General features: G+C 33.9%; 2 protein-coding genes across 4 annotated transcripts in view; one reads left to right on the top strand and one right to left on the bottom strand.

Annotated features, from left to right (window-relative positions):
- LOC131932462 (putative FERM domain-containing protein FRMD8P1) overlaps positions 1–13,355 on the top strand; it is a 17,533-nt gene extending 4,178 nt beyond the window's left edge. For 2 of the 3 annotated variants that reach the window (XM_059289370.1, XM_059289369.1), the window contains 12 exons: positions 621–711; positions 1,613–1,780; positions 3,137–3,238; positions 3,355–3,413; positions 5,086–5,249; positions 5,426–5,626; positions 6,384–6,516; positions 7,550–7,720; positions 10,194–10,293; positions 11,234–11,323; positions 11,509–11,583; positions 12,370–13,355. In XM_059289370.1, coding sequence (XP_059145353.1) covers positions 621–711; positions 1,613–1,780; positions 3,137–3,238; positions 3,355–3,413; positions 5,086–5,249; positions 5,426–5,626; positions 6,384–6,516; positions 7,550–7,720; positions 10,194–10,293; positions 11,234–11,323; positions 11,509–11,583; positions 12,370–12,383 — 1,368 coding nt within the window. In that variant the 3' untranslated portion in view covers positions 12,384–13,355. The remainder of the gene's footprint in view (positions 1–620; positions 712–1,612; positions 1,781–3,136; positions 3,239–3,354; positions 3,414–5,085; positions 5,250–5,425; positions 5,627–6,383; positions 6,517–7,549; positions 7,721–10,193; positions 10,294–11,233; positions 11,324–11,508; positions 11,584–12,369) is intronic. The other variant, XM_059289371.1, reaches the window with a different exon arrangement.
- A 13,585-nt stretch (positions 13,356–26,940) lies between these two features.
- On the bottom strand, positions 26,941–57,486 carry LOC131932465 (sprouty-related, EVH1 domain-containing protein 2). Its single transcript, XM_059289375.1, has 5 exons — positions 57,373–57,486; positions 50,234–50,462; positions 30,877–31,045; positions 30,371–30,417; positions 26,941–29,855 (listed from the first exon to the last, which is right to left on the bottom strand). Exons 1-5 carry the CDS (start codon positions 57,393–57,395, stop codon positions 28,833–28,835), a joined length of 1,491 nt encoding a protein of 496 aa, XP_059145358.1. The 5' UTR covers positions 57,396–57,486; the 3' UTR covers positions 26,941–28,832.
- Between the last annotated feature and the right edge of the window lie 14,603 nt (positions 57,487–72,089).

The following is a 72,089-nucleotide window of genomic DNA, read 5'->3' as shown; positions in this document are numbered from 1 at the left end:
ATATTTGTGGGTTTTCAGGTGATGGAATTACTATACCTATTTTGTTATTATTCTGTATTTTGTTTTTTGTAATCTTTATCATTTACCTTGTTTCTTTTAGACAATTTTTTTTTCCCCATTTCAACCATATTTTTTCATTTCATCAATACGGTTAATATGGCTGTTGTAGCTAATTAAAATAATTTTGTGTTTAAATTTTGCAATTGAAGAAAGATAGGTACATTTATATTACTTTTTATATTACTTTTTTTTTAACTAAAAAAATCAATGTTGAGTTAATTGTATTGAATATTGGCAGAATACTGGGCAGTAATATGCTAAACGAAAATTTATTTCCTATATTAGCCTTTAAGATAGTTATTATAGTATTTAGCAGGGTGTTAGCATTACAGTTTGAAATGGTTATTTCTATTATATTTAAGACTTCTGTAGAAAACATTAATTCATTTTTAATGAAGATAAAAACAACAATACACACAAATAAATATGGTTCTCTATTTTGTTGTAGACATATTGCCCCGCAGTTATGAGTTTTTTTTATACGTTCTGCCTATCGCATCAGTTTGAAAATGTCCTGTGGTAGCTTAAGGTAACTTAAATAATAAACATTTTATTTTCAGAAAAAACAAAAACGGAAGAAGGACATCCATGGCACCCAGTTGGAAGCTGGAAGCAATGAGTTAATTCGTGTAGGGAGTAATATTGAAGATGGTATGTCACTGCAGTTCCATTGTTAATTTTTGATAATTTTTACTGCTAGACTTTATGAAAATATGGATTTTGGTTAGGAATTGTTCAACAGTAACAGAACAGGGTTGGTGGAGATTTATCATTTATTTATATTGTGTTCCATATGGTGGGTTGATGGTATATGTTCTACAGCCTTCTTCTTCTTCTTCTTCGTTCTTAATTATTAGTCTTGAAGGGGATCGAGATTTATCTGCCAGTGGGTTTGAACTCGAGACTTTGTTCGAATTTATCAACCATGAGCTTTTTGCCGACTCGACCACGCCTCCAACACAATTAAGCGTTACGTGTCAACTGGTTATGCGCCATTGAGGCCATTGACTCCGATTTCAGCCTGCTTTTCTTTTTGGATTTGCTTCCATAGCCTTTGTCCAACCAAGAACAATCTACAAGGCAGCAGTTGTTTAATTTTGGAGTTGTCTCTCCTAGAAGAGTGGCTGTCCCCAGCTAACGAGCCTCATCTGCCCGAGGGTTCGAACTCGAGACTTTTCGGTTTAGCAACCATGAACTTTACCGACTCGACCACGCCGACCCCTCTACAGCCTTTGATTTTCTTTATTCTTAATTATACAACACTTTTATTATTACATTTATTACAGAAAACATTTATGTTGTTTTCTTGTTATTTTTAGTGCAATTATATGCGTGTTATAAAGTTTTTTATACTTATTTTATTTATAAAGGCATAGAGTAACTAAATTGTGTAGTTTTTAAATATACTACAATCTATAAGAAGAAAAAATGAAAAAAAAACAAAACAACAACACATACGTATAGTTATTTTTGTTCTTGTGAAATCTTATTTGTGTATATTTTACATGTGTTCTATTAAATATGTTACTTTTTTTTCCTTCTCTGTCTCTAGTTATGGACTTGGTGGTGTTCTTAAAAGACAGAACTGGAGTACATTTTACACTTGAGGATGCACCCCAGTCCAAATGTGAAAACCTCATAGATCTTGTTATAAACGAACAGGGCCTACCACCTGAAGCCTCTGATATTTTTAGCTTATGGCTTGTCTCACCCATAATAGGTATTTAACCTCTCTGTGTTGTCTAATTTTAAAACAAAATTGCTTGCACATCATAACTTTTATTTAATCTATCCTATGGGATTTTAGAAAAGTTGTGTAGTAAACATTTAGAATAACTGAAATTCCCTGTACTAGGTTCTGTTTCCAGAATGGAGTAATGTACCATTTTTACATAGTGAAAATATAAAGTAAAGCAATTCATTAGTAGAGCTCATCTGGTTTATGTGACTTCAGAAGATGAAAAAACTCAAGGTTGGAACAGTTCCAAGCCATTTTAGCTTTCTTTGACTTAGATAACCTATTAGAGCTAGATAGGCTTAATTTATCCTGTGTCCTTAAAATCTTTCCGGTTAGCATTTGTATACTGTACCACTTGACCAAGAATAGAGGTTTTAAAACTCACTACTATTGTTATAACCACCAGTGGTTTGACTGGGATTGAATTATTTCAGTTATGATGGTATTTTCTTCATTGTTTTTAAAGTTTGCTACGGTGGTGGTTTATGTTAGATGCATGTTTATCAAGGCATTAAAGCTAATGAAATAGTTGCTACATGTGTTTGTTCACTGTTGCTCCATGTATTCGCTTACCACACCTCATAGATGCAGAGACTTATATAGCAATATTACACAAAGTTGTTATTTCAATGCCATAGATAGACAGAAAATAGTCATTGTGGAGACAGAACAGCATAGCCATACAAGATCCTATTCTACCTCTTCACACGGCAATGATTTTACATTAATAAAAAACTTTATGTCTATTATTGCCTGCTTCCACTTGCTCAAGTTATTAGTCCCTCTTTCTTTGATTCATGTTAAAGATGGATGGCACTAGCAAAGCCTATCAATGTGAAAATGGCTGAAGGAAACTTGTTCAAAGTTAACACAACCATTCCTTATTTTTTCTGTAAAAATGTTTTTTGAAAACCCAAAGACCAGCTAGATCTATAGTCAATTAAAAAATGTCCACATTAAGATATTATAGTAAAGAATCCTCTTTAAACCAAGCGATCCCTAAGGCAGATGAAGTAGAGTTCATTTATTTTTTGAGCTCGGCACATTAAGGGAAGGTGTGGTCAGCAATTTGTCCAGCCGCATTTACTTTATGTCCCCTATACCCATCAGAGCTGGGCGGATTCAGGGACATTCCACTGACTTGGACCCGGATTTGAACTCGAGAGTTTTGGGTTGGCAGCCTTGCTCTCTACTACTCAGGCCATGCCATCTCATAATATTCAGATATTGTTCTTTCCTTATTGAAAGATTTTCAGATTTACACGTACAAGTATTTGTAAATGATTAATTAAAATCAACCTTGCCTTTATAATTTTGATAAATATTTCTATTTAACAGAGCTACGTCTCAAGAAGAACCACAATCCATTTACTGTAGTGCAAAGATGGGACGGTCTTTGTACTCTGTACACAAATGCCTCAGACAAGGAAATCCAAGAAAGTTAGTTGAACCAATACTTCTGACATTTTATTAGAAGCGAACTATTACTAAAAAAAAGCTTGTTTATAAAAGTAGGTCTTTTATAATTTATACTTAATATTCTTTGATCTCCTCAGGTGAGCCAGTATTAATGTTTCAGAGAGATGTGTTTTTTAAAAGAGAAAGAGAACATTTGGTGAGTACAATTTATTTTACCAATAGAAAAAAACACTATGAAGCTGAAAATCGCCCCAGTTGAAAAATACTTCCTTTTTTCATCCCTTTTTATCCTAACCCCCCCCCCCCCCCCGGATATTTATAATCTAGTTTGTTCTTTATTCAGGGCAAAATTACAGAAGCTCTATCACAACTAGAACCTCTTTACTGTTTACATTTTATAACACTAACCCAAAATAAATGCTCTAGAGCATGTAGGGTTAAAAAGGCTTATAAACTATTAAGAAAAAAGGCTTATAAACTATTAAGAAAAAAGGCTTATAAACTATTAAGAAAAAAGGCTTATAAACTATTAAGAAAAAAGGCTTATAAACTATTAAGAAAAAAGGCATATAAACTATTAAGAAAAAAGGCTTATAAACTATTAAGAAAAAAGGCTTATAAACTATTAAGAAAAAAGGCTTATAAACTATTAAGAAAAAAGGCTTATAAACTATTAAGAAAAAAGGCTTATAAACTATTAAGAAAAAAGGCTTATAAACTATTAAGAAAAAAGGCTTATAAACTATTAAGAAAAAAGGCTTATAAACTATTAAGAAAAAAGGCTTATAAACTATTAAGAAAAAAGGCTTATAAACTCTTAAGAAAAAAGGCTTATAAACTATTAAGAAAAAAGGCTTATAAACTATTAAGAAAAAAGGCTTATAAACTATTAAGAAAAAAGGCTTATAAACTATTAAGAAAAAAGGCTTATAAACTATTAAGAAAAAAGGCTTATAAACTATTAAGAAAAAAGGCTTATAAACTATTAAGAAAAAAGGCTTATAAACTATTAAGAAAAAAGGCTTATAAACTATTAAGAAAAAAGGCATATAAACTATTAAGAAAAAAGGCTTATAAACTATTAAGAAAAAAGGCTTATAAACTATTAAGAAAAAAGGCTTATAAACTATTAAGAAAAAAGGCTTATAAACTATTAAGAAAAAAGGCTTATAAACTATTAAGAAAAAAGGCTTATAAACTATTAAGAAAAAAGGCTTATAAACTATTAAGAAAAAAGGCTTATAAACTATTAAGAAAAAAGGCTTATAAACTATTAAGAAAAAAGGCTTATAAACTATTAAGAAAAAAGGCATATAAACTATTAAGAAAAAAGGCATATAAACTATTAAGAAAAAAGGCTTATAAACTATTAAGAAAAAAGGCATATAAACTATTAAGAAAAAAGGCTTATAAACTATTAAGAAAAAAGGCTTATAAACTATTAAGAAAAAAGGCTTATAAACTATTAAGAAAAAAGGCTTATAAACTATTAAGAAAAAAGGCTTATAAACTATTAAGAAAAAAGGCTTATAAACTATTAAGAAAAAAGGCTTATAAACTATTAAGAAAAAAGGCTTATAAACTATTAAGAAAAAAGGCTTATAAACTATTAAGAAAAAAGGCTTATAAACTATTAAGAAAAAAGGCTTATAAACTATTAAGAAAAAAGGCTTATAAACTATTAAGAAAAAAGGCTTATAAACTATTAAGAAAAAAGGCTTATAAACTATTAAGAAAAAAGGCTTATAAACTATTAAGAAAAAAGGCTTATAAACTATTAAGAAAAAAGGCTTATAAACTATTAAGAAAAAAGGCTTATAAACTATTAAGAAAAAAAATGTACAATTTTATAATTTTATAAATTTCAGATAAAAAATGAAAAGATTTTATATTACCTGTACCATGAAGCAAAATTCAATGTCTTAGAGTCACGATACATTCTACATGAAGAAGATTACCATACCTTAGCTGGCATCCAAGCAATTATTCAAATGGGAAAATACGATGATAAGACTGCCATAGCTGATTATAAGTAAATTACTTGTAGTGATATTTCTTTTCATTTAAGTTTAAAATAAACACCTTGTTAAAATTAACAGCAAAAATTTTGAATACATGTGTAATTGTCTATATAAAAATAGGCATGCTGTCATATACATTTGTAATTTTAAAAAACATTTTCTAGCTCTTTTGTGTATTCACTTTCAGGGCCAATTTAAATAAATACTACCCATTGTTTATGGCTGTGCCTAGCCGGTTTAAAATTTTTGGCCGCAACACGTCCACACCCTGCGAGCAGCAATTCATGGAGGCTCACAAAAAAGCTTCAGCCCAGTTGTCTGGAGAACCAGAATTAGCGGAACAGTACAAGAACTATCTTAAGATACTTTGGGAGTATCCATTCTATGGGTAGGGTCCCTTTAATTTTTTTCATTCGAGAGATTTTGTGTTTGGTAAGATTCTTTAAATTAAGATACTTTGGGAATATCCATTCTATGGGTAAAGTCCCTTTAATTTTTTTTCATTAGATAGATTTTGTGTTTGGTAAGATTCTTTAAGCCAATTAAGATACTTTGGGAGTATCCAATGGTTAGGGTCCCTTTAAATGTTTTCGTTAGAGAGATTTTGTGTTTGGTAAGATTCTTTAAGCCAACTATCTTTCCTTCTTTGAGAATGATATGGGTAAGATAAACTCATATACAGTCTTTTCTTTATAAAAAAATCATTCTATAAATAAGATACCTGAAGCCACAATAATTTATAAATCTAATGCTTTAATTAGCCAGCTGTATAATTTTATTCAGTTAAAAATTTTGAAAATCAATTAAAAAAAAAAGCAAGGGCATTAGTTAATAGTTATTAGATCTAGTTCTCATAAATTCTATAAGCCTGTGGTTATTTTTTTTCTGTGCTCACTCAAGGTACATTAGTGCCAAATCCTACTAAAATATGGACTTAACTTTGTAAATAAAAAAAAAACTTTTCCCTTGTCTGAATCAAAGAAATTATTAAAAAAAAAATCATAGCTAAATCTTTTTCATAGATTCCCGCAATACAGAATTATAAAAAAATGAACTAAAAATTGTGTAACACTAATTTTGACAAAATAAAAAAAAAATTCCCCATAAGTAAAGGCTCAGTGAAACATTGTTCTATTTCTCAACAGGGGGGCTTTTTTTTCTGGTGAAGTGGAAGTCAAACTGGGCAAGATTCGCAAGCTCATCTTTCCATCCCCACTCATTAAAGTGACCATTTGCATCAACACAGAAGGAATAGCAATTTTTGACAAGCTCAAAGATGTAAGTTCCTTAGCTGGTGTTTAAAAATTTAGTTGCACAGGTATATCAACAAGCTGTGAAGTTAATTGGGACGAAGACTATTTTACTATAACAAAGTACAGTTTAAAAAGTCCATAGTTATTAAAGTTAATCTTTTTTTGTGTTTGTGATCTATGAATGTATTATAAGGTATTGTCACAACTCTTAACTCACTTACTCAACTATGAATTTAAAAGCTCCTTTCTTGATGTACATGTTTAGAATACAAAAATAAGAACTGTTTATTTTAATTTAGTAAAAAAACATAGTTATAATACATCTATCAAAACACCGCTTTCTAGAGGTCTATGCTAAGTGAATATACTGAGTACCATAAAACTAGCAAATTCAGCTAATCAAATAGACTGAACAACAAGACCTACTAGCATCCCCTGATGTTCTACCTATTATCTCCCTCAAATCTGCTGTGATGCATCTGTCAACTCTGGTCTCTAAACTCTTCTTGTTGGCAGGCACTGTACTACCTTGCTATGTACCCAGCATGTGGCACAAAAACATTTCTCTGTTATTAAACTCATCAGTTACAATTTGACAGATTTTATAAATAGGAAGTGTAAGATGTAACTGTTAATTTTGTGCTGGATTAACTGCAATTTTAACTTCCAAATATGTAAATTAAAGTTTTTTGATGACATTAGTTTATTTGGACATTTAGATAAATGTAACCCTTATTTGTATCCCTAAAAATAATTTATAATCAAACATTACACAGCATTGCTTGAATTTTTTTTTGAGATTAGGAATCTAATAAAAATAAATCACTTTTGAGATTAGGAATCTAATAAAAATAAATTACTTTTGAGATTAGGAATCTAATAAAAATAAATCAACAAAAATGGTATGCAGTAATGAAATTTAAAATACACGCTGAATTGACTTCATTAAACAAAAAGATAAACATGTTTAAAATATAAAAGGATTGCATATACGAACTTGATTTTATGTTTCAGCTTTATATGAAAGAAGTCCATTAATGTCTAAATTTGTTTTGCAGGAGTTTCTGCTGTACATGCCATTTAGTAAACTGTCCTGGACCTATGTAGACAAAGCATGGGATGGGGACAATGATCCGGAACCCATGCTGATCATACAGTTCCCATCTGATCAGAGGACAGTGGCTGGAGATAAAACTGTCACCAAATTACTGCAGATCATGTCAGGAGAGGTGGGTCCTATGCTATGTTCCCTATAAGGGGAAAAAGATCGTGTGCAGCGTGTTTTTTGTGTGCGCGCTGTTCTAAAAGTCTTATACAAGGATATATGTTTTGTACAAAATGACTTATGGGACGGAGTGGTCTAGCGGTAGAGAGCTGGACTACTAACCCGTAAGTCTCGAGTTCGAAACAGGGTTCAAATCAGCAGACCGTCCCTGAGTCCACCCAACTCTGATGGGTACCTAACTCATGTTAGGGAAAGTAAAGGCGGCTGGGCATAGTGCTGACCACACTATCTCTTCATATGCCGAGGTCACAGAAACAAGTGAACTCTACTTCACTTGCCCCATAGACCGTCAGGTTTGAAAGGGAAACTTTACTTTTTTTTTTACAAAATGACTGAGCGGCAGTTAAAAACTACTGTGGGGTCGCGCAACCGTGCAGCTTAGCTGGAACATAGGTCCTATGAGGTTTTTTTGTTCTGCCCACTCAATTACTCATCATAACTCCAGAAAAATAAATCATCAGAAACTGTGTGTTAAGGGAATAGCAAAATACTATATTGGTAGAATATAGTAAACTATAGTAATGATCATAAAAGAAAAATATTTTGATGATACCAAAGTATTTTCCCAGATGAAAAACTATAATATAATTTAAGGCTACTCATATTTTACTTACTTCCTTTCAACTTAGCAAACATTGTATTGGTAGAATATAGTAAACTATAGTAATGATCATAAAAGCAAAATATTTTGATGATACCAAAGTATTTTCCCAGATGAAAAACTATAATATAATTTAAGGCTACTCATATTTTACTTACTTCTTTTCAACTTAGCAAACATTGTATTGGTAGAATATAGTAAAGCTATAGTAATGATCTTAAAAGCATTTTGTTGATACTAAAGTATTTTCCCAGATGAAAAACTATAATATAATTTAAGGGTTACTCATATTTTACTTACTTCTTTTCAACTTAACAAACATTGTATTATAGAATATAGTTAACTCTTTAAGCCCGTAATTATTTTCACGTTTTACCGGAATTATTTTTTTTCCCTTATTTTTTTTCAGTACCCGTGCGGCTAAATGACCCATATCTTTTTACCCGTTAATTTAAACCCCACACATGATTGATATAAATTAATCGTAATTGAATACCCTACACACTGATATACATTTTAAGGAATTATTTATTTACTGAAGAAAGATAATTACTTAGTTTTAAAGAAGAAAAAATAAAGAGTTGTTTTTTTCGTGCAAAAATTACGCTTCTGTCAGGAAAATTAATAATAAGAATAACTTTTCATGAGTTCTTATTTATAGAAAACGAAAGTGTTGTAACTGGGTTCTATATGTGTACCACAGCTATGCAGTGAGAGGGTAGAACTACCTGATCCAATATTATATTTCAATACCACTACCATTTCATTATGTCTAGCCATGCAACAGTGCATCTTGAGACACGACGACATCAACGCTTACAAATGATTTGACAGAATGACATTGGTCACTAATTCCATTTATTGCACTATAGAAATAGACATCAGACAGCTTGAACAAACGATACTAAGACTGGACAACCTAACCCTAACATAACACGAACAAGACTAACTCCAACTTCTTCCCCGGCAACAACGAACTCACACTAAAACGTCACTTTCTTGCGTACCGCGTCACACTTTCACTTGTTCAATATTATCGCTTCGCACCAGCATTCATGCGCACCAATTTATCTAGTCAAACATACATCATAACAGAAAGTAGGTCCATTTATCCTACAAAAATCATGGATCGGATTAGTCTTAGTATAAATACTTTAATTTTCGTTAATTTTATAATGCGGCGACGTAAACGTTTAGACGCGGCCGCTGAACGGCATTTCGCAGTGTTAAAAAATGCAGTTTTTCGAGTTGGTTTCCAAAAAAAAATTCTATAAAATACAAAATCGATCTAATGAGAAAACTACAAGAAGTAAATACAACGAAAAATGGCCGCTCCATCGTTATCATGACCTAGATTTACGATTAAAAACTTGGATTCCGAAAAACAACGAATTAAATAGAGAAAATTTTATCGGACGCTGGGAGCGTCGTTACGGTATGGCAGGCCGACCGCTGGGAGCTTCGTTACGGTCCTAAAGAGTTGAGCTATGGTAATGATAATAAAAGCAATTATTTTAATAATATCAAAATATTTTCTAAGATGAAAAAAAATTATAATAAACTCTCTTATTTTAATTTTTTTTTTCAGCTTAGCATTTTCCCTCTATTTGCTTCAAAGTCCTCTGTCAATGTATGAATTCCTACTTTAAGTCATCAGGGTTGGGCATGTTTAGGGGTAGATAAATGATCTTTGACCTCTGAGTTTGAAGTGATTGTATGGTCAACACCAATCTATTTTCCCTCTTAGTCATCTGCACCCACCAGAGCAAACTTTCTCTTACACCTGCATTTTTTAAATAGTTTTTTCTTTCCCCAGGCCAAACTGATGGATGCTCTCATAGAAACGTTGGTTGCCAAAATTCTTGAGGACAAGAGAAGAATTTCAAGTGATATTGATGTTGTAGATGCATACAAGGGTATTACATGTTTTTATTTTTATCAGAGTCTAGTCTCATTCTCCTTTGGCAACTCCACCTGCTCCATTGTATAATGTTAGATGACCACCTCCCACTGTTCTTAATTTATAGTTTATACATATATGTTATATATATATATATATATATATATATATATATATATATATATATATATATATATATATATATATATATATATATAGATATAGATATATATAGATAGATATATATAGATATATACATATAGATATATATATATATATAGATATATATATATATAGATCTATATATATAGATATATATATGTAGATATATATATATATATATATATATATAATCTACATTAATACTAGAATAAAATAGAATAAAATCTCGTAGAAAAAAGAATTGCACACCAGGTGAACGCCAAATGAAATGTGCATAATAGTGCACAATATTATTAGTACTTTATAAATTTACATGTGTTTTTTGAGAAATCGGAAATAGTGTAAATTAGTACTTCCGGTCAACGGAAATTACTCAAACTTTGACAGAAGGTAGAGCATTTGATCTTTTACTTACATGTGAAATTTCATTTATCTATCTGAAATAGTACTCAAGTTATAGGCTTTTGAAAAAATTCAAAGTAGAAAAAGTACCACTTCTGGTTATCGGAAATCGCTCAAAAGTTGATACGGATCTACGATTTTGATAAAATACTTATATATGAAATTTCATCAACCTAGCTGTACTGGTACTCAAGTTATCGTGTTTACACACACACACAGACACACACACAGACAAGATTGCAAAATTATGTTTTTCTGTATCAGTGAGGTGTAAAACGTCGAGATGAGATTTTTTTTTTTCACGATTACAAGACTTTCTCTATACTTGGTATATACGAGAAAGTAAAAAGTCACTTTTATTTAAGCCTTGTGCTTTGAATACCCCACTTTAGGGCATGTGCCTGCGACTATAAGTAGCGATATTGACCTGAATCCGACCCAACAAGAAAAACACCCTCAGAAGCCAGCAACTAAGACCCCAGGTAGGGAGAACAGTTAGGGAAACAAATATTTTACATAGAATCCAAACACTTTAGACATGATAGAAAGATATGTTTTGTTTACTTTCCTTTGGGGAGTGGGTTGCCATTTGGAGGATGAGAATAACAAAGAATTCCCCCAATAATGTGTGAGTTTGGGGAAGTGATACATGTTTTTTTCACTACAGTTTCAGATGTGAGCTACAAGCAGTTGTTTAACAAGCTGGACAGATTAGTCTTGGAGACATACACAACAGATGGGGGTAATCCATTTTCTTTACGTTTGCAGTTCATTTGCTCCTGTCCTTGACAGCTGTCAACTCTGTTTTCTGTCCATTCTGTTTTCTGTCCATTCTATTTTCTATCCATTCTATTTTCTATCCATTCTGTTTTCTGCCCATACTGTTTTCTGTCCATTCTATTTTCTATCCATTCTATTTTCTATCCATTCTGTTTTCTGTCCATACTATTTTCTGTCCATACTGTTTTCTGTCCATACTGTTTTCTGTCCACACTGTTTTCTGTCCATACTGTTTTATGTAATTCTGTTTTCTGCTCATTCTGTTTTCTTTTTTCATTCTGTACGCTGTCCATTCTCTGATATGCCTAAGCAACCAAACTGTCTTAGTAAAAAAATAACCTTTCAAGCAATAGACCATTAAAACAGGATCTCTTTCAGTAAGGTTTTGAAATATTTGTATAATATTTTTAAAGTTTCAAAATAAATGTATAAAATGATAATTGTTATTGCATAAATTTTTAAATGACATGAAGAATTCTCAAAAAAAATACTCTCAAAATTGTAGTTGTGTTGATAAACAGATTACACTAAAATTATTATTATATAATTGCGCTGAAATATCAGTATTAATATTATGTTGATGGAATAGCCTCATAGTTGACCAAAAAATATAGTACAAAGAAATTGTAATGATCCATTTAATTTGAGGTGTTTTTTTCTTCATGGAATTTGTCCAGTTGTTTATATGTTGAATTACTTCCCTTTGAGATATCATTTTTATTAAATCCTTTCTCTTTTCCTTTTATAGAAGAGGTTGAGTAAGAAAGCAACACAAGTTTTGCTGTTGAAAGTGGCAGGAAGTTTAGCAGGGGAGGGAAATTTAAAACTTGACAGTATACATGCATAATACTTTTTTTTTCATGATGTGAACTTTCATATCAGATAATAGTTATACAGTTAATTGAACTAAAAATTAATTTTATAAAATAGATTTGAAAAAAGAAATGTTTTGATTTATTCCCTTATCTAAAATCATGCTTTTTTCTTTCAAATTAGATGATGTATTTTATTTTAATGTTTTGTTATGGAAAGTAGTTTGTTTTGCTTCTCTTGTCTCCCTCGCTTCTCTTGTCCAACTGCCCAGATGTAGCCTCAATGGGCCTACTTTTGTTAAGGGAATCCACCCCACTTATTTAAAAGGAAGACTTCTTTTTTTTTTTTTTTGCAATAATTTGTATCGAGGGGGAAAAATATTAAAAATAATTTTGTTATTTTTGGTTCATAAAATGAATAAAAAAAAGATTCTTTAAAGAGTCTTTTTTCTAAAACTCCATTTTATATTTTATTGTTTTTCTTGATATGATGCATTTTTCTGTTAATATTTTGTTGTTGACGTTTTTTCTGTTGACATAATTATTTCTGTTTGCATTTTGACTGAGTTTCATTTTTTTTTAAATTCATTGTTTCTTCATTATCCAACACCTTTTAATCAACATGAAAAGTGGTATCATTGACTATTAACTAGAACAGCTGACTAACATGGAAACTGTCAAATCTACGAGTTAAATTAAATAATGCAGGTTACGGTTTACATATCTCTTACAAAACATACACAATGTCGTATTAGAAACTTTATTTACCCTCAAATACTTGTTGACCCTAATAGGTTTAGTTTCTTTGCTGCTACACCCTATTAAAATTGCTATTCACAAGGTTAAATATAGTTATTAGTGATCATATCTATTTGATTATTCTTAATTCAAAGCATCATTGCTCGTCTATTAAACTTGTAAATTTTAAAATATTTATTTGATGACTTTTCATTACATTTTAGTAAATTTTTATCGTTGTTAAGAAAAAAAAAATTATAAATTTTTATTATTTTTATTAAACCTTGAAAAATTTAGAAATTTGTTGAAAATTTGTAAATGCAGAGAATTAATTTATAAAGTAAAGGAAGCTATAGAAATATTTTATTTTTATTTTAGATTTTGTTAGACATTGATTTTGTTTATAAAAAAAAAAACTCAACAATATTCAGATATAGACTGAAACAAGAACTGACTCATAGACATTCCACTACATTTTACTTTATTCAATATATTATAACAAAACTTATTTTAATAATTTTGGTTTTTAAATTTTTGTTGAAAGACAATTCATTTGAGATGTTGACATGAGAAATTGCTTAAACTATTATTAGTAGTAGTGTTTGAAAAAGAATGTTTATAAATATTATATTTTAGATGAGATTTTAATTGTACCATATCTTGATATTTTTTAATTCTACTTTAATTAGAAGCTTAGTTTTTTTTTAAAAATTGCCAAAGTAGCACTGCCATTCTATTATGTTTAACTACGCATCTTTTGAAGCAAAAAAAAATTATTTAAGGAAGAAAATCATGTTTTCTTTTTTGCAATATTTCTATATTCAATTAGATTGTATATTGTATAACTTTTCTGCCCTCTCACTTGTGACTTACTCTATTTATTATTCATCAGTCAATGTAAATACATATCAATACTTTTTTTTAAATGATAGTAATTGTAAATAGTTAAAGAGCTGGTAAAAAGCAAGAATTATCACAATATTTAAAAAATATTTATTTGTGAACTGTGATTAAAGATTTCACAAATGTCTGTATACATTTCAAAAAGAATTTTAATCAATAAAAGATTTTGTTTTCTTTTATTTTAAAGAGAAAAAAGATTTTTTTTTAAATTTATGAGACATTTTTTTAAAACTTTTTTTATGGAGCAAATGTTAATAGTATTGATTTTTAGTTTGATAAATATTTACATCTATTTAAAAATGGCTGAATCAGATTTTGTTTTATTGTTGAATTCCTTATTAACTTTTTAGTTAACATACTCTATTAAGATTCTAAAATTTAATAATAATATATGCTAAAATTAAAATGACATCAACTTAATGATCTCAGAAAAACATACACTTCAGTGTGTAATATTTTTTTTTTATCTAACTTCAACATTTTATAGATTTTAGATAACTGTTATATTTTATTCAATAATAACTTCATTCTTAAACTTAATTTAGCTTTAGGCTGTAGAATGTAAATAATAGAGGTAGTGTGGTTTGCTTTAAGATAGCTGTTTATAGCAGCTTTTAAACACATTTTTAATAAAACCTTTAAATTAAAAAAAAAGTGTTGTCTCAAGGCATAGATTTAGTATAATTAATAGAATTAGTATTAATAGCTTTAAGACTTCCCATTTATTCATAGCTGCTTTAATGAACATCCAAATAAAAAATGTTGAAAAACTTGCAATAGAAAAAAAATATTCTTAGTGTAATTATTAGCATGCATTGTACATAATGTATATTTTAAAATGTAGCTTTTATTTTAAACACTTTGCAGCAGTTTTTTTTTTAAAGAAAGAGACCACTACTTGTTGTAAAGGCCATCACATTTAAAAAAAACCCATTGAAACTGTAACTATATTTTCCACTTTTGCTTTGTATTAGTTGTGCCATGTGTTATTTCTGTTTGCATTAAACTTTAAAGTGACACTAAAATAATGTTTGTTCAGTTTTGTCTAATATTTATTTTCGTCTAACTACTTGTTTGATCTGATATTTTGTGTTTTTCTGAGTTTTGGTTATGTTTGTCTAATCTTTGGTTATCTAATCACTAGCTATGTCTGATCTCGCTTGTGTTAGACATTTCAATATTCATCCTTTATGAAGCAGTTGAAGAATAAAATCGTCTACCTATTAAACCCTTGGCTTGCTTGACCTCAAGGGTTAATTAGGACTGGGTACAGATCCATTGTTTTAGTTTCAAAGCAGTGCAGTAGTTATTTACTTATTGCCCATTGCCATTACTCTATTTTATTAATATTTCTGTAAATAAACTTTACCTGCTATGTTGACTCTAAACCACCTCTAATTCTTTACTCTCTTTATATTTCTCTAAATCAACCCCATCTCTACTTTCTTTATATTTCTCTAAATCTAAATCAACTTTATATTTTTCTCTAAATCAACTCCACCTCTACTTTCTTTATATTTCTTTATATCAACTACAACTCTGTTTTCTTTATATTTCTCTAAATCAACCCCGTCTATACTTTCTTTATATCTCTCTAAATCAACTTCAACTCTTCTCTATATCTCTCTAAATCAACTTCTTCAACTCTACTTTCTTTATATTTTTCTAAATTAACTGCAACTCTACCGTAATGGCTAAATGTAAGATCAGAGAACCTGCTACAGAGCACCAACTTTAACCTTAACTTGAACACATGACACGTATGTGAGTCCACCTTTCCTGCAGATCTCAACTGATTTATTCCGCTGATGTCAGCTGGTTTCTGTCTGCTTATTGGGAGCTCACCTGAAAATTTTATAACTTTTGCCCCAGAACATGCTGGTCAACAAACCCTTGGCATTATTCCGTTGCGCTGAATCTTAAAACAAAATTTTCCCAGCTTGAAGTTAATGGGCTTTTTCAACATTTACAAAAAAAATTTATTGTCTAGTTGACACATGATATATGACTTACACAATTTTTTAAGTCATTCATGTTTTTAAACTGTTTCCCCACAGTCAAGACAAATGAGAGATAATTTACTTGCACATATGACAAGATTTACATAAGCCGTTAGCCAGATTTTTAAAAAGTTTTAATACAAATATTAATGTTTTGCAGTCTAAAATGCTATTCCATTTTTATTCCTGCCTAGTCATTATAAATTTTATCTCTCTAAGTCATTAAAGCTCTTTTATTTTTATAAATAAAAGTGCCATCAATAGTCACTTAACATGTAATTAAAGGCAAAAATATATTCCCTTCTACATTACAATTATGAACAAAGATGTCTTAATTTAATAACTTAATATGCAAAAACTATTGATATAGCTAACTCGTTTCATTTTACAACAACCAAATGATGTTAATAAAGAGGCGCCTAGCAAAATCTTTGGCCTCCTGTAAAAATCCAGGCATAGCCCCACTCCCACTTTAGTACATTGGTAAAATAAATAAAAAAATATTTAAGAAACATCTGACTTGGCTAAAAGTAAAATTGGAAATTTATATTGCAATCATTGAATAGACTACACTAAATCCACATTGTTTGATGTTGCATGTTATCAATTGGGGGTGGGGTTAGATGATAGAGAATTCAAATGATCTAATAGATGTGCTTGGATTGTAGAATCAAGCTGATGAAAGTAACAGGATACCAATCAAATGCTAGGCTAACCCACCTGATGTTTTCATCACTGGAAGTATGTAGCAGACTTTGAATCTCCTCCCCATCTTTCATCGATGTTCCCTGTAAGCTGCACTCTCTCACACAGTAGCTGTAAACCTACCCTGCAGTTTATTTCTCCAGCTCTGATGGGTACCTGACTCAAGTTAGGGAGAGTAAAGGCGGCATGGTGCTGACCACGATATCCCTTCGTATGCTCAAGTCACAGAGACAAGTGAACCCTACGTCACCAGCCACATGGACTGTGAGGTTTGAAAAGGGAACTACTTTTACAGTCAATTTTTTTTTTAATTTAAAAATTATATTATAATATAGACTTGTATAAGTAATTTGACAGCATGGCATTTTAAAAAAATTCTGCACATACACTTTAGCTCTTTGTAGTAATGACCCCCCCCCCCCTCCCACCAGACAGAAACAAGTCAACCGAACATATAGTTAGCATGTAATTGTAGCCTTCACCCACCTATGAGATCTGGAGTTCACAAAACTGGGTCATATAAAGAGGGCAGTGTAAGAAACTGAATTAACTCAGAGCCTATTTACCTTAATAATGGGTGTGGGTGCTCCATGTTAACCATACCATTTTAATGTTCTGTGGCAGGGGGGGAGGGGGGGCTGATGTAATCCCATACACGATGTGGGTTCAACTGTAAAGATGTGACACTACTGCGGCACAAAAATGTAGAACTTGTGTCAGGGCCAACTATAAAATGCAGCATATGCCCTGACAAGATTTATGTTTTACAAAAGCAAAGAGGGGAAAATGTGTTTACGTAACATTTCTGTTCTTTTGAGGTACAATAAGGCATGCTTTTTAAAATATTTTAGTTAAAATTTATGTTTTTTAACTTTTATCAAAAGAAAATTTTTAAAAATATTTATGTCGAGAACGAAATTTAACTACTTTTGTGCGTATAATAATTAATATTAGGACATTTGATTAATTTGTTGAACTACATAGAGCAGGCATATTGCTTTAAGGAAAGCCTTCTATTTGCTTGTGTTAAAAAATGCAATGTACACAAAACTATGCTTTGAACAGTATTTTGTTTCAGTGTATTACTAGGTCTGTAAGAAACTGTTTCTTTTTATTTTGATGTTAACTTAATGAAACATTTTATCATCTCTTTTTTAAGCCAAAATTTCTTTGTATTTGTTAACTTGTGTATAACCAGAATATTGTAATCAGATTACTAGTATCGCCTTATTCTTTGTTAAATAAAGAAGCATCTAATTCGGCTTCTCTACCAAACAGTTGACTTTGATAGATTCTGTCCACGTATGAAATTTAGTAGATTTCTTGATTAAAAAAAAACTTTTTAACATTCTGAATATAACTGCAACGATCATCTGACTAACCCTTAATATGCCTAGGTTACAGAAACTGATGAACTCCACTTCACCTGCCCAATGAGCAGACAGTTCCAAAACTTACTTGCTCTTATCTGATTGTTTCACATTCAACAACCCACTAGTGCCCCTAAATTTTTGTTCACTTAAAAAATTCCTTGAGTTTTAAATTTAGGTTCAAATAGAGATAATCCCTGTATCCATAATGGCCAGATAAATGTCTTTTCTTCTTATTCCTTTATGGCCCCTGGGGAGCAAAGGGCTGCAGCTACATCTCTCCACCGGATTTGCTTTAGGGCAGCTCTTTTTATATGCGCCCACATAAACCCGGTAGCCCTTGCCTATTCTTCAGGATTTCCTTGGTTTGCCTACTTTCCTCTTCTCCTGGGGATTTGTCTAAAACTTTTCTCATGATATTACTCTCTTCTGTTCTTAAGGTATGCCCAATCCATCCCTGTCTATTGCCAGTTGTTTGGTGTTTTGCCACAGGTCTTTATTTGATATTTTGTCTGGCCATCTTATCTTGAGGACCTGTCATAAACTTATGTTTGTGAACAATGGTAGCCTGTCTTTATCCAACTTGGTAACCCTCCAGGTCTCCGAGCCATAGAGCAATACTCCCCCAACATTTGTGCTGAAGATTCTTAACTTGCTCTGGAGCTACAAGGTTTTGCATTTCCTTATCGGGCGTATGGAGTTGAAAACGCATCTGGCCTTGATGAGAGAAATGTGTCAGTAAACTTAATTTATAGCTGTAATATGTTACTATTTTTCTTTTAATTTTTAAACTAAATGTTTATTGATAGCAGACATTTGTGACCAAGATTAATTAATATTTTAGGAATCCCTTTTTCAAAAAACAAAATTAACTTTGGGGGAGATGAAAAGAGGTGTATAGGCTGAATTTGCGACAATGGGGAAAAGCAAATCACGACATTGTTTATGGCTGTCCCCCTATGAGATATGATATTCCATCTAGTGTGCAGCCATTATTTAAGAGTTATAGCATCCTCTGTGATGTCTATAGATATACTGATAAGCAAACTATTTAATAACTGTATTCATGTATCATTAAATAAAATAAACTGTTTCATGTGACTAATATTTTATACTGCTAGTAAATTAATTTTTGTAGGTGGTGATATATAACTATAAGCTTAGCAAAAAGTCAGATTTTAAACTGCCATTGACTGAATTCATGAAGTTGATGCTCTAAATAAGCAGTCTTTGATTTTAAGGCTGATGCTACAGAAATGTCACTTGCTACATTTCAGTAGGTTAATAATGGGCAGAAAGCAACACAGTATGACAAAAAGCATAGACAATGCCATTCCATAATTTAAGATATTGTACATTAATTTTATTATTTCCCCTTAAGAGAAGTTTTTTGAAAAAAAAAATTAACAGCTGAAGATGCTGTAAAGGGAAGGTTGAATAATAATAAAAAAAATATTAAAAAAAAAATTAAACATGACAGATAAAACAATGAATGCATGAATGAATGATTAACAAAAAAAAATAAGTCAATTATTAATTATTACATTTTCAAGATAAATTGTTTTTAACAAGCAAATGGGCGTGGACAGCACCAGGTTTGAAAAGTAAGAAGAAAAATAAAAGGTATAGTACAGAGAGAATCAAATACTTTAGACGCAGAAGCGCAGACACTGTTGCTATTTGTTGAAAAATATGCTAACGTTGTTTTAACGCACAAGAAATGGTTTTTCATGACCTTAACCTACAGTATCACAGGTTGTATGATGGTGCCATTGCTGACTATTTGCTTGGCAGTGAACAAGGTCAGTATGATGTTGTATTTGAACCCAATTAACCAACGAGACACTATCAATTCAGATTATTTTCCAATCTGGGTAAAAATTTCTGCTCCCGTTAATATTCGTCAAAAGTAAAATACTGAATTCTGAATAAGAATTTTACTTAACTAAGATTAAAAAGAAAAAAACTACCAGTCCTATATAGTGTGTACAGAAGTTTAGAGCATGACTTAAATATTTGCTTTTGTTATTTTTCTAGAAGCTCAGTAACACATATAAAAGAAAAAAGATGCAGCAACTTCTTAAAACCACTATCTTTATCACAGCCGGAGAATTTGTTAAAGAAATAAAAGACATGAAATTCAGCATGTGAAATTGCTTGAAAAAGGTGAATAAAGCAAAAAAAAAGTGTATCAACATCTTTCAATATCTACCATGTGGTTCTATGTATGAAACAGCTTTCTTTTGCTTGAGAGATGCAAGTTTTTAAATTTGCCTTCTTACATGATATGGATTAGTCAGCAAACGTTTTAAAAAAACATACATAAACTGTCAAAGTGGAGACCAATATTAAATAATAGATCTTATACTGTAGATACCAATATTATTCAAATTACTTCAAATTTTGAATGCTTTTCAAATAATTAATTGTTTGACTTGGCAGATGCAAAAAATCTGACTTAAAAAAAATGATCTTGCAAGAAGGCAAATGATCTAGTTCTCAACACACCACGTTAACATGGGATGCATGTAGATACAAAAACATGGATTAGTTCATCAATCTTGAAAAAATAAAAACAAAACAAAACAACAGGTAATATATTATTTATATAAATTATCTATTTTTTAATATATGTCAGCTTCAGCATCAATTCATACCAATCACTGGAGAGCTAAAAGAACACTAAATGCTCTTACCACACATACCTAGCATTCACTGAGTAGATGTGCTTTACAGGATCAACCACATAAAAAGTAGAAGAGGGACAGAGGAAGGAACAAATTATTTTTTTTTTATATTTGAAAGATACTTCTCACATGGTTACAAATAAATGAAACAAATCAACATAACAAAATAAGTCTAAAAGGGGCAGGATGGGAAACAGTTTTTTTTATATATATATTTGAATGATACTTTTCACATGGTTAAAAAATAAATCAAATATCCAAACAGGTGCAAAGAATCGGCTGTGAATAAGTTTTCATAATACAGAAAATTCTCAAACAGCAATGAACATGTCTACATTTACATAGCACCAACTAAAATAAAAACAAGGTCCCATTTGAAACAAAAAAAAAAGGTATTTTAAATGATTGTCTCAGAGAATTTTTGTCTTAATAAATAATCGTTTTTACATTGAACAAAAATTTCCTTATGAAAATAATGATTATTATTCACCATATTTTTTTTAATGCGAATAATGAAAGATTATAGCCTCTCAGCAAAGAGATAAATACTAGTTTGTTCACTATACATTGCCAGATAGGCAAGCAGGAAATATTCAGGCATACAAATGCAAACAATCATAAAACTCGCATTCAACTATAGACAACTAATGAAAAAAATACAGAAGGGAAAGTATTACAGCAGAATCAATGTCTAATGGGAAAAAAAAAGCCAAACCAAAAAATTCTTTTTTTTTAACAAAATTTTACAAAGTAACACAGAATTTATATATAATATATATAAGTATATTTATATATATATATCATTCACACTTTTAAACTTTTTTTCTGTATAAAATCTCATCTGAAAAAGTTTACAATATGTACAGAAGAGGCATATATATGTAAGTACAAAAACATGTCCAAATACACTTATTTAAAAAGTTATTAACACTGCTTTCTACATTCCATTTTTTCAACTACAAAAAAGAAGATACTCCTGCATTACAAAAGAATTAAAGTTGAACTTAAATATTACAAAATTATAAGCTTAAAAGGTTTTTATGACAAATTAATAACATATAAATTAGCTGGCTGTTAGATCGTTGTGTGAAGTTAAAATATATTTAACAGCAAACAGTATAGTTTTCGGAATTTAAATTAAAAATATTTTCCGGGGCAAAAAATAATAAAATGACTGAAGTTCAATAATTTATAATGAATTTTGTTTTGCTTCAGATATCTCAAATAGTATGAAATGGAGTTAAAAAAAAACCAATAACATAGTAGATGCACTCAAGGCAACAAAAAGAAATAGAAGTGTAGAAAATACATATTTTAATGTCTAATCTTTAAACACAAACTAGATTAGCTCACACGTTAAGCAGGAGCTTACAAATAGTTCTTTTGAGTGAGAAAAATATTTTAAGTCCTATTTTAATGATTAGGAAAACTACAATAAAATATACATTAGAAAATGGCACAACCCATAATTAAAGTATATCAAAAGAAAAAAAAACCATGAAATTATACACCAAAGGGAAGCTATAGAGCATAATGCTAGGTCATTGTTTCCAACTTTGCTATTCACAACGAAATTTTTTAAAAAAAATAAAATTGTACAGAATATAGAAATAAAAAATAACAACCAAATTCAAAAGCTTTGCCACTTTAATGCCTTATAAATAAATAAAATCTTCAGTAAACAAAGACAAAACACTTTCAGCTGAATAATAACCATTGTACAATTTTAAAGATACATATAAAACCATACCGGCCATACTGCACATTAATTTTTTAAATAGGTGATTCTTTTAGGTTTATTAAAAAATAAAATCTAAGTTTCTGTTATAAACATATTAATTAAATGAAATACACACCCAAAATAATTTTATTCTTCCATGTCTATAAAAACAATTAACTATAAAACTGAAGAAACATAAAAAAAAAATGAATGCTTAAAATTTGTGATATGCTTGATATGAAGATGAAATTATTATATTATTATAACATAGTCACACTGGTTTCATTATATGTCATGATGCTGACATTTCAACTAACATTCTAAAACTTATGACAATTGTTTTGTATTATTTGCTGTAAGTTCAAGCAATCAAGAAACAAGAGTTTCACATTAACAATTGAAAAAAAGAAGGAAAGAAAAAAAAACGTGTGACTAGACTTCACTTAACATGTACACATAGCAACAAATTATATCGGTAGAAAAGAAACACAAAACACCTTAAGACTTGAAAAAAAAATAATCTTAATTCAAAAGAATGCAGCAGAGTAGTAAATGAATGTGACGAAGTTGATGGTAAAAAACAGAATTACGTTCCAGCATTTTGAATGTTTTAAAACTTAATGGACCATGTAAACCAGCAATGAGCTCCTGCTTTATCACATGCAGCATTTATTCTTTGCATATAAAAAATATTTCATGCCCGGGCATGAGAACATTTTGTACTACTGAAAGTAGGTTTTCATTGACATCACAAAGATTACGTAAAGTAAAAAGGCATTTAAGAGAGGAAATCATTTTCATCAGGATCATTGACAAAGAAATGTTTTTTTTTTAAACAGTTGAAAGATGATGGTCAAAATAACTTTTAAAATAAAAAAGATATTGCATCTTTTGTTTCCCCTCTGTTCTTATGATACTTTCAAATGTAAAAAAAAAAAAAAAAAAATCAAGATCAAATCTAGTGAGTCATACACATCAAGGCAAAGTGTGATTTAAAAAGTTGAATTTTCTTTTACTTTAAAGTAAAACAAAAACATTTTTCACTACTGCCAATTCACTAGCTGTACACGTGTTAAATTTATACTTAAATCTTTATAAAATAAAATACTACTAGCAAGTTACAGCGAAGATTGTTTTTCTACAAAAAGTAAAATAAAAAAAATAACATAAAACCACAACATTTGCTTACATATAAATACCAACTCCAGGTAACTTGGTACACATTACTTGTTTGAAAACTAACCCCAGGTCTACTAGCTACTAAAACTATTATAGTTCAACATGAACATCGATATGATCATTAGGTTCCTACATCAAAATGTGGCACAATAAGGCATGGGTTTTACGAGTTCAGTAGAATAACAATGTTTGCATTTGCAGTTTGAAAACACAATTATGCTGGAGGGATAGGTAAGAAATAAAAAAAGAAAACATTAAACAGTAATGACTGAAACATACAAAGAAATAACATACAGTTAAAAAATACATAAACCGCTGTTACTAGTATTTTTAAATTCATAATCGTCTGGCAGAATATTATGGGTGTGTTACGCGTGTGTGTATATAGATATATACACATATACTAAATATACTAAGACTAAGACAACTATTTATATATCATACACACAGAACAGGCCTAACACAAAAATTGAGAATGTACAAAATAAAATTATTTAGAACAACCACTTTATATTCAATATTTGTAGTAATTAAAGTTTATTTATTTTCTAAATTTAGAACAGATCAATAGAAAAAAGTGAAATGCTGATGTTGACAGAAAAGTCTAATTAAAATTGTATATGGCCACCATCATAAATTCTGATTGACATATCAATAAATATTGACACAAAGGCTTTAAGTTAACTAATTGGAATTTAACAGTTTTGAACACCAGTAATTAAAAAAAATAGATAGGGTTAGAAAAACTTAGGTTTTTAATTTTTTTTAAAAATAACATTTATTACTGGTTTGATTATGATATTAAGTTTCCATATCTGAAGCAGTTCATTGAAAAGCTGCTGATTATATATAATTAGCTTTCATAACAGATTGTAATTCATTGAAAACTGCTGATTATACGCGTAGGTTGAGGATGAAAATCTTCAGTCTAAAAACAAATCCTAGGTAGTTTAATAATTGGTTTGAACATTGCAAAGCTAGATATATTCATTCCACCAAAGGGATCTTAAAGCATTTAATAAACAGGATATTAGAAGTTCATTAAAGAAAAATAAACAGCAAAAGTACTGTAATTAATCTTAATGTCCCAATATTATTAAGTTTAATTTAAAAATAGACTTATAAAATTGTGTGACATCATTAATTATTGAAGCCAACTTGTTTTATAGAGGTTGGATTTTTTTTCTTCTGAAAGCAGCCTATGTGTGTACTTTAAACTCACTAGTGTGTGGTGATAAAGATCTTTGGTCAAAACATCACAATTATCCTAGAGAGTCAGTTTACCAACATGATACAATTTTATTTACTACTTAAAGTAAACTTAAAAAACCTTTATTTTACACGACTGAATAAAAATATAATTTGCTACATGTTTTATCAATTTTAAGTGCCTGCTAAATAGAAATATGGATTGGGGGAGGGGGGATAGGAGGTGGGGGGGAGAGGAGGGGAGGGTCACCCATAAACTACCTTATGCCATCTACTCATCACTCCTCCCATTGTAGAATGCCTTCATTCTTCAGCCTACCTCCTGCATGATATATTTTGATACATTTTTACTACAATTAACAGTTTGCTTTCTTAATACCCAAAATGATTGCATAATTCAGTTTCAAAATTAACTTTGTAAAATGCTCAAGTGTAATGTCATTGAGAGATGACACCTTGTTCTTTGTTTTGTGTGGAAAAAAAATTTTCTTTTAAAAAAACTGCATGCTTCCACTACTTATTTAATCAAGATAACATTTAGACCTACTGCACTGAAATTTGTTCACTCAGAAACCCCCACCCCATTTTGTAAAACAAATTGCATTTCTTTACATTATATTTAAACATTCCTTATAAAGACTGAGTCTATAAATAGAAAAGAACAATTGTTTTGGTGTTTTTTTACAATTGTTATGATTTTTCATGTAAATTAAAGTTGCATTATGTTAAGAAAGCAAAGCAAAAAGGGTAGAAAAGGTAAAAAGCTTTTCTAGTGAAGTAATTTTAGCATATGCGAGTATGCAGTAATTAAGCATTATGTGTTTGAAATGTGTTTTTCGTTTTAAAGAAAAATCTCAAAATATAAACAAAAATGTACTATCTATTTGGACCAAAAAAAAAAAAGAATTTTTGGAGATTGGTAATGTTTAGATAGAACATCTACAGCAAACAGGTCAAGCTTAGGGGAAGGATAGAGGTGACCAACTACAAAAAAAAACAAAACAACCAGCCTGCTGTACAGCATTCAGCTGAGTCAAACTACAACAGGAACTGGCCACAATGAGAAAAGAAATGATTAAAAATTCACCAGCAACTCTGTGTGAGGCCCCAGTAGCACACAGTTGCATGAATGAGCAGGCTGATCCTTTAAAGCTGATGAGAAAGTATTGATCTAGTCCACCACTTGGCTCCCCCCACCATGGATTACTTTTGAATTCCCATCTTTCTACTCACAAATTCCTTGCAAACATTGCTCAAGAAAAAAACGGGGGGGGGGGGGGGGGGGGGGGGGGGGTTCAAAAGCCATGCTAAAGATATCAAGCCTGAGTAGTCTATTTTAGTTTGAAAACACTTAAAGCTAAACTGGTTAAAAAAATTGTTTTGTAATTTTATTTTCATTGACAGTTACTTCCTTTTCAAGAATAAATCCTTTTGAAACTAAAGAAAGCACAAATCTATATAACTAAGTAATATATAAAGACAACTTTTATTCATAGAATTTGCAAATGTAGCGGATATAAGATATATAAAAAGCTGATCCGCCTGGATGGAAAAACCCTAACAGGATTACATCAATAAGAAGTCACTAGTCTTCTGTGTTGTATACAAAACATGGCACAGACAAATATTTTGCGGAATCTACTTGATTAACTTGGGATTTTTATTATTAGAACTTAGTTATTAGAACTTAGAAAAATGCAATGTTACATGTAAGTAATTTTTGTTATTATTTAAAAAAACAACTGCACTAATTAAAAAAAAAGTTCCCTTTAAACGTTACTGAAACACTAAAATACAGTGGGATTGCCTTGGTTTAATTGGGCTGCATAGAGTTACCTATAGATATGGATTAGGTACTTTAATGCTAATATTTTTTTTTCTTCGGTATAAGAAAGACAGCTGCTGTTCTTACTTTAGATTTTTGTTTTGTCTGGAATTAAGTTTTTTTTCTCTGCAAATTAATTTATAAATAAAAAAAACCCATTATACACCATTATCATCAAACCAATTCAAAACTCAGAGACTATTTTCATCTAAATCACAACCCCTGTTTATTGCTGTAGAGTTTTGTTTCATTTCACAGTAAGTTAATAATTTATAATCAAGTCTATTTAAAATTAAGAGATAAAGGACTTCATTAAAATTTAGAAATTTATTTGAATAACAGCAGGAATAAATTTAAAATGATAACTTTATTCTCCAAATTTGCTATTAGATCTGTGACTACAACCTAGTTGGAAGCTATAAATACCCAACAAATGGCCATGTGCATTGTGATTAGGAATTCCTTGAAATATATAATAAAAATAGATATTTTAGTTTTCATTGACTGAAGAGTTAAAATACTAACAGGCCTACATGGTGAGACTTCAATGAGTGAATAATTTTTATTACTTGTCAACCCTTACATCTTCTTAAACTTGACACTTTAGAATTGTAGGTATCTACTTTTATATGGCACGGTGAGGGGGCTAAATCTCTGGCATTTACAGTGACACAAGAAATACAGGTTAACATTACAGAAAGTGTATTCAAGTCTTGACAGGTAAACTTACAAAAATTTCAATCAACACTACTGATAATCCAAATTAATTGCTATCTAGAAACTCTGTAGTTCAAATTACACAACCATTTTTAAAGTTTTTTATAATCTAATTCATTACTACTAACTCAGTACTAAATTTTCACCCTGCATAATAATTACTTACAATGTATTTATTATTTGGGAAAATTGTGTAAGGATTTAATTATTATTATATATAAAATGATTATTTTACTTGGTAATAACATCTGTTGCCCATCATATCAAGATTTCATGTAAGGAAAATGTTTATATCTAGAACTTACCACTTTTTAAATCCTTTTTTTAAAAAATAGTCTGGATTTCTAAACTGCCTGTTTATTTAAGCTAATGAAAAATTATTAATAGGGACATGAGTAAAATAGCATATTTTCTAAATATTTTGGTAATCTGATGAAAGAAGAAGAATGTGTGCACATAAACTAAAGGCCTGAAAAATAGAATTACAAAAAAAATTAAGCACAATTGTGACGGTTCGCAGAAAAACTCGACCAAAATAACACATTTTGACTAATGACCACAATTAACCAAATTAATTCTTAAAATACCAAGAACTATTTGTACTTTAGTATACATTTCTCACGAATGTAACATTGTAAAACCAACACTAGGTGCTTTAACATTAAAGCATGTTTTCTTTTAGGTACACCTTTAGGTAAAAAAAAAATTGAGCTTTCACTAACAGTATCACTAAATAAACAATGGTGAAATCTGTCCCTAAGGGAAAGAAAACAACACGTATGGACTCAAATGCTTTATGCCCAGATGTTTGTGACCATTGACAGTGCAGTGAATGAGATAGCTATATATTTAAAGAAATAAAAAATATTCTGCTGCGTGTAGTAACAAAATACCTACAAAAAAAAAAAACACCTGATAACTTTACTATAAAACAATGCTCTTCCGTTAGAAAATTTAACATAGCACAAAACACTAGGACAAGACAAACTCATCTACACCACAATCCCAATAATACTTCACTGTTTGAACTTTAAAAAAAAAAGGACAAACATTTCATAGCAAATAACTACTGACAAAGGCTGTGAATTCATAAAGCAGCTCTTGCATAATAATAAGCATACATAGATCCTCGAATAAAATATATCCAGTATGATGAAGCAAATGATGAAAAAAAAAGCCTGATCCTTGTTTGCATGCTAGCAGCCACAATTACAATTCGAAATTCATGAGTAGGAATTGAATTTTTCTCACTTGAAATAAACCTCGACACATGGTATGTATTTGAAAAAAATAAGTAAAACACACTTTAGATGAAGTTTTCTAAAAAAATAATATGCAAGCTATGATCATGCTGCCTTGTGTCGCCCACCGCAAAGGCCACATAGGGTCCCACAGTGGTGGCAGGCTTTAAGGGGAAGGTAGCACCACAGACATGGGAGAAGCAGCGATAAGAATGTTAAAGCTGTCCAGCGCCTACACAGACTCGTGTCGCCGGGGTCGCAGGAGCAAGGGTGCCGGAACTCCCCGTCCGCGTCGGCCCAGCAGTGGTACATTAAACACTGTGTGCAGGACACGCACGTTACACACTCGATGCAGCGCTCGACCGAGTCGGGCGCGTCCTCACAGGACCCCCGCGGGTTATCGTCTAAAGAGAAAAGGTCCCTACAGTGTTTGCATTGGACTTGAGGCGAGACTAACCGACGATGTGCACCAGTCTGTCCCTGCTTCCCTCCTTCCCCGGCGGCTATCCCAGAGCTTGATTTACTCTTAGACTTGTTTTTGATTGGGAGCGGGGGGTAAGGCTGTGTTGTTTGGCTAGATGTCGAGTTTAGGGCTTGCTTTTTGGTGCTGCTGCGTTGTGCTGGGGGCTTCTGGGCGGGCTCCAGATCTGGGTAACTATACTCATGCTGAGATCCAACCTTGTTTTTGTTAAAAACAACATAGGACTCTTCTTTGTACAGATCTCCATGATCGCCACCACTGCCATCACAGTCTATCAACCCCTGGTCAGATTTCCCGCTGACCGATGAAGGGTCTACCGAGGTTCTCACCCACACATCGTCTTGACCTGAGCTACTGTCAAAACTTGATTTGTGGGGGCTGCTCTTCTCACTTATAGGTGAGCCAGGCTGGTATTGCTGCCCCACGATCACCCCACAATTTGTGACGTTCCTCGCCGGTGCACGCGTGTTCGAAATATAGTGCACGCGGTGCAGGTGGTTGGTGTGGGGGTGTGATGAAAAACTGAAAGGGTCGTTGTTGTTTAAAGGGGATTGTGGTGAATTGGTCCCTGGACTACTGGTGGTAGTTGATGTGGTAGAGGTCGACCTGGAGGAGCTGTCATTTCTCTTCAGGGGCAGCTCCATGTACTGTGGACAAAACAAGCAGTTTTAATATTTTTCCATCTAAAATATTTAAGAATTGTTAATGAAAAAAGTGCAATACTAGATAATCTCATTGTTGTTTTGTAGAGTATACGAATGCTAGCCCAAAAGTCTCGAGTTCAGATCCCAGGCTTAAGTCTGTAGCTTGAGTCCACTCAGCTCGATGTATACCTGACTAATGGGGGGGGGGGGGGGGGGGGGGAGAGAAGGTGGAAGGTGGCTGACCACACTATCCCATTGTATGTTGAGGTCAATGAAACAGGTGAACTCTACTGCATCAGTTCCATGTTTCGTGGACACAAATGAGAGAAGATGAGGATGGCTAGAAAATCACACAAGTAGAATTATACAGAAATTTTTCTTTGTTCACCTTGAGCCAAATGATCGGATAATTTTTCTGACATGGATTCTAACATAATGTGTATTTAAGTTAACTAAGCATGAATGAATATTTCATTGAGATACTTAAGTTGACAAAAATAATGTACAGGTGAATTTACCGAAAATATTCCTTCATCGCCATCAGGTGCTATACCATCACTGTTCCCTGAAGAAGTATATAACATTCCATTTAGTCAAATAGATTTTCATAAAGTAATAAAGTATAGAATAACCACCAACTAGTGAATAACATTTCAAATTTAAGTAAATAATTATTGAAACTGAAACTAAGAACGCCAAAATTATCTAAGACATAATTATGACACTCCCTGTATGTAATGAAATGGCAGGAAAAAAATCTTTGTGACCCAAAATTGCACCAAGGAAATGGGAGCTCCCAGGTATCCAGGTGGCTAAATTATTTGTATATACACCTTAAAAACATCAGACTAAACATATTAAGGAATGCTCATTTAACTAGGTGCTAAATAGGTCAAAAGTGCTCATTCCAACAGAAGCAAAAGTAAATAAATTCCTTCAAAAATTTAAAAATTAAAAAAAAAAAAAAAAAAAATCAAACAAGATTTTAAGTTACTACTTTAAAATTTTAAAAAATCTGGACTACCTTCAGTGAGATCAGCAACAGCAAACCTGATTCCTTGATCGAAGGCTTTGGCGTCCTCTGAGCGTTCAAATGTAAGGCCATACCTTTTCTCATCGGTTTTCCAATGATGCCATTTTGGGTTGGCCTTTGTGTACTGTATATCCTTTTTTAGTCTACAGTCTAGAATAACCTAGAATAATAATTTTGAAATTTTTTTTGAGAGAATAACCTAGAATAATAATTTTTTTTTAAATTTGTGAGTGGATGAGAGTAATAATTTTTTTAATAACTTTTTGAGAGAATAGAATAATAATTTAGAAAAAAAAAACTTTTGTGAGATTAGTTAACAATAAACATTCAAAACACCTTTTGTTGTAACACCTGAAGACAAGACAATGAGATCTAGTTCCAGTATGTCATGCAGGAGTCTGCAATTTTTTAAAGGAAAAGGGTGTGGCGTGGGATGAAGTGGTTATGTGGTAGTGTGTTCAAATACCATCCCAAAGTCTTGAGTTTGGGTCCAGATTTGAGACTGCAAGACATGCCAGAGTCCACTCAGCTCTTATTAGTACCTGACTCATGTTAGGGCAAGTAAAGGGGAATGGGCATAATGCTGACCACACCATCCCATTATATGTCTAAGTCAAGAAACATGAATTCTACTTTATCAGCCAATGGAGGATCATGAGGTCTAAAAGTGGAACTTCACTTTAATCAAGGAATTATTGGAATCATCAAGCTAAAGTAGGTTTGTAAAGCAGTTATTCCTATACCAACAGAGTTAGAAGTCAGCCTAAACCCGCTGTAAATCTGACACCCACATTCTGGACAATAAACGGACAGACATAAAGGTCACTAGACATAGACTCTGCATTATGATCCGTCATCCCTGGTAAGGAATATTCTAATTTTTGTAAGATCTAGTTACACTGGATTGTGTTTGTTTGAAAAAAAATGAACATCACAAAGATCAACAAACAAGAGAAATGTAAGTTACAATCTGCAACAAAGGCGGCTAGAAAAAAAAAATCCAGTAACAAGTTTAAAAAAAAAAGTAGTGTACAACTAAATTATTTCAACAATTAACGTGCTCATTAAGTTACAAGGGAAAAAAATAAATTTGATATCAACTATTTCATTCTTGACATTTCATTGATTATTCACACAAAAGCTGACATTTACAAATCTTTGTTTCAAGTTTGAATATGTGATTTTAGTTTAAAGCTATCAAGACTCCTATTTCTAGGACAGAAAATATTAATGAAAAAAAAAACTGGTTCAGCCTGGATTTTATAGTAGTACAAGCAATGTCCAATTTTTAAAGCTAAGATAATTGATCACAAAGGAGGAGATGGGAGAGATAGAGAGCCTGATGAATAAATAAAAGTTTGCAAACATCAGACTTGTAAAAGTTGTGTTACTTAAGATTCTGTAAAGATAGTGGTCGATGATTGATGGCATCTGGGCGGCCAGGATTTGAATAAAATGACCAACAGCTTGATGGGAATTTACTATAATGACCAATTGAAATACTGACCACTAAACTACTTGCAATAGAAAACACTGATCAAGTGCTGGTCAAGTGACCAAGCAATCAATAATCACAACCTATGACCCACTGCCTGTCATAACATTTTTTAAAAATATAAAAATGTCACACTCATCCAAAAAAATTATAACTGCTAAAACCTTGATTATTAAGAAAATAGAGGCTAATTAGAATAAGTTCTAAGTAAATGATCACCTAATGTTCTCTAAGATTAGGTACACTAGTGTTACATTAAACTCAACAGCTTCTACACTAACAAGAAATTAAAACAAATTTTCAATTAATTTAAATATAATGAATAAATAAATGCTAAAGACATGAAAGATAGAAGAAACAGCAGACAAGTCTGAGTGGAAAAAAAGATGGTGGAGCAGTCCAAAAGCTTTAAAGGGGTGTAAAGCCACAGGGGTGGAGGGAAGGGAAAACTAGCACCACCAAGGGAAAAGAAAAAAGTAACGTATAAAATTTCAAGTTAAATTATGGCTTATAAAAAGTACATCAAAAATGTTAATTACCTTTTGTAAGATATTACTGAATACATAAAAGATATAGATCTAGGTTTAATTTTTGTATTATATGATAGTAAAATAAATGGCAGTTGACGTTAAAAATAGGTGTTTTCCTCTTCTACTCAAAAAGTTCAATACGGTTTTCATAACAAGTTGTTTTAAATTTGGAGCTCTGCAAATACCTTCAAACAAAACATAAGAACTTTTAGAACAAAATAATCAAGTCTACCAGTCCATTCATGAAACAGCTGAATACCACACTGGTTCATAAAATGACAAAAATAGATCTGAGTGTAAACCTTTTCAGTCCAACGTATTTGGTTATAACAAAGGACTGAATATATTCTTTAGTTGCCGACATAATGTACTTCTTTCAAGGTCTAATAAACTAATAATAAACACCAAGAGGGTGAATAATCTCTTAAATTTGTTTTGCAAATGTGGGTACCAAATGTTACTGAAAGTTACAATTACAGCAAATGAGCAAATGCCTACATGACAAACTATAAACTAGGATGTAAAGGATTATTTTATTGTACAGAAAAAAAACCCACAGTGGATGTTTAATATATTTTTTATTACAATGCTAGCCTAACCCTAACACAATCCAGAGCTTAACCCTTTCATTGACAAATCAAAAATAAAAAAAGAGGCTATATAGCTGTTTACCCCCCCCCCCCCTTTTACAAAAAAACTTTAAAATTTCTTTCTAAAATATTAACTAACCTAAGTTTCAGTCATCATTATGTATTTTTAATTTAGATTTAGATAATACTAATTTTGTCTTGTGTGTGTGTAAGGGGGGAGGGGGGAAATGAGTCACTTTAATAAATTCACTTTTTGATAAATAAACGCATACCATTTGCTGTAGATTATACATAACGTGAGACACTTGAGACCGTTATTTTGGGGTGGGGGGTGGTCAATGAGTGGGTGGTAACACCCCCCCCCCCCTCTCCCCAACGCACACACCATCCATTGGCTAAACGTTTAATAAAACTAGAGTTGACCCTTCTGTACGGAGGCTGCTCTAAGTAAACAAGTAGCATTATTTTTAAAAAAAAAAACCTGATACCTAAAGGAAATCCGGGGCAAATGGAGGAGATGAGAGAAGAAGGTGGTGGGGGAGAGTACCACACAGACCGATCATTTTTTCAATCGGGAAGAGGGTGGAAAAACTTTAGGGAGGGGGGGGGGGGGATGGGGGTCTATTCAGCAAAAAAAAGATGAAGACAAAATTTCCTCTTAAAATAAAAAACATAACTCAAGCCTTTTGAATTTAAAAGAACGAAACAAACAATCGCTTCGACGGCTAGACGTGACTAGCATATCAATTAAACGTTACCTGCACTTGTACCTTCGGCCTAGACGCCCCGCACAGCACATGTAAAGGTTACGGAAACTAACGTTAATAACTATTGTGTGGGCGGACGTGCAAGACATTCGCACTTTAAAACACGTAGGAACAATTCTAATGAGAATACGCGCCAATACACGCGGACCGGAGTGTTTGTGCACAGTTAAGGGAGTACAAGAACATTGTTTAGGGCGTCCAATCATCATCGAGAATATCGATGTTTTCCCCCCACTGTTATTCATTAGACGGGGAGGGGGGGTGGGTGTTGTTAGGCTAAGTTTGAGCTAAAAATAGGTTAGGGGGTGGGATCGATAGGCTTGAAGACCGGGGCCACAGACGACGGGTTACCCTGTAATAGAAATGAACCCGGCTATGTAAAGGACTGTAAATAAAACCCTAACCAACAGATCACAGAATATACAGAGAGAATGACGGGAAAGGGGGGGGGGGGGAAGAGCATCCGTTTTGCCAATGAGCTGCCCTATACTAACCAATAACCTACGCCACACTTCCAAAAGGAAGGAGAAGGGGAAAAAAACTGTGCCAGATCTAAAAATAGAACAGCGCGTGGGTGTGAAAAAAAAAAGGGGGAGAGGGATAATTTTCGTTTTCATTATCAATCCTAAATGTGTAGAACGAGAAGCAGGAAAATATGGCAGACTTATAGGCGATACAAATCTTGTCTACCAGTATAAATATAATAAATAACTAGTTTGAAATGAACGCTTAAGTACTCTAATCTGAATACATCAAACTGCGTCCTCCTTGAGTTTTGTGCACTTATGGACACAAGATGAACTACACCCGTCCACGTTTCGCAAAAGAGCGTCATCCATAAAATAAAAGATGTCACGCTTTTGTTTAGGCAATTTTTACCTCTACCTATCCCACCCGTCACAAAAAGCCAGACCCGCCCCCTAAAATGACGTCACAACTCAGCCTATAACCCCCCCCCCCCCCCAAAATATTTACATTTGATTTTTTTTTTAAAACATCGATTTTTTTTTCTCCTCGAAAATATTGGCTAATCTCTGTCAACATAGGGTAATTCAGATACTAACTTTATTTCTACCTATACTTTTTAAATGCAAAAGTGTAACGTCACACTATTGGCCCCCCTCCCCCTCAACACACGACGCAAAATTCCCTACGAGTGGTAGGTCATTTATGAACAAACCCAAACAAGATTTTTGTGTGTACTTAAAAAGGTCACCACACTGAGTGTAATATAAATGTCATAAACCTGATAGTTTAATGTGGTTGTGTTCACGATGATAGTTTACATGTGGTTGTGTTCACTTGATATTTTACATGTGGTTGTGTTCATGATGATAGTTTCCATGTGGTTGTGTTCAGGATGATAGTTTACATGTTGTTGTGTTAATGATGATAGTTTAATGTGGTTGTGTTCACGATGATAGTTTAATGTGGTTGTGTTCACGATGATAGTTTACATGTGGTTGTGATCAGGATGATAGTTTACATGTGGTTGTGATCAGGATGATAGTTTACATGTGGTTGTGATCAGGATGATAGTTTACATGTGGTTGTGATCAGGATGATAGTTTACATGCGGTTGTGTTCATGATAGTTTACATGTGTTTGTGTTCACAATGATAGTTTAATGTGGTTGTGGTCAAGATCATATTGCACATGTGGTTGTGTTCACGATGATAGTTTAATGTGGTTGTGTTCAAGATGATAGTTTACATGTGGTTGTGTTCAAGATGATAGTTTACATGTGGTTGTGTTCACGATAGTTTACATGTGGTTGAGTTCACGATGATAGTTTAATGTGGTTGAGTTCACGATGGTAGTTTCACGTTGTTGTGTTCACGGTGATAGTTTAATGTGGTTGTGTTCACGATGATAGTGTACATGTGGTTGTGTTCATGATGATAGTTTAATGTGGTTGTGTTCACGATGACAGTTTACATGTGGTTGTGTTTACGATAGTTTACACGACGATAGTTTAATGTGGTTCTGTTCACACAGACCCTAAGTTCACATTCATGCAAAATGGTTTATTCGACTGAACGGAAACTAGTTTTTCTTCTCTCTCTCTCTCACTTTCTCACTCTCTCCCTCTAAGTGAGCTGGATGAAGTCCAACGCGATTTATGAACGGGAAACTTAGTCTAACTTTTGCTAGGTGGGAATGGTTTTTTTTTAATATGATGAAACAGAACTCAGGAGTGGAAAGTAATAAACAGTCGTTAGGTGTACCTAACATGAAGAAAACGTGTACACAATGAAAACATAATGAAAACGTGTACACCGAAACAGAATGAAAACTTGCACACCATGAAAATAGAATGAAAACGTGTACACCAACACATAATGAAAACGTGTACCCCATGAAAACAATGAAAACGTGTACACCAAAACAGAATGAAAACGTGTACACCAAAACAGAATGAAAACCGTGTACACCAAAACATAATGAAAAACGTGTACACCAAAACAGAATGAAAACGTGTACCCCATGAAAACAGAATGAAAACGTGTACACCAAAATAGAATGAAAACGTGTACACCATGAAAACATATACACCATGAAAACAGAATGAAAACGTGTACCCCATGAAAACATAATGAAAACATGTACACCATGAAAACAATGAAAACGTGTACACCAAAATAGAATGAAAACGTGTACACCAAAACATGATAAAAACTAGTACACCATCAAAGATGATGGGAAGCCGTTGTTAGGCGGCCTACGCCATCAAAACGTCGTTGTAGACAATGCAGTAAGTGTAGAATTTATTAACAGTAAAGTTATAAATACCAACCGTAATTTAACAAGTAAATTAAAATATAATGGGGCAAATAATGTACTAAATCATATAGAATATAGAACTTTAAACACATATTTATACATTATCAAAACATGAGAAAAAAAAGATAATCTGATACATCTTCAAAACATAAAGAATAAAGGCTAATTATCTAATCCCTGTTACTAAAAGAGTTTTTTTCAAATGTTCATCACCATCATATAATTAAACGGCTTACTTCTAACTAGACTTTTTTCAAAGACCGGATGGCGAATCAGGTAGGGGAATATATACTGAGAGCAACCACATCACGTGATTAGTTTGAACTTCCGTTTCTTAGTACCGCTGTATTGAGGCTCAGACATATCTCAGAAAGTTTTACAAAAAGTAGTAGAAAATGTCAGATATGAACAAAATGAATGAAGAATCAACCCCGCATCTTCATAAAAATAGCTTTTGTTTTTTAAATAAAAAAAATATTGGTGTAGTTTGTTTTTTAAATTGTCATGTCAAAATGGGAACTAGATAAAAAATGTTATAACGTTACAATACTATACAATAGTATTGTATTCTAACAATAGTATTGTTAGTGGTTTATTTCATTTTTACATTGGCTTTAACCTTTAAATTGCACAGTGACAATGAATTTATTTTAAAAAAAAAAACCCTCCCCAAACTCTATGCCAACAGCGATATCGCAAAGATTAATTTATAAAAAATAAAAACTCCATTCACACAAGTCTCGCGATACAGATAAAAAAGACTACATTAAATATGACGTCACTAATCTCTCCCATCCATCCTACGTGTAGTAAGCGTGTTGGGCAGAAATTACCAAATAATTTATACAGACAAATCAAACATGTTTTAAAAATTGGCATATACTAAAAGAAAAAAAAGACAAGTAAAAATGGCAGTAATACACAAATTTCAAATATTTAAAGTACACCAAAATCCAAATATAACTACAATGAAAATGTACAACTCAACAGAAATATGATATTGATTATTATTTAATGATCAATCATTATCAGAACTTTAACAAAAATTCAAGAATAATCACCGATACATAACAACGAGAACACATAATTTATGAACCCATGTGTCGTCACAATACAATCAAAATGTTCGCGTGATGAAATATATAGATCTAATAGCATACCATGGGCCTTTTAACCAAACTGAAAGGATATTTTATCAGACCAGGCACCCGAGCTTCAGCTATACTTAAAACGTCTTGAAATAAATTCGCGCGTCTTTGTATGACGTCACATTTCTTAATACCACTTATAACGTCATAAATGAATGACCTTGCTCTTCAACCCCATAATACTGACGTCATTTATGAATGGCTAAAACGGCATGTTAAGATTCTGCCAACTTTTCTTTTTATTTTTCTTTCAAGTTTGAAGAGTAACTAGTTTCAGGGGACAGCACTCTGAACAGCAATATTAACAACACCCCCCTCCACACACACACACACGCATGTGCGCAAACACGCAGTCCAAGTAGTCTATAGTGGCAAGGCGAACGTTAAAATTGACTTCCTGTTAGCAGTTATCGGGGCCGTTCGTTTACACGATCAACGTGGTTTCCCCATCACTCGGCATCACACACTTCCGGTATCCGTGTTGGGGATGGGGATGGGGGGGGGGGGGATTGTAACACACCACTACACAATCATTCTTTAAATAAAAAGTACGAGTGAAAATCCGTGACTTCTAGACTAGTTAACGTTTTATATCATAGCTGCAAGACAGGTCTTCGTTGTTCTTTTGTAGCACAGTGCTAAGTGAAAAGTTCAGGGGGGGTGGGGTTGAAGGCCGCCTCAAATGTGAAAGAGGAAATAGAAAATAAGGAACAAATACAGTCTACACCCACACAGATCTTGAGCCATGTACAGCTGTACTATGGAGAATCAATGAGTTTACTTACTGTATGACCTTGACCTTATAGACAAGGTCGAACATAAACCTGGCATAAGTCCGTAGGTCAAATATTAACCCGTACGTCGAACAAAACATAGTCCCATAGTTCGAACATTTTCTTGGCATTACCTTCTAGTTAGAACAAAATCTCGTCATAGCCCCAGAGATCGAACATAGCATAATCTCATAGTTCGAACAAAATCTAACATAGCCCCATAGGTCGAACATAGCATAATCTCATAGTTCGAACAAAATCCCGTCATAGCCCAATAAGTCGAACATAGCATAATCTCATAGTTCGAACAAAATCTGACATAACCCCATAGGTCGAATAAAGCATAATCTCATAGTTCGAACAAAATCTGACATAGCCCAATAAGTCGAACAAAGCATAATCTCATAGTTCAAACAAAATCTGACATAGCCCAATAAGTCGAACATAGCATAATCTCATAGTTCGAACAAAATCTGACATATCCCCATAGGTCGAACATAGCATAATCTCATAGTTCGAACAAAATCTGACATAACCCCATAGGTCGAACAAAGCATAATCTCATAGTTCGAACAAAATCTGACATAGCCCAATAAGTCGAACAAAGCATAATCTCATAGTTCAAACAAAATCTGACATAGCCCAATAAGTCGAACATAGCATAATCTCATAGTTCGAACAAAATCTGACATATCCCCATAGGTCGAACATAGCATAATCTCATAGTTCGAACAAAATCTGACATAACCCCATAGGTCGAACAAAGCATAATCTCATAGTCCAAACAAAATCTGACATAGCCCAATAAGTCGAACATAGCATAATCTCATAGTTCGAACAAAATCTGACATATCCCCATAGGTCGAACATAGCATAATCTCATAGTACAAACAAAATCTGACATAGCCCAATAAGTCGAACATAGCATAATCTCATAGTTCGAACAAAATCCCGTCATAGCCCAATAGGTCGAACATAGCATAATCTCATAGTTCGAACAAAATCTGACATATCCCCATAGGTCGAACATAGCATAATCTCATAGTTCGAACAAAATCTGACATAGCCCCATAGGTCGAACATAGCATAATCTCATAGTTCGAACAAAATCCCGTCATAGCCCAATAAGTCGAACATAGCATAATCTCATAGTTCGAACAAAATCTGACATATCCCCATAGGTCGAACATAGCATAATCTCATAGTTCGAACAAAATCTGACATAGCCCCATAGGTCGAACATAGCATAATCTCATAGTTCGAACAAAATCCCGTCATAGCCCAATAAGTCGAACATAGCATAATCTCATAGTTCGAACAAAATCTGACATATCCCCATAGGTCGAACATAGCATAATCTCATAGTTCAAACAAAATCTGACATAGCCCAATAAGTCGAACATAGCATAATCTCATAGTTCGAACAAAATCTGACATAGCCCAATAAGTCGAACATAGCATAATCTCATAGTTCGAACAAAATCTGACATAGCCCAATAAGTCGAACATAGCATAATCTCATAGTTCGAACAAAATCCCGTCATAGCCCAATAGGTCGAACATAGCATAATCTCATAGTTCGAACAAAATCTGACATAGCCCAATAAGTCGAACATAGCATAATCTCATAGTTCGAACAAAATCCCGTCATAGCCCAATAAGTCGAACATAGCATAATCTCATAGTTCGAACAAAATCTGACATAGCCCAATAAGTCGAACATAGCATAATCTCATAGTTCAAACAAAATCTGACATAGCCCAATAAGTCGAACATAGCATAATCTCATAGTTCGAACAAAATCTGACATAGCCCAATAAGTCGAACATAGCATAATCTCATAGTTCGAACAAAATCCCGTCATAGCCCAATAGGTCGAACATAGCATAATCTCATAGTTCAAACAAAATCTGACATAGCCCAATAAGTCGAACATAGCATAATCTCATAGTTCGAACAAAATCCCGTCATAGCCCAATAGGTCGAACATAGCATAATCTCATAGTTCGAACAAAATCTGACATATCCCCATAGGTCGAACATAGCATAATCTCATAGTTCGAACAAAATCCCGTCATAGCCCAATAGGTCGAACATAGCATAATCTCATAGTTCGAACAAAATCCCGCCATAACCCCCGAAAATAGTATAAACTCAAAGTGCGCCACAGCCTCGTAGTTCGAGCATAATCCCGGCATTACCCCATAGTTCGAACATAGTCCACACACGGTCCCATAGTTGGAATATAATTCCTACACAGCCGAGGGTGAATAATGTTAACCAGGTGTCCGCCAACAGCTTGCTGTAGACTGTGAAACTGTAACGGCCTAATTAGCGCGGACCCCGTAGAAGTTACATTGAAGTAGGCCTATGTATCATCATTTTGGTCATCACTTCAAAGTGATGGATGGTCCTTAAAAAAACTAGTCATGTGAATTTTTTTGTTCAAGTAGGTGTATGTGGTAGAGCGTTCGATTGTTAACCTGAAAGTGACGAGTTCGGATCTAGGGCTCGAGTCAGTACGACGTACTTGAGTCCACCCAGCTCTGATGGGTACCTGATTCACGTTAGGTTAAGTAAAAGGCGGCTGGGCATAGTGCTGGCCACACTATCCCTTCTTATGCCGAGGTCGATGAAACAGGTGAACTCTACCTCACCCGTTCCGTAAACCGTCAAGTTCGAAAGGGTTCTTTACAAATTACAACTATGCCGAGGTTCTAGTCGCCATGTTATTTTAAAAGTGTCATCCAAAATTCAACCACCCTAAATATTATTAATATATGAAAGATAAATCTATTAAGGTTCTAGTAGGCTGTAGCCCTCTGTTGTGTTTTTTTTTTAAATATAATAATTTGCTAGGACTAGGGCTAAGGTTAAATCAAGGTTAGTTAACTATAACTCTACCCCTTCCAGCGATAATTTCGTGGTTGATCGGGGTGCATCGCCAGATTGGAACCCCCAAGAGAAAGTGGGTGTAGGCCAATACGAACTTGGAAAAGATCAGTTGTCATTGAGGCCGAAGCAGCCGGAATGTCATGGGCCCAACTTAAGCGAAATCGTCCAAAATCTAGTAGGCCAACGATGGAGCGTATGTGTCTGTGTCTCTAATATCCACAATGGGTGTACATAAATTAAGATAATTTACAATTCTTTATATAGATAATGCACATATTTCTATAGAACTACAAGTTCTAACAAATGTTTACAGTTTGAAAAATATTTCGTTATTTTTTTTTTTTAAGAGTTATAGCTTAAACCTTAAAACATAATAAAATAACATCCTGATTGGTGAGCTGATAGATTTTTTAAACAGTTCAGAAAATAGTAGATTGGTACTATCTGTTTGATCTGCTTGTCATAAGCAACCTAAAGCCAATGCTATACATTACAAAACACAAACAGTATGAGCTTATGTGTATCGACTAGCCAATAGAAGTAAGTGGCCGTCGTATGTTTTATGTGATGGAATGGGTTACACCTAAAGATTGCACGCGAACTGTAAAATTAGAAGGTGTGGTCGAGTCGGTAAAGCTCATGGATGCTGAACCGAAAATTCTCGAGTTCGAATCCTCGGGCAGATGAGGCTCTTTAGCTGGGGATAGCCACTCTTCTAGGAGAGACAACTCCAAAATCAAACAACGGCTGCCTTGTAGTTTGTTCTTACTATGGTAGCAAATCCAAAATGAAAGGCAGGCTGAAATCGGAGTCACGTATACTTAATTGTGTTGGAGGGGTTCCTTACCAACACTTAAAAATAAGAACGAAGAAGAAGAAAAGAGAGTATATAGGTCACCGGATGAAAACAGCTGAAAGGGGAAAAGGCTGTCCTGTATGCTGTGAACAGCTGAATTCAATATTTCGAATAGAAACGAGATCCTTGCAAAAGGTAGAAATTAGCCCAGTTTCAAAAGGTAGGAAGAAATGAGACAAGTTTCAAAAAGTAGAAAGAAATGATATCTTTTTCAAAAGGTAGACATTAATTAATATCTACCTTTTAACTAACACACACGATGAAACAATAAACGAGGTAAATGTAGCAAGTATGATACAATGAGTAATAAACCGGTAGTGATCTCCCCTAAACTTTCTCGAATATTCTTATATAAAACAACAGGGGATGGGAACTCGGGCTATAGACATGATTTTTAATCCATTTTAAATACTTAAAGTTTTAAAAATAGAATAAAATCTCGTAGACTAATTAATTGCACACCAAGTGAACGCGAAATAAAAAAGCGCATAATAGTGCGCAATATTATTATTACTTTTAAAATTTACATTAGTTTTTTGAGAAATCGGAAGTAGCGTAAATTACTACTTCCTGTCAACGGAAATTACTCAAAATTTAACAGAAGGTAGAGAATTAGATCTTTTACTTACATGTGAAATTTCATTTATCTATCTGAAATAGTACTCAAGTTATAGGCTTTTGAAAAATTCAAAGTAGAAAAAGTACCACTTCCGGTTGTCGGAAATCGCTCAAAAGTTGATACGGATCTACGATTTTGATAAAATACTTATATATGAAATTTCATCAACCTAGCTGTAACGGTACTCAAGTTATCGTGTTTACACACGGACAGACAGACAGACAGACAGACACACACACACACACAGACATACGGACAAGATTGCAAAATTATGTTTTTCCGTATCAGTGAGGTGTAAAACGTCGAGATTTGTAAAAATCTCGATTTTTTTTTTTTGCACGATTACAATACTTTCTCTATACTACGTATATACGAGAAAGTAAAAATGGAAGACACTTGTCCATTTTGCTGCAGTTCGTCGCCAAGGATATTGAGTATCGTATCAATGGTATTAGCTTTAAAGTTAAGGACTATTTATAGATCGAAATGCTTTTGGCTCTGCATGACGGGTAAAAGAAAACTTTAAAAAAAAATGCCAACCTTCATAAACGCCAAATGTTTTGTTTTTACTTATGTAAAAAACAAAACAACAAAACTATGCTTTCTTAAATTGTTTACGTTAATACAACATTGTTTTGATTATATTAATAGTAATACACTTTTTAAAACTATCACTATTTGATTATGCCACGACAGTTCAAGTTTAGTCGTGTGAGAATAAAAAAGTTAAACGACTTAGGCATAAGTTCGAGGTTATCGAAAACAAGGCCATCCCATTCACGCTTACTAGTTTTCGCATTATCTCCCTTTCGGTACACTGGCTGAACACTTTCATGTAGTTTATATTAAAAACTATTAGTCACCGCGAAAGGAAGTACCGCTGTTTGATAAGCGTTATCTCACAATGAATTTCGTTGTATTTATCAAGGTGAAAGTTCAAGGATTAGGTACGGGGGTGTTACAAATATAGCGTCGATTTGTATTATTAGACATTATTTGTAAAACAATATTCAATGAGTGAGGTTGTAAGGTATAACTGTTATCGACTTTGTAATTTTAAAGACTATGTGTGTGTGTGTGTGGTGTGTGTGGGGGGGGGGATATTATTCTCAGTTGTATTTATCAGAGTGAAATGTCAAGGTTAGAGAAAGAGGGTGGAGAGAAAGCTAACTATTTCTTCAAAGTAAGTAAATATGTACGCGGACCTTCAAGGATTTGAAATGCACGCACCTCTCAAATGAAGCTGAATGATTATTTTTTTTAAACCCCGCCCATTCTCTGGAAACCTCGGCTGATGTAATGAGCGGTTCGATACTGTAGATGGCCGGATAAGCTGCTCCAATCGTTAGGTGTATTTTTTTTTAAAAGTAACCTGCCCTTGGTTATGACCTTTCAGTTCTCTCCCCTGAGTGAACGAGGCGTTGGCCAGTACAATTTTGTTTTTGTAGAAGAGAGACTGTACTTTCGTGTTGGGCCGGAAATGGAGCAACGACTACGGAAATTCAATATTGCGCATTGCCACAACCAATGGGCAATACCTAACCCAAACTTAAACCGATTATATATATATATATATATATATATATATATATATATATATATATATATATATATATATATATATATATATATATACATACATTTTAAAGTAACGTATGTATATATGTCTGTATATATAAATATGTATGTATATATGTCTGTATATATAAATATGTATGTATGTATGTATATATACACACATGCATATTTATATATACATACATATATAAATAAGTTCCTTAAAAAATGTAGAAAAAAATAGTTGGGACCTATAGTTGTAAATGTTTACATAAACTAGCTATTTTTAAAACAAAAAAATCCGACCCAAACAATATCACTGGGGTGGTACGGCTAAGCCAAGGGTACCCATCGCGTAGAGTACTACCGAGTGTATTTTATTATGCTGTTCATTTGCACAATTTACTGGCTACATGACCCGGTAATGAACCGAGAGGATCACTCGGTACAATTAGCTTGCCTCATTGCTTTTGATAGTTTTCGGGATTTCCAACCAGTAACAGCTTGTCGTAAGGGGGAGTAAGTCAGGATTCTTTGTCTTTGGGCTGCTATGCTACATGGTGATAGATAAATACATGTCATCAAGTGTGTGGTAAGGTTGCGAGAGTATGAGTGTTGTGTGAGGATATTATATAAATTAAAAATGTTGACAGAGTGAATAGGTAAACAAGAATGTGACGTTTAAGTACAGTAGTGTAGTTGTTGCTGGGTAAGAAGGTTCGGGCAGTCTTAGTATTGTAGTGCTAGGGCTATGTGTTTATCTTGTCGTCCTATGTACCTATATATTCAAGTCCTGCATCAGTTATAGGTGTGTGAAGAAAGAATGATACTGATCGGTCACCAGTGTCAAGTCATTATAGCCTGTCCAGGAATGAAATGGAGCTAAGTCTGTTAGTGGAACGCTCATAGCGTAACGTATGAGCCTATTTAATGGAGCTCAAGGTGAAACCCTCTCTATAGCATAATTTGCGGGATATTTCCCCCAGAATTATGGCACATTATACATTATATATATATATATATATATATATATATATATATATATATATATATATATATATATATATATATATATATATATATATATATATATATATATATATATGTATATATACATACATATGGATATTGATAGCTATAGATACAGACATATCGGAATTTACATAAATCGGAATTGACATTTTTATATACATAATTAAATCCATATATATATATACATATCTAAATCCAAATCTATTTAGACATATTTAGATATATATACATAAATATATACATATCGACATTATTACTACGAAGTGTTAGGTATAATATATTCATTCCTTCCATTCAAAACAAAGGCAGTGCACCCCCACATAATTTCAAAATCAATAACTCTCAAACTGTGTAAAGGACCCACCATAATTAATTTTACACGTGCATCCGCCTCATCTGATTGGTGTCAGATGAAACGCAGTATCATCGACTGTCACGTAGACTCTTGCAAGCTTAACTAGCAGGGTAGGGCTCCTAGCATCGTCCCGTGAGTGATTTACGTTCCACAACGCTACACCCACCTAAACTTGTAACTAACAAACTTCGATCGTGAGTTACTTCCCCTGTGTTACTTTAGTTACTCCCCTTTTAGCAGTTGATCTTCAACTTGTTTTGTCCGGAAGTTGGTTAAAAAAAAAGTTTTAAAACTGTACTAAAACTCTGCCAGTCATAAACGTTCAGGTAATGAATTGGGATGGGCCGCGTCTTTTAGGAGAGAAGGCAGGTAAAAACAACACGGACCAGGAATTTCACACACCCTTCAGAGTGCGTGGAACCATCCCTCAATGATTTTTTTTTCTTCCCGTCCTATCTCCTTAAAAAAAAACTGCTTGTGAATGGAAACCAGCATTCTAACTAAAACTAAGATATTGTATTTAGTCTATCTATCTATCTATCTATCTATCTATCTATCTATCTATCTATCTATCTATCTATCTATCTATCTATCTATCTATCTATCTATCTATCTATCTATCTATCTATCTATCTATCTATCTATCTATCTATCTATCTATCTATCTATCTATCTATCTATCTATCTATCTATCTATCTATCTATCTATCTAATCTATCTATCTCGAGTAAAATCAAACCAGGCATAACTATCAAACCATTATATATATATATATAACTGAAACTATTATGTGCAGGTGTGCAGTACAATGTAGTAGTAACAATATAGGGTTGGTAGACGTAAGTACGAGCTTTCCTTGTCAGGGTTTCTTTTAGACATTTTTCGTCGGTTGTGGGGGGGGGGGGAGTAGTTAGGATGTAACCGGGGGGGGGGGGGGGGGGGGGGGGGGGGGGAGGGGATTACGACAATGGTTACTGTATATATTTAAATATAAATGATATTCTATTTTGTCCGGGGATGGGCGTGCTCCGATGCCCCCCCCCCCCCCCCCCCCCCCAGGCGAGATGCCTTACTAAAAAGAAACACTATTCATAAAAAGACTTTATTTAGCCATATCTCCAGGCTGCTAAGTTTTGTTTTTAAAAGAGTGTCTTGTTTGTAGTTCGCAGCAACAACAAAAAAAATACAGCCCAGTAGAATAATTGCCTTATCGTCGTTTTGACACTGTTCCCTTTACAATCTACAAGGAGGCCTTAACTTGCTACCCATTGCTGCTGATACTTTATAACCCGAGGCAGGTTGGCGTTGCTTGTGAATCGATTCACTGACATGTACCAGTCTCATAGAACGTGTTTTATTAGAAATACCACACAGGCAAATTAGTATACACACCAAATTAATAATGGTAAAGTTGTTTGAATTAACAAAACCACAAGAGAACGAGTATAAACGAGTGTATATTTACTCAGAGGGCTGAATTATGTGAGAAAAAAATGAACACAGTAATAGGACTTCGTAGGATGTTTTGTTTTAAAGAGACTAGACTTAATACGGGTTACTCTTTAAGACCTAAAGATCTTTGGGGTAGATCATGATCTTTGGGGTAGATGATGATCTTTGGGGCAGATGAAGTAGAGTTCATTTGCTCTTTTTTCCCCCTCGACATTTGAAGTGATAGTGTATTAGGCTCGTTTAAGTGATGACCCCCCCCCCCCCCCATAAAACAATTAACGAGTTGTCTATACATGACGTCACCGCTATTTTACCATAACATTTTCAACCTATAGTCACAAAGGCATACGTTACACACCCAATTACTATAAATCTAAACAAAATAAAAATATAAATATGTAGAATAACTTCATTTAACTTGAAAAAAATTAAGCTAGGCCTAGCTCACACCCCCCCCCCCCCCCACCAATGTAAATTATAGTCACAAAAAGCAGGACGCCCTTGCATCATGGTTGCTGACGTCACTAATGGACAAGCAATGCTCAATCCAACAAGAAGAGAAGTAGATTACGCTACCCCCCCCCCCCCTTTTTTTTTTCCCTTTACCTCAGCTATGTTTGTTCATCTTCACTGTAAATTACTCAGAAAAATATTAATTTTTGGTAATACCCTGTATGTCTGGTTGAATAGCCCCCCCCCCCCTCCCGTTCTGCTACACCGTGTAGCTAATTGAGCACAAAAACCATGAACGGGCACAATCACGTGTAGTCTTAGCAGCAACGTGTGGCATCTTAGCCCTTCCCTCAAAAACTTAAAAGATTTGATCTTGTTTTAAGTCGAAATACTGATTTTGGAGAGGAGAAAAAAAAAAACTTTGGTTTTACATACAAAGGAATTGTGAACATTTTCGCTCCCAAAAATATTTAAATTCCTGAAAAGACCAAGTACCCTCCTTTTTCTTGACAGCCCATGTCAACCAATACGAACCAATACGAACGTGCGAATGTGGAGTGATAAGAACGAACCAAACATCCAGAATAACTAATCCGGTACATATAAATGAACAAAAATAATCTTTTTGAAGAAATCTTTAAAAATCAGCCAAAGATCGCTAGGATCTAACGAACTTAGCAGCAAAAAAAAAAAAAAAAAACCTGGCCAACTGAACTGGCTAGCACTGCCTGACCCATTCACTAAGGGCGTACAGAACAAATCAATGAGCCTGTCCTCATTCATAGTTTTAGGCGTGTCGGTATTCTCATGTTAAAAATGTCTAACTGAACTCAACAGCAATGGAGAGGACACTATTCAAGATATAAATATAATTTCATATCCATCATAAAAATGAAATTAAAAATATTTTAATTTTACTTTTTTTTTGAGCACCAAAAATAAAAAATAAATAAAAAATGTTTTATAATGTAGCTATTGTGGACGAATTGCGGCAATTATTACACAATAAACCACATTTAAAATGACATTTAAAAATCTCAACAGGCTTTTGTGGTATGAAGCGAACCATTAAATAGCAGACTGGCAGGGGAAAAAAAAAACATAGCAGCATTACCCAGCAGTAACATCATGCTATGAAATAAATTATTAAAATTAACGGAGCATGAAAATGCTTGTTTTATTGCTATTTTGCACACCACCGGCAACTTTATCAACTAAATTTTAAAAAAAAAAATATAATAGCCGAGAAAAACGAGAGACTTTACAGAAAGATGAAAAATGTAACAAGCAGACTAGCCAGAATGCTCCTTGTAACTTCTGGACAAAAATGTCATTAGCCATTTTATAATTACAGCTATAAATATGTAAATTTTTTTTAACACCCATGAAGGTGAAGACACATTTGTTTTTTGTTTTAAAATATAACACCAGAAGTTTTTTTTGTAAACTACATGTTAATTTATGCAAATTAATTCCAAACATACAATTTTACAACAGTTGGAAGTAGAATTAAAGTGAAAAATGCTTAATGATGCAGTGAATTACTGAATAGCACTTGGTAGTAGTGTAGGAGTTTTATGACAATGTATAAACAAGAATTAATAAGTTACATAGAAAGAACACAAATATTTTTATAAATTATAACAGATGAAACAAGATTTTAAGTACACAACATAAGATATCTAGAGTAAAGAAACATAATAAATTAATTACTTATGATGTTCTGTGATATTTTAAAAAAAACTTTAAATTAATGGTCAATTATCTGAAGGTAGATAATACCTTAACCTTCAGAGTAAGAATTGTGATCAATGTTCCATGTAAGCTGCGTGGTTGCGCACTAGTTGGTAACCTGCAGCGCAGTCATTTTGTAAAATTATTTTATTATATCAGACTTTTAGAACACAGCGCACACACAATACAAGTCGCACACTTGCAATTTCCCCTTAGGGGGTACACTGTGACTGATATCTTATTACCAATACAAAAACTAGAAATATGTAGGTGTGCTTAAAATAAGGAGTGCCAAAAATATAACTTACGGTATTGTCAGCTATCCTTTCTCCATGAATAACGTACTCAGGTTTATGTTTGTAATTGTCCGGTGACAGCTGCTGGCGGTCACCGTTGTTATTGCCACCACCACAGTCTGATGGGGACAACTTGCATAGTCGGACTTTGCTGAGTCCCCCACCCCCCATAGGTACCCAGCCTCCAGTGGAGTCATCCCTTGTCATAACCTGTGCAGAAACTTGCACCAGGTATTCCCCACTGTGGACCAAACAAATTCATGGTTAGCAAGTGCGATTTTTTTTTTCCATAACATAAAACCACCTATGTAATCTCTAATAAATGAAACAAAAAAAAATCATTATACCCAATACTTATTTAGGTTTACTACAATATAAAAGAAAATTTTAATATACATGGTTTCTCCCAATGAATACAACTTTTAATATAATAACAAGCAATTTTAAATAAGCAACATCAGTCTACCACAAATAAATTATAAATAACCTCGTTATTCCCCAATGCAAAACGTTTTTTTATAACTGATATTTTTATATACAATTTTTAAGTTAAGACCAATAAATCTTCTTCGTTCTTAATTTTTAGTGCTGGAAGGGATCGAACTCGGTTTATCAACCATGAGCTTTTACAGACTCGACCTCGCTGACCCTTTTCCAACACAATTAAGTATACGTGTCAAATGGTTATGCGCCATTGATGCTGCTGACTGATTTCAACCAATAAATCATATTTTAGGTATTGACTTAACCACAAAACCAACTTTTCTTTAGCTTGATCAAATTTTTTAGAATATATAATAAACAAAACTAGATGCCTCTTAAAGGTTTTTTTGGAGTTTAAGTTGGAACCAAAAGGTTTTAGTTAAATCACTTTTTTTTAGTAGATCCCCTGCAATTTGAGTGTGTGAGTTTGTTGGGGTTAGTCATGTGCTGTTGTATTACTTCCCTAAGGTAGGATGTAGTATAAAAGTAGTATGAACGATTGTCAGTAAGAATTTTGAATAGAGGGCTAGGAAAGAAATTCACATGTATATTGCAAGGAGAATAAAGTACTAAAACATGTAGTCTGTTGTTTACTCAAAACTGACTTTACTACATGTTCTATATGTATTGTTGCAGCTTAAAAAAAACTTAATATATTTTAAACAAACTTCTAACATGAAATAAAATAACGGTTAAAAGTCTAAAATTATCAGCTAATTATAATTCAAATACATACAGATCTGATGATAAAACTTGACAATGAACAGTTTGACGAGCCAGGTATTAATTGCCACAAACTTGGATCACAATGTATCCACTTAAGTTCTGATATAATCATTAAGAAAATAGCCCCAACTAAAGCACTAGCACTTATTCATATTCCGAGGCCCTACATCCCACACTACTTGTGCACAGTAGTTCCATTCTAAGGTCAAGTACACTATGAGAAAAATGAAGTGGATACTATCTCAGTCACAAGTGATTGTTATCCTATGGTCCATATACTGTCAACGTCAAAACATTGAGTTAAAAAATATATTAAAAAAATGTTGAACATTAAAATGTGCCATTTGAAAATTTAATTGTATGGCCTGTTAAAGTAATTAATTCCGTAAGTATTATTATAATTAGCAATTAAGTTTGCATCTGGCAGGAATAGTTACTCATGGATACCAATACGTAGATGTACAAATGGACCACACATTTACAAAACTCAGAAAACATTTTTAATTTAAAGCATGAACTATTATACAAAAATATAATTGGATATAAGATGATTTAATTGGCAGCCATAAAATAACTACTTTAATTGTTAATCTAAAATTTTTCTCAATTATGTAGCAGATTAGAACAATCTTCTATTAATTGAAAAGAAATTGCAATTGTCAAACTTTTGAATGATACTTTAATTAAAAATAATCCTAAATAAGCTTACTTTTTATACGAGTTAATTATAATTACATTAATAAAAATATATATCTTCCAAATGTATGTAAAATAAAATGGATGTTTTTCTTCTACGCCCAAAAGAAAACGTGGTGGTGCAAAGCTGCTTGTAATGAAAAATACCAAGTTAAAAATGTTGCAATAAGACAATACTACTGCTAAACGTATGTTCACAGCAGATGGCGCATGAGGTTTAATGCATATCCTGCATTATGTAAAAGTAAGGTTTCTAATGCGGCAAGAGAAGTAGAGTCCACCTGTTTCTGTGACCTCTGCATATGAAGGGATAGTGTGGTCAGCACTATGCCCAGCTGCCTCTATTTCCTTAAAGTGAGTTAGGTACCCATCAAAGCTGGGTGAACTCAGGGACGTTCTACTAACTTCAAGCAGGATTCGACCTCAAGAATTTTAGGTTAGCAGTCTGCCGCTCTATAACTAGGCAAATACCGTCCCATCCTCCGGTATTATGTATTGAAACCAAATATTAGGCAAAAATAAAATCTATATTGTTAACAAAAAAAAAACTGATCAAATTGTTATAGTGAACAATTTGAAAAATGCCTAAATTAATTTCTTTATACTTGACATATTAGTGTCTGTGTATATAGTGCCAAAACTGAATATGCCCAATATACTTTATTGCCATATTTTAAATAAAAAAATAATGAATAAAAGAAACTTAAGACCCTTTACTAGACTTTTATTACTTTTATTTGGCTACAGACATAAAACCCAATGACTGCTGCAGATATACTACAATGTACCAAACCCCAAAGTTAACTTTATTATCCATACAAAATAATGAATAAAAGAAACTTAAGACCCTTTACTAGACGGGTTACTTTTATTTGGCTGCAGACATAAAACCCAATGACTGCTGCAGATATACTGCAATGTACCAAACCCCAAAGTTGACTTTATTAACCATACAAAATAATGAATAAAAGAAACTTAAGACCCTTTACTAGACGGGTTACTTTTATTTGGCTGCAGACATAAAACCCAATGACTGCTGCAGATATACTGCAATGTACCAAACCCCAAAGTTGACTTTATTAACCATACAGCTATGCGATCATTTAAACACAACAGTCATATCAATTATATTAGTAAGTAATTAAGCCGTCAAGAACAGTTCAGTTAAGGAGGCAACATATAGCCATGAGCCTAAGTAAGAAGCACATAACTTTTTAGTTAACAAAGGTATATTCAAATAATTGACCAAGCAGCCCCTAATGTATATTTATAACTAACAGATGCATGCTTAGAATATTGAACAGCTGGTGGCATGAGAGAAATGCCAACATCAAGTGATAAAAAAACTGGGCAAAACCTGATTGGTAAAGAAATATAATGCTGCATGTTGGGGATGGATTGGACACACCTATTGAGAACCAACAAACATCACAAGACAGGGATCATATTGGAATCTCCAAGAAAAGAGGAAAGTAGTACACCAAAACATCAGATGCATAAGCAGCCAAAATGTTGTGGGCCCGATTTGGAGGAATTGCTCAAAACTAAGTACAGTCAAATGTGTCCATATGCTCCACAAAGGGTCCAAAGTAATGATGATGATGAAATGTGCATTTAAAAATGAATAACAGCATTCAAAATTTTGTCAAACTGTTAGACAAAAAAGGATTGCTAAAAAACACAACTTTTGCAATTTTTTTGTTACTTTTTCTGACCAAGACTTATAACTCTAATACTAAACCGGATATAACAATAGTAACACATGAATAACTCTAGGTTAGAATTCTGCATAGAGTTAGCATAAATATTCACAGGTAATATTAGTTAACTGTACTACCAATCCTTATATTACCACTCCATTTGAAATACTTTCACTAACGTGAGTAAGGTAGCCATCAGAGTTGAGTGGACTCAGGGACGTTCCAATAATTTGAACCTGGATTCGAACTTAAACTATCGGGTTAGCAGCCTAGCGGATATTATTATTCCCATAAACCTTTAATGTATCTAAAACTGCTTAAATTGTCGTACCAGGAGGTAAGCAACCATGAATTATAAGCAAGAAACAGAGCTTGGAATTGGTTTCAGGGCCAAGTGACTATACCTATACAATGACTGCTAATCTCACTAATAATTAAAGGTTCAGGTATAAATCACCTAGTATATTAATAGACCACATAAAACCATCATAAAATTAACAGAGGGTGATTTATAATTTTTCTTTTTATATAACTTTTTTATTGGTCATCCTGACAAATTAAAGTCTGTTACAGTAATGCATGTTTTCCCATACAGCTAGTTTACTTGGTACAATTCACACCTGCTTCACTATTGCATACACAATACATTGTTTAGGTTAAATTTAAATTTAAAAAAAAAAAAAGAGAATCAACCAACTGTTGCCAATATCATACTGCCTTACCAATGACGTTAAAGCTCATGCTGATTCAGAAGGAGCCGCCTACACTAATAGAATTTAAGTTTGATGCCAAAATATTCTTTTAAATGCTTTTATCTATGTGATTAAAAATACTTATAGTTAAGGCCAGTTTATGTGCTTGATTATAGGAATTGCAAAAAGTTCAATTTATTAAAAATTGTTTATCTTATAAACATTTGCATCAATTGACAAGTTTATGAAAATTTAGTTTTTTGTATTGTATACATTGGTGTAAAAATTTGAAGAAGAAAAAATGAGATTTCTTTACCTGCCTCTACTAAATCTAACCAACTAAGGCTTATCAAAACTGAATTAATTAATATTTACCCATGATCAAACAACATAATATAAATCAAAGTTAATTTTTTAGCTTCAGTTTATAAATTCTGTAAAATTCGATAGGCCTATAACCTTAAGCTACAATAGAAACCTATTTTACTTAAATGAGCTACATAAGACAAATGTGGCGATCTTTAATAAAGATTACATGATGTATAGTTAGGTTTACTTTACTTTACAGTAGCTATATTATAATAAAAAGTGGATGTGATCATGTAGGCCTACATGATATAGCTTATAAACTATTTAAAAAATACAAAAATTTTGTATAGTGACACAAATATGGTGACCAATAAAATAATAAGCTCCTAATTACTTAGTGTTATATATTTCAATATATTCATAATGATTGTGCATTAGTATTGGACCGATGCTAATTAATTATCATAGTATAATTATAGTACTAGCTAGACAAACAAAAATATGTTCACATTTCTCACAACTTTCAAAGTAATTGCAATAGAATCTTATTACCCCATATCTGTAAGATTATACCTTACTATAACAGTCTGTATTTAAAAAAAAACTTAATTCCAATAACTCATTGATGATCAAACATAATTTCTTCATACTTTTGGGAATACTTTTTTTGTTCTTCATTTTAAAATACTTATCTGTATCTATCAGGCGCTCTGCCAAAATATTAGTCTCTAAGAATTGTAGTTAATTAAATGGCTGGTTGTTATTCATATTAAGGAATCTCTACATAAGAGGCTATGCTGATCTTATTTTTGATTCAGACCTGTAAATCTAGTGGCCATACAGTTTATTTGTTCCTGTTAATCCCAACAATATTATACTTAGGTCTAAAGATCATTTTTTAATCAGCTAATTTCATAATATTCATGTAAAAGAGTTATAATACAAAAACTACAATGGCTGTTACTACAACATTACTAGATCTACTTGAGCTTCAGAGTTTCTCATTTCAAAATGGGCCTAACTTTAACTAGGCCTATGGGTTGTAATAAAGCAGAAATATTTTTAGTAGACCTAATCCTAATATTATATGCTAATTACTAATTAGACCTATTACTAATACAGATAGAGCCACAATGTTTACTGCAACAAGGTTTTATTAGTCTAACCAGCTAACAAATGGTCAAAAAACTAAAAACCTTTGGCTAGGGCAGGGCACTAACTAGATCTACAAAATCTAGAATTCATTTTGCCTATAGTTGTGTGTTAAGACTAGTTAAGAGGTTATTTACAGATTTGTGAAAATAACTAGATTCTATTTTGGTTTTACAAATTCAACAAATTAGCTAAGCTGATGACTGACTAAAATAAATGGATCAGGCCTATAGAATACTACTAGATTCTAGATCTAGATCTAGAGATCTTTATGCCTCTTTCTAAAGTCTAAACTGTCACTGTCTAATTATTACTAATTAGTAATTAGGCCTAAGTCTAATAACTTTGGCTAAAGTACAAACTTTTTAACTAGATTTCATTTTACAAATAAGAATTTTAGCCTACAGCTCTGTAGGTTTGGCTATTTTTTTTTTTACTTCAACAATTTTAAAAAAAAGAAAACTATTTTAAATTCAACTTACGTTAAACTTAAATCCGTTTTTTTTGTTTTGGCTTGATTATATTAATTAGGGCCTAGATTCTATAAGTTATTGATCTAGATTCTAGATTTCTAGATCTAGACAATCTAGATAGATCTATCTATTTCGACATTGCCATACCGAAATAAATATCCTACTTTGGTTCTTTAACACTGTCTGTATGCTTGTGTGTATCCTTTTTAGTTTTAGCCAACTTATTTAAAAAAAAAAAACCAAACACCTAAGGACCCCCCTCAAAAGTAATTAAAAATGACAAGGTAAGTCAGTAAGATGTGTACTGTGTGTCTGTGTAAAGGCCTAGGTGAAAAACACTCCTAATTTTGGATCTACTTCTATGCCCTACTTTGGCACCTCATCTGATCTTTATTATCCAGTTGAATTAACATTAAACAGCAGCACCGAAGTCTCCAAACAAAAACACCATCGCCCCAACGTTCACTAGGCAATTAACAATCATTCCTATTATCTGGCAAAAAGGCCATGAATGACCACTAGCCGATGTTGAGTCAGTTTTTTCCACGCTCTAAGCCGTGACCTTTATCATTCACAACAGTTTATGAATGAACAATCGCGGACTAATTTGTGTACAGCACATCCCGTGTCGAAATACCGTTGCAGAATAAAACTGCAAACAATCTAATAAAGCAAATTATGTTCGAGAAACCTCCCTAAAAAATTACACTAGTTTGATCGAAACACAGGCTGGGTAGAAATTTAACCCTCGATATTGGTCTCGGTAGATAGCGGTGTTTTAGGTTCTGGTGTTCCGAGGTTCGTCCATGTCTGTCAAGTTTAGAAAAAGCCTGGTGGCTGAATCGGTCACCTTTCCTAATTTAGACAGCGGTTTTACGACACAATACACGTCTCTTAAGGCCTAAAGCCGTGGTACTTACTTGTCGGCTGACCCTCTTATCATCTTTGTCGGGTCATTTTTTATGGAGGGGCCTTTCTAATCGACCACATAAGAATATTATAGAAAAATATCTAGGCCCTATACATCCAGTTTACAAGACAGGAAATGCGAAGCACACAATGGATGGAATGATATTTTGGGTTTGGAAAAATAGTTCCAATCCCCGGAATGCTTTCAGGTCTAAAACTATTTTTGCAAGCACAAAATCGTGAATTTTAATAAAAATCGACGTAGACATTGATCAGGGTCAAATCGCTGCTTATTAAAACGTGAAAATGCATTGTTTCTATATGGGCGTAGTGATACAATTCGGGAGGAAAAAAATGCAGGATTTCAAATATAGTCCGAGCACCATTATGCAAATAGCTCCTGTCAACGTGAGACTAAGCTAGGGTCGGGATTCGAAACAGAAAAGATCCGCGATTATTATTTTTCGCAGTTAATTAATTACATTAAAATTCGTCAGCATATTTTAAACAAATGTATGGGTACATTTTTATGAGAATGTTTTAAGGGTTTTCACGCCTCTAACTAAGCCATATTCTCTATTATTTCTCTACGCGAGATGCACCAAACAGGCAAGACCGATATATCCCCCCCCTCTCTCCCTCTTCCCACCCTCACATTCTCTAGCACAAGAAAATAGATAAGACGAATAATATTGTCGCTTGATTCATGTTGCGTCGCCCTGCCCCTCGCGAGGCGGCTCGGGCGATGAAGTATCAAATGCCCCGGCCAGGCTAGCGTGTGTTGTTGTCACATCGCCACACTGTAAACAAAAAGGGTGAGGGCCAATTTTGTGAATGACACAGTATCTCAGGGCTGTGTTATTGATTGAACTGGTCGCAATTCATTCATAAGCAGCGCAGTGTACCTTACACGTGTTGGGCGAGGGATTTTAACAGCGCATTATTTTGCCGTTAGTAGTAGTTTTTATTTTATTTTAAAACGCGACACATACCGAGTGTGTTATCGAGTGTAATTATTGCTTTTAGTAAAATGTGTTACCGGTTATTTAAAAAATGTAATGATGGTTTTTGGTGGTATATGTATGAAAGGATATTGTTTTATATTTTTAAAAAATCTAGTTTAATTAAATTAATTTCCATCAACATGCAACACCCCCCTCCCCGTGAGTTCCACACACTGTTGAATTTTCAATTAAATCGTGATTTTAGAGGCTCCACTATTTTATTACTTATTACTTCAGGCATGTGTTTACTGTTATTGAAACAGTAACCTTGTATGTGTTTAACCCCGTATGTGTTTATATATATATATATATATATATATATATATATATATATATATATATATATATATATGTATGTATGTATGTATGTATATATATATATATATATATATATATATATATATATATATATATATATATATATATATATATATATGTATGTATGTATGTATGTATGTATATATATATACTGTGTAGATGCACGTGCACACAACATACATACACGTACACATACATACACATACACGTACATACACACTCACATGCACATACACACACACACACTTAAAACAAGAATGACGCCTTGCACAGTGGGCTGAGTTCAATAATTCCGGTCGTGAAAACGATTGTAGCCAGAGCTCCCAATGATTCGATCTGACGCGATACGGCACTGATATTGATTTGTGAGTTTGCTTCCAGGCAAAAAGATGCTGTTGGGGGCTAGGTGGGGGGGAGTGGTTGTGGGCTAGTCTAGGGCTGTTGGGTGGGTCGGGATGTAATTGCGGGCTAACTAGGCAGTTGGCAATCTGGATGTGGGTGTACGTTTGCTAGGACGTTGAGTAAGGGAGCTTGTAGTGAGATGTGTAGGGGAGCTTAGGTTAGATGTGTAGGGGAGCTTTGGTCAGTCGTGTAGAGGGGCTTATGTCAGTTGTGTAGGGAAGCTTAGGTCAGATGTGTAGGGGAGCTTAGGTCAGATGTGTAGGGGAGCTTAGGTCAGATGTGTAGGGGAGCTTAGGTCAGATGTGTAGGGGAGCTTAGGTCACTTGTGTAGGGGAGCTTAGGTCAGTTGTGTAGGGGAGCTTAGGTCAGCTGTGTAGGGGAGCTTAGGTCAGCTGTGTAGGGGAGCTTATGTCAGTTGTGTAGGGGAGCTTAGGTCAATTGTGTAGGGGAGCTTAGGTCAGTTGTGTAGGGGAGCTTAGGTCAGCTGTGTAGGGGAGCTTTGGTCACTTGTTTAGGGGAGCTTAGGTCACTTGTGTAGGGGAGCTTAGGTCAGTTGTGTAGGGGAGCTTAGGTCAGTTGTGTAGGGGAGTTTGGTCACTTGTTTAGGGGAGCTTAGGTCACTTGTGTAGGGGAGCTTAGGTCAGTTGTGTAGGGGAGCTTAGGTCAGTTGTGTTGGGGAGCTTAGGTCACTTGTTTAGGGGAGCTTAGGTCACTTGTGTAGGGGAGCTTAGGTCAGCTGTGTAGGGGAGCTTAGGTCAGGTGTGTGCGATAGCTTAGAGCCGTTGTGATTGCTTGCTTAGATCAGTTGTGATTGTTAGCTTAGATCAGTTGTTAACCAGTGTTTCTTTCATATATTTTATTTTTCTCCGAGGGGCGGGGCACTTGAGTTTTTTTCCGGGGGTGTGGGGGGGGGGGGGGCACTGACTAAAGTATATATTTTCTAAATAACATATATTTTTCTCAATTTCGTCCGGGGAGGGGGAGGGGGAATGGGTGGATTACTTGGATCAGTTGTGTAAGCTAATCAGTCAGCTGAGTTGGCTAATTGGTCAGTTGTGTAGGATAATTGGTCATTTGTGTAGGCTAATTGGTCAGTTGTGTAGGCTAATTGGTCAATTGAGTAGGCTAATTGGTCAGTTGTGTAGGCTAATTGGTCAGTTGTGTAGGCTAATTGGTCAGTTGTGTAGGCTAATGGGTAATTGTGTAGGCTAATTGGTCAGTTGTGTAGGCTAATTGGTCATTTGAGTAGGCTTATTGGTCAGTTGTGTAGGCTAATTGGTCAGTTGTGTAGGCTAATTGGTCAGTTGTGTAGGCTAATTGGTCAGTTGTGTAGGCTAATTGGTCATTTGAGTAGGCTTATTGGTCAGTTGAGTAACCTAATGGCCATTTATGTGTGTTAGCCGGACATGTATGTATGTTCACTGGGTTCAGTTACGTTAGCTTACAGTCAGAAAGTTCAGACTAGTTCAAAAGACGAAGAAGAAAGCCAAACGGATGATATCTCTCCTACATATCCCCACCCCCTCCCCTTACTTGCTGAGCTGTCTTCTTAGCGTTGTTAATGAAGTGATTTGAAGCTTTGTTTCTATTACTTAAAACCTCTTCGGATAATTAAGATGGAGAGTAAAGAAAGTAACGCCTACTATTTTTTATTGAGTTTATATTTCCACATTTCTTTTGTTAAGATTGACTACAACAAAGGGCCAAGTTAGTTATATATTTTTAATGACGAAAAAAAATTCCGATAATCGAAAAAAGTAGCAGAAGGCAGGGGCGTAGTGAGGGGGGGGGGGGTGCGGGGGTGCGGACCGCACCGGGTGACACCATTTAGGGGGGTGTCGCCAAGGCAAAAAATAGCAAAATATATAGAGAAAAACTTGAGGGGGGTGCAAATCGAAAGTTTAAGGGGGGGGGGGGGGGGGGGGTGGGGTGCAAATCGAAAACTTGAAGGGAGGTGCAAATCGAAAGTTTGAGGGGGGGGGGGTGCAAATCGAAAATTTGAAAGTTTGTCCCCGGGAAGGGTCGCTACGCCTCTGGGGACCGTTAAGTGCCGCACCGGGTGACATCCGACCTCGCTACGCCACTGCCAGAAGGCAAGATAAACCAAGCATCTTTTTGTGTTATTAGATCTACTACTCACATAGACATTTCCGTTTTTTAAGAAAATATTTTGGGAGTAGTGGCAATGTGTGTGTGTGGGGGGGGGGGGGGCTGTTGTTTAATGAATGCGTTTTTCAGACGGTAAAATACAATATAAATGACATGGATATTTATGACGTAATTTTTTTTTTAAACGTAGGCACAACTAAAAAAAATTTTTTTTCAATTTTTAAAAATCAATTAAATTTCACTTTTAAAAACTAAAGTGTTGTTATAAGTTTTAATTTTTAAAATTAAGTATGTAATTAGTGCTCCATCAGTCTACAGCAATGATGGAAGGTTAAAAAATACTAACAATGTGAAACATTGCGCTAATGACAAATATCTGTAGGCTATCATCTTCCGCATAGTGTAGACTAGACTACATTATGCCGAGGTTACAGAAACAGGTGAACTCTACTTCACTTGCCCCACAGACCGTCTGATCGAAATACGACTTTACTTTTGAAAGTCTAATTGAAATATAACTTTACTTTTGAAATAATCTTCTTTCAATATATAACGCATCGTAAGATTTTAAAAAAAAGTATTACATTGTTTGACACTGACTAAGTAGTGCATGGGATTACGTTGAGAGATTAAGTGCCATGGAAGCCTTCCCACAAGATGGCTGACATTTTTATTTATTTTTCTCTTTGACGGAATTCAATGAACCAATAAAATTTCAACAATAGTAAAGATATTTTTTATTTTAAATAAATACAAAAATCACTGTAGTATTGTTTAGCTAGAACAAGGTATACGGATGCATTTTCATTAGTTTAAGAAAAAATTAACGATAATTGCTGAAATATTAACCAATGTAAAAGATTAAAGTTTGCTTGTTGTATTAGAGTTGCCGGAGCTTTCTACATTGACTTTGTGTAGCCGCCATCAGGTCCCATCTTCCGATACCTCTAAGGCAGAGAGGGTGGGGAGGGGGGGGGTAACTTCCGGAGACGTCACTATAATTATTAGCGTAATGGCAATTATAATTGATTAATACTAAATCTATTCTATTAAAATAAATTGTTGACGGTTGTCATATATATCTCCCCCCCCCCCCCACCCCCAACCAACCCCCCCCCCCAACCCCTATCCCAACTCGCTCACCGCTCAGGTTGGCGCTGATTAGACCCTCACCGCTCACCGCCTATCGATCCAAGTTCGGCGCTCCCCAAGGACAGGTCACGTGGCCGCCGCTGACGTCACACGTAAGTATGTCGAGACAAGCCTTGAGTCGGACAAGACGGCCATTTTGGTTGGGTCAGTTGCAACCCGCCACCACACCCATTCCGGGCCTAAGTCGCCACCCCTTTCTTACGTCATCCCGGGCAAAAAACCCCGCAAAAATGTCACTGATAGATTGGAAGGAGGGCCCAAACTTGAGTCCCAAATCCTGCTTGAATACATTTGTCAGAGGGCAAGAAGAAAATGTTGGACGTTCATAGAGGGGAAAAATCAGGTTTTAATTTAAATAATTACCTAGGGAATATTAGGTGTACACAGGTTTAAGTAGAAAGTATTAGGTTACAAAGATTTAGGTAGAGAATATTAGGTGTACAAAGATTTAGGTAGAGAATATATACAAAGATTTAGGTATGAAACATTAGATGTACACAGGTTTGGTTAGAGAATATTAGGTGTACAAAGATTTAGGTAGGGAATATGTACAAAGATTTAGGTAGAGAATATTAGGTGTACACAGATTTAGGCAGGGAATATTAGGGTGTACAAAGATTTAGGTAGAGAATATTAAGTGTACAAAAGATTAGTACAAATATCGGTAGAGAATATTTAAACCGAAGCGACATTTAAGGCTATTTTCCGGACAATTATTTAAAAAAATAATTAAATATAGAGGCCTATGACACAAGAAAGACAAATGATAACTTCTGTAACCAATCAAAAGCGACAAGGCAAGGTAACTGTACTCCATAATCCGTTTTTTTAAATAAGCTTTTTTTTTAGTTCACAATGGCTAAATTTGCAGGTACTTTCATCTCTGAAGACAACGCAAGAATATCTAATTTATAATCTAAGTGGATATTAGTCATTAAAATTGATTTAAACATAACTAAATAACCAAATCTGGAGATAAAATGATTATCTACAAGCGTTTATTCGATCAGCCCGAACTGTTGTTCACGGATGGTTGGTTTCACGCAAGAGAGTTACGATTCAGGACTAAGAAGGGCAAATAATTGACGTTAAAGATCGCAAGCCACTGATTTGGATTTAAATTAAATATTCTTAGCTGTATATTGTATCACTCCTCTTATTTAGAACACGTTTCTAAAAAGTTAAAAATAAAACAAATGTTACAAATCTTTAAAATAATAAACTTTTTAAATGCACTGAAAAAAAAAACCCAAGTCTTATATAGAAAAAGCATTAGGAGCATAATTTGCAAGTACGCTTTTATTTATTTTATTATTACTATTCTCTCAACCGTCTTCTTTCCCTGCAAATAATTTTAACCACTGTCACAAAAAAAAAAAAAAAAAAAAAAAAAAAAAAAAGTTGCGTTAGAGATAATACAAAAAAGTCTCTAGGTTAGCAATCCCGTTACATCAACTTCCACCCATTTTCTTTATACAAGACTAGCTAAATACAAGACATACCCCCCCCCCCCTCTCTTACCCAAATCATACAACTTTCTCGCCGGGATTTAACTTAAGGATCTTCTATATCGAAGTCAACCCCCCTCTACGCCCACCACACACTATTGTCATACCGTCTAAAACACGACCACCCCTCTTCCCAGTAAAATAATTGTCAATTGAAAAAAAAAAAATTCAACACGTTTTCTTCATTTTTGTCCGTAAGAAATACAAAATAATCGCAGATCACATTTTTAAAGCCCCCCCCCCCCCTCCTTCCAAACCAGACACACCCCTCCCCCCCAATCAATTCCTAATTGTGTGGCGTCGTTAATGGACTACCACCCCCTTGTGAAAAAAAAATTCAAGATTTTGACACTGTCATTGTAAAAAAAAAATATTGTAAAAACAAAAAAAAAATCCGTGATCATTGGCTCGCTACCATTTTGTCCATGTCTCTAGACGACATTATGCCCACAGAGGGGTCATCCATAAATGACGTCACGCTTTTTTGGACGATTTCTACCCCCCACCCCTCCCCTCCGTCACACGTCGTCACAAAAAGCCAGACCCCCCCTAAAATGACGTCAAACCTCAACCTACAACCCCCCTCAAAATTGCAGTTGAATTTTTTTAAAACATCGATATTTTTCCAAAAACTTGTCTAAACTATTACAATTTATTAAAACAGTTATCTAAAATGCGAAATAACGTCTAAAATTCGTTTTCTAACATTGCTTTTTTATAATGCAAAAATGTGACGTCGCAATATCTAACCCCCCCCCCCCCCTCTCCCTCATCACACATCGTCACAAAATTACGGACCCCCCCCCCCCTCCCCCATACGAGTGTGACGTCATTTATGGATGACCCCAGAGATGGACATTACCTCCATCTATTAGTCTAGTTCCGGAAAACTAGTTGCCAGGTAAAAAAAAACAACACAAGGAAGGGAAATAACTTTAAATTTCTCGATTTTCTTCTACTGAACAGGGGTGCGCTCACGTCTGTTAAGAAATCGAAAACAGGTAAGTGGTGAGTAGTGACAGTGCACATGCCGTGTCAGTACACGTGTTATCGATGTCCACTAACAATGGTATGTTGAAAATAAAATGTAAAAAAATAAACCCAATTTTCGTGTAATATAAAATTTTGCTAACGGCATCAGTTTGTTTAGGCCTCATAGTTTGATTATGGTAAAAAAAACATAAAATTATCAATCATTGTGTCACGCGTTTGCGAGTTTCATTTACCAATTACTTCGTATTATTAATTAATTAAAGTTTTTTTTATATAATTTATGATTATAGAGTGAAGCTTAAAAAGAGATAAGTTAGTTCTGTTTTAAAACAGATCAACTAGATCATAGACATAACCACAGTTTCTTCTGAAACCAACCCAAACCTCGCTAAAACAAGTCTTACCACGAGAGTATCATGTTGCTCCAATTTGTCTCCTTAATAATTAATTAATCCAAGGTCACGTGGTGTCTGTGTGGCCACACCCACATTGTAATTCAAACCTGTAGCAACAGATGTATATAACTAGCTCAAGGATATATATATATATATATATATATATATATATATATATATATATATATATATATATATAGCCCGTAAATTTAAAAAAATTATAGCTAAAATAAAATTATTTACATTTTGAACAGTAACAAAACAGCTGTTAAAAACTTAAATATAAAACATTTCGACTTTAAAAATCGTTTATTCCGTAGTAATGTCCATAGTTTGCGTATATATTTAAACCGAACTACAAATACATAAGTTTTTTTTTATTTTATTTTATTTGATAAATATTTGTATCAAACCGTTTTCAATTGGCAGGCACAGTGTGTATAAATGGTTGATATCAGGCGATTCAATGTACAACGTATGAGATCTACTTATTACGAAAAAAAATTCTAATTAGGTTTTAACACGCGATTCTCTAAGGAAAGATTTTATTCCTGTAATAATTTAAAAAAAAACCTTTTTCAAAAAAGTTTTGGCTTGCGGTGCCTGTGATTTAAAGTGTGAGATTTTTAAAAAAAATTAGTTTTATCACTTTCCTATTAGATCCAGATCGAGTAACCAAGATATTTTTAATCGGAATTTTCTGTCATCAACAGAGCCATAGCGACCCGTTTCGGTGTCTGGGACAAAATATTAATTTTGCACTCCCCTCCCCCCTTTTTTCCCCTTACAGATAGATATTTAAATGGCTAAAAAGCCCCCCCCCCCCTCCTCGTTTGGAACGGTCGGTGGCTTTTTACCAGCCACGGTCCCATTAACAGTTATTTTAGTGTCGCACAATTGAGTAAAACAAGTAGCTGATTATTTTCTGAACTTCGAAAGAGTATGATTCAATATTGCAGCTCAGAATAAACTTTTTTTCCCCCTCCAACGTTGGGCGCCCCCTTAGGATCGGCGCCCGAGGCGGTCGCCCCACTTGCCCTCCCCTAGATGCGCCTCTACGTATGAGGCAGGTATGAAAAATATTCATTTTGTGAATCCCCGGCGTTGTTTTCCATCTAGCTGCGCCACTTCTGATACTACGCGTAGATTTAAAATAAACAAAAAACTTTTCGGTAATTAAAAACTTTCCGAAACTAATTATTTATTTAAAAAATAATTAACACAAGACCAAAACTTACAAATATTCCTCAATGCCGTCTTCACTGGGAGCGGTTCGAGTAAACAAATAGATCTAGTGACAAAAAAAAAGCAACCAAAAACAAAACAAAAAAAAACAGAAGAAAATAGTCCCTGTGTCACCGAATTGACCCCATTGATTGTAAACAAAAAAAAAAAGAAAAAAGATGCGCTTGTATTACAACCATTGAGGACGAGCGTTGCACGAGCGCACGTAGGCCAATGGAAAACAATGTAACATTTAGATAGTGTGTGGAACAACAGGCCTCGTTTTCGCTTGTCACTGATGAACTTTTACACGCAAAAAAAAAATATATATCTTAAGTTTGTTGTCATTTTTTTTTCTTCACTGCGCAAAGATCTAGATTGTGTTGAAATGTAAGAGGTGGGCGGGGCCTCCTGAATGTTATGGTGACATGTGATAGTTGGAGTGGGGGTGGATATGTTAAGCAGGGGGGGGGGGGGGGGGGGGTTGGGGGTGGAGTGTAGTCAGTGCGTTCCACAATTAGGGAACATTTTAATAAATATTCATTAAATCCTAATGTTACCTTGTTAGGAGTATAGCTAGTTTTAACACAATGGTAAAAAATGGGGTTAAATTATATGGGTTAGGGTGTAGTCTATAAACGACGGCACACTCTAAGGAAGTGATTGCAGGAGGGGGGGGGGGGGCGCCTGAATATTGTGACAGTGTGTGACGAAGGGGAGTAGGAGGGTTCGAAAAGTAAGACAACGAACTTCTACATTGTAAAAAGTAATGTTAGAAACTGAATTGAATCAGTTATTTCACGTTTTAATAGCGCTTTAAAAAAAAATTAAATATAATTTGATTCAAATACCGTCTTCTATCCCACATACCTACAAACCAGAGGCGCATGGGGACAAACTTTCAATTTGGTGCCCGCCTCAAACTATTTATAATGCAAAAATGCAGCAAAAATGACATTTTAATTTGTTTTTACAACCCATTTTGGCGCCCCCTAAGGTCGGCGCCCGGGGACATATTTACCCCCCCCCCCTGCCCCCCCCCCCCCTATCGCTACGCCTCTGCTACAAAGTCTCATGTTCGAATTTGGTTTCAAGTCCTGAGTTTACCCAGCTCTGATGGGTACCTGACTCTCGTTGGGGAGGGTAAAAGTTGTTGGTCATAGTGCTGACAACACCATGCCGAGGTCACCGAAACAGGTGAACTCTACTTCATTTGCCACACGGATCGTCAGGTTCGAAAAGGGAACTTTATTTTTACACGTAACACAGTATAAAACAATAACAAACCACCCCTACCCCACATAACACAATAACAAACCACCGCATACCCTACATAACACAATAACAAACTACCCCTACCGCACATAAGACAATAACAAACCACCGCATACCCTACATAACACAAAAACAAACCACCCCCTAACTCACATAACACACTAACAATGGATGGTATTACACCAAATAGCCTATGGTTTTATTTAACAAAGTAAGTAAAGCTCCTTTTTCGAAATTGATGGTCTATGGGGCAAGTGAAGTAGAGTTCACCTGTTTCTGTGACATCAGCATATGAAGGGATAGTGTTGCCAGCACTACACCCGGCCGCCTTTAATTTCCCAAACATGAGTCAGGTACCAATTAGAGCTGGGTGGACTCAGGGATGTTCTACTCTACTGACTCGAACCCGGATTGGAACTTGAGACTTTCAGGTTAACAGTCTACCGCTTGGGCACGTTGTCCCACTTAGTTTTAGTACGTAATGTATATAGTTACTGGCGGAGAGAAGGGGGGTGAGGCCCCGAGAACCATACCAAGTGTCCCCCCCCCCTTTCCCACCTAGCGACGCCACTGCGCATGGCTAACCAACACGTGTCGACTTTAATTTTATAGATTAAAAAATTATTTTGGATATTAATTAGAAACTAAAAAGGGGCACCTTAAAAGTTAATTTGAATTTGAAAAAAATTAAACTATTTTTGGAAGGGGTGGGGAATCATAATCTTGAAAATGAGAATATCTGACAACGTACTTGTACGAAGCTAAGCTCTAAAACTGTATTTTAAAAAAAAAACTCCACCGAAATAGACATAACTGGGTCAAGGTCTACGCAAAGGTCAAAGTGGACTCAATGACATTCGGGGACGGGACGTGGGCGGAGGCGTCAAGTATGTAACGTTATGTAATACTTCTGTTGCATGGGCGGTGAGAGTGGGTGTATGGGGGTGGGACGAGACTTGATTGTCTGATGCTAGCTATACGCAAAGACCGATTTTTTTTCTTGTTTTTTTTCTTTCTTATTTCTGAATGACACGGGGCAATCTTCTCAAATATCATTCACGAGTAGGTCGTAGCCTGGCGTGGGCCCGGATTCGCAACAATAGTTTTCATCGGTATCGATTCGCAGGGAACATCTCCAGTGTACGTAGAGCCCGGGTGCTTTGAGGCTAAACAAACTATCGATTCCGATCCCTGACAGCGATTACGAAAGACACATCTTTAAGTACTTTCTGTTTCACGCAGTGCGCTTTAGGTCTAGACAGCCTGCCACTTTTAATTTGTACACATTTTTATTTTGTATACTTGATCCTTTATGCAAATGTACTATTTGTAAATTCGATTATTTGAACGATTATTATATTTTTTAAATTCAATTTCTAAAAGTATATTTTAAAAATTTGCTTTACAAATATTTTTCTATAAACAAATATGACCACATAAGTAAAAAAATGTCTTATATATATATATATATATATATATATATATATATATATATATATATATATATATATATATATATATATATATATATATATATATATATATATATATATATTGCAGAAGATAAGCAAAGTAACAACATCATTGATAGAGACAAACGGCAATATGTGTTGTTCCTTGCCATGTAAACTACTACATATATTTGGCATATATATATATATATATATATATATATATATATATATATATATATATATATATGAGGTGGTTTAGTAAAAAGAAATATATAGACTTTTTTAGCCAACCTAACCTTAGATAACAATCAGCCGTAAGAAGAAAATTGATCAAATAGAAAAAAGCCTTATGTCTACCTAAATAAAATTGACCCACTTGAGTCTTAAACAGCACTCATTTTTCATTAAATGGTTATCACACTTAATGAGGGTTAGATTCATGGTAAGGTTTAGAGTTGGACTAGCGATTATCGATTACCTACTTACTATTGATAAAAGGGGGTTACTCTAAAAATAAAAATAAAAACAACAATACTTACAATGGAGTTCAGATGACCTTAGAATTGTCTTAATGTATTTGTAAAACAAGTAGACAGAAAGACAAAAAAAAAACATTTAAAAATATTACAACATGTTTTAGCTTTTGACCTCTAGACCTGCCTTAATTAAAAGAGACTTTTCAGAAATTTGAATAAAGTGTTTTAAAAATTTAACAAACGGCTATTTTTGTTTTTTAAACATCTCGCAAATGGGTTCCAGTTTTTTGTTTCTTTTCGGCATTTATTTAACATAATTTAACCACGTTTAATTGTGTAATTAATTAAGAAAGGATGGGCTTTTTTTAAACACAGAGGGAAGGGCAGGGAGTGGGAGGAAGAAAAAAATGTGACTGCAAAAAACAAGAAAAAAAAACAAGAAAAAAAATTATGTTTTATCATTGAATCCTACTTGTATCAGCTTTCACCCCCAGTACTTAAAATTACAGTATTGTGCAAGGTTATTCCGAATCGAATGGCGACAATGCAAAAAAACATAAAAGGTCAGATCAGCCTACGCTCTGTTAATGTATGCCGTATAATTATATCGACATAACTCTCTAAATAATCTAAGAACAAAAATTCTATTCTACGATTTGATAAAAACCAAACTGTAATTAAATATATATATATATATATATATATATATATATATATATATATATATATATATATATATATATATATATATATATATATATATATATATATATATCGGTTTACATGATGATACACGGCTGTTTACAATCTGGCGATTTAAACAGCTATCTCATTAAACATAATTAATTTAAGTAACTAACGAAATGAGTTATTATTTTTTTAAAAGAACTAACTTATTATTAAGCTGACTAAAATGATATTTATTTAGACCTAATTAATTTTTCCATAATACATAATCAGCAGTTTAGTTCTTTCGGGTCCACAATAGCACATTGTCTACCCTTGACCTAAAGTACTGGGCCTTCGTGCTTAATGTTGCATATACAATTAATTAATGAACGTAATTAAAAAAAAAAACTCCGCTGTTTTAAAGATATCCATATCACGTAATTGCAGGCGGCGTACACATGCAAATTTTCGCGTGCTTTGTTTTTTGACTGACAGCCCTGCCCCCCCCCACACACACACCACCACCACCCCCAGCCTAGAAATACACTTGCCCTGTAGACATTTTAGGGCGGTCATTCAAGGCAGTTGGCACGAGACGATCCCGCGTGATTCTCGCGCCTCGGCGACCAAACGTTGTTTCCCTGCTAGGGAGATCTGCAAAACCGTTTGTCACCTTCGCCTCGATGGAGGAAAAATATTAGTCGGGCAATGCATATAGACATGTACATTGTTTCTTGCAGGTACCTGACCTAGGTGGGGGGGGGGGGGGGGATATAAAAGAACATTAAACTTTAATATAACTATTATAAGTGTCCTCTCCCCTATCCGAGTAAAATGTCTGAATTCTGGTCGGTGCATGACCTGCTTCGTTTTTCTTCTTCTTCTTAATTTTTTAACATTGGAAGGGGTTTCCTCCAAAACAATCAAATATTACGCGTCAACTTGTTATACGCTATATAGACCGTTGACTCCGATTTCAGCCTACTTTTCTTTTTGGATTTGCTTACAAAGCCTTTGTCCAACCAAGAACAAACTACAAGGCAGCAGTTGTTTTATTTTGGAGTTGTCTCTCCTAGAAGAGTTGCTATCTCCAGCAATCGAGCCTCATTCTGCCCGGGGGTTCGAACTCGAGACTTCTCGTTTCAGCAACCATGATCTTTTACTACCGACTCTATCACGGCTACCCCTGCTTACCTTGTTTAAAACATGCTTGTACTTTTTAAAGATTTTACAAAGACCCCTCTCAGTCTCTCTAGGATGGTTCCTTTCAGAGCCTTACAACAAAAAAAGCAATGTTCCCTGTCCAGTTGCTGTATTGCGAACCAGATTATTCAAACTCCATTTCTTTTTCTCTCAAGATATGTACACCTTTATGTTCTAATCCCATCAAGTGACCATAATGTCGAAAACCATTTGTGGCCAGATTTCTAAGCACGATTACACAACAATTCCATTTCGCCAAGTGCTAAATAGAAACATTTTAAATACAACAAAACTGTCAAGTTCTTGTTGTGAACAATTGAGACAAAAATGCATTTGACGACATAATGTTTACGACATAATATGTATGTATATATATATATATATATATGTGACCTTCCCCGAGTCTATCCTGCCCGACAACGCCAATTGTAACGAGTTGAACCACTCATGCTACACAACATCGACTACAGTAGAAAGACTCGAAGATGCAGGTTCGCTGTTGATCCTTTTATTACATGAATCAAGAAATGCTTCAATATAACACAA

This window comes from Physella acuta, unplaced genomic scaffold (genome assembly GCF_028476545.2).
Source record: "Physella acuta isolate Inbredline_101_S28 unplaced genomic scaffold, ASM2847654v3 ptg002183l, whole genome shotgun sequence".
NCBI classification, from domain to species: domain Eukaryota; kingdom Metazoa; phylum Mollusca; class Gastropoda; family Physidae; genus Physella; species Physella acuta.
The sequence above is the reverse complement of the archived record's forward strand: the minus strand, read 5'-3'. Positions and strand labels throughout refer to the sequence as shown.

What these genes read in the sequence shown, in the direction of transcription:
- LOC131932465 (XM_059289375.1), bottom strand. Translation starts at nt 57,395, where the DNA reads ATGATAAGAGGGTCAGCCGACAA. An exon ending in TGTTGCTGATCTCACTGAAG is followed by an intron (nt 30,418 to 30,876) that starts GTAGTCCAGATT and finishes ATACTTCTTCAG; the next exon opens with GGAACAGTGATGGTATAGCA. An exon ending in GCGATGAAGGAATATTTTCG is followed by an intron (nt 29,856 to 30,370) that starts GTAAATTCACCT and finishes TTTTGTCCACAG; the next exon opens with TACATGGAGCTGCCCCTGAA.